Genomic DNA, 72,089 nt, shown 5'->3' on the forward strand with positions numbered 1-72,089 from the left:
ATTTAACAACAGGTACACTAGAGGGGCAACAATGAGACGATCCCCAAAAGAGGAATGGTTTAACAGGTGGAGGCCACTGACATTTTTCCCACCACATCTTTTCTGACTGTTTTTTTCACTAGTTTTGCATTTGGCTACGGTCAGTGTCACTACTGGTAGCATTGGGCAATACCAGGACCCTGCAGAGGTTCCACAGGTAGTCCAACTTCTCCAGGATGGCACATCAATAAGTGCCATTGCCAGAAGGTTTGCTGTGTCTCCCAGCACAGTCTCAAGGGCATGGAGGAGATTTCAGGAGACAGGCAGTTACTCTAGGAGAGCTGGAGAGGGCCGTAGAAAGTCCTTAACCCATCAGCAGGAGCAGTATCTGCTCTTTTGGGCAAGGAGGAACAGGATGAGCACTCCCAGAGCCCTACAAAATGACCTCCAGCAGGCCACTGGTGTGAATGTCTCAGACCAACAATCAGAAATAGACTTCATGAGGGTGGCCTGAGGACCCAACATACTCTAGTGGGCCCTGTGCTCACTGCCTGGCACCATGGAGCTCAAGTGGCATTTGCCATAGAATACCAGAATTGGCAGGTCCACCACTGATTCCCAGTGATTTTCACAGATGAGAGCAGGTTCACCCTGAGCACATATGACGGACGTCAAAGGGTCTGGAGAAGCCATGGAGAATGTTATGCTGCCTGAAACATTGTCCAGCATGACCGGTTTGGTGGTGGGTCATTGATGGTCTGGTGACCCATGTTCATGGAGGGGCACACATAACTCTACAGGCTAGACAATGGCACCTTGACTTCCATTAGGTATCGGGATGAAATCCTTGGGCCTATTGTCAGTTCCTATGCTGGTGCAGTGGGGCCTGGGTTCTTCCTTGTGCACGACAATGCCTGACCTCATGTGGCAAGACTATGTAGGCAGTTCCTGGAGGATGAAGGAATTGATACCATTGACTGGCTCTCACACTCACCTGACCTGAATCCAATAGAACACCTCTAGGACATTAAGTTTCGGTCCATCCGATGCCACCTGGTTGCACCTCATGCTGATCCAGATCTGGGACAAGATCCCCCAGGACACCATCCATCGTCTCATGGGAGTATGCCCCGAGGTTTTCGGGCATATATACAAGCATGTGGGGGACATACAAACTACTGAGTATGATTTTGAGTTGCTGCAATGAAATTTTGGCAAAATGGACTAGCCTGTCGCATCATTTTTTCACTTTGATTTTTGGGGTGTCTTTGAATTCAGCCCTCTGTAGGTTGACAATTTTCATTTCCATCAAACAATGTGGCATCCTTTCATTCCTAGCACTTTACCCAGTCCATATCAGTAAGGATATCTAGCAGGATTTTTTTCCCTATTGAGATCTGATGTTTTTCAAAGTGTTCCTTTAATTTTTTTGAGCAGTTTATTTAACAGAAGTTGACTGCCCTCTCTGACTGTGGACAAACAACTCAAGTGGTAAAGTGTAACTGAGCTGCTTAGACACTCACAATCATGATTACTGGTGTATTCTCTTTAATTTTCTCAGTGTCTATTAATATTTCAGGTGATGCAGATATAAAGCAGCCTTCAGATACTCCTCACATCTCCATCCAGGTTTGCAGCCCATTTGAGGTGCAGTGATGACAAGCCTGCACTTGGGTTTGCGTGCACTGCAGTTTGTCTGTAAATTTAAAATCAATTTATCCAATTTCTACTGGCTACTTTCAGTGACAAGCCAGAAGGCAAATCAATTCAAATTTTAAAGACTAGTAACTAATAAATATGTTAAAAAAAGAAAACCTGTGAGAAATACAGAGTTTTTTTTTAATAAATGCTGCTGCCTACTCAGCACCCAGCAGTAGATGCATCAGTTTTATTAGTTTTGTAAACTGTATTCCCATCTGTCAAAACATTTTGCAACTGTAATAGACTGTAAGTCATACAAATCAAACAAACAATTAAAGGATCTCTGGTAAAAATTCAGTGTCTTTAAGCCTTACCTTATTTATGCTATTATGGATTTTGGAAAGTCATAGTGTCATGTTCCTGATTAGATTTTTGGATTGTTTTTGAACTAAAGTCGTGACTGAGTGGTTAGAGTTTCAGATTTGCAACTCTGGAGACTTGATGTGTATATCATCCCTTAAAAAATTCTCTGTAAATTTGATTGTTCCCACTCTATCTGGTAACAATGCACTGTACTGCCTGAAAATTATTGTGAGCAGGGGTCAAAAGCATGAGGTCATACTAAAACAGTTAAACAGGAACACAAACATAGTCAGAACAAAATCAAAACGAAAACAATAATCAAAGCACTAAGAGAAGTTACAAAGTTGTTTCATCCACCAACAGATTAAGAAAAATAAGTTTATGCAGTGCTATTTTCATGTCATACCAGGTAAAATTATCACCACAACCTCTGCAGGCATATAATTTTAGAAAAGAAAATGTTAACTAAGAATAACTCCCTCATTACTTATTTCATTTAATAATAAACAACAGGAACTGATCCCGGGTTATTCAGAAACCAAAATAAACCAAGAACACACATATAACAATGTACTGTATATTATGACAATGTCAGGATTGGCTTTCAATGGGTACTCCAGTCTATTCCCACTTCCTGCTAACATGCTGGTTGATTGGTTATTGTGATCGAGTGTGTTAGAGTTCTGCGTAGTATGACTATGTCAGATTGACTAAAACTTCATTCTAATTAACAAAATAAAAGATTTCTAAAAGTCAAAAGTATGTCTATTAAGCACAAAATACATATTGTCGGGTGGCGCGGTGGCGCAGTGGGTAGCGCTGCTGCCTCGCAGTTAGGAGACCTGCGTTCGCTTCCTGGGTCCTCCCTGCATGTTCTCCCCGTGTCTGCATGGTTTTCCTCCGGGTGCTCCAGTTTCCACCCACAGTCCAAAGACATGCAGGTTAGGTGCATTGGTGATCCTAAATTGTCCCTAGGGTGTACTTGGTGTGTGTGTGTGTGCCCTGTGGTGGGCTGCAGGTTTGTTTCCTGCCTTGTGCCCTGTGTTGGCTGGGATTGGCTCCAGCAGACCCCTGTGTCTTAGCAATGCATAAAATTTAAAATATATATACAGTAATCCCTCCTCGATCGCGGGGGTTGCGTTCCAGAACCCCCCGCAATAGGTGAAAATCCGCGGAGTAGAAACCATATGTTTGTACGGTTATTTTTATATATTTTAAGCCCTTATAAACTCTCCCACACTGTTAACATTATTAGAGCCCTCTAGACATGAAATAACACCCTTTAGTCAAAAGTTTAAACTGTGTTCCATGACAAGACAGAGATGACAGTTCTAACTCGCAATTAAAAGAATGTAAACATATCTTCCTCTTCAAAGAATGCGTGTCAGGAGTAGAGAATGTCAGAGAGAGAGAGAGCAAGAGAAAAGCAAACAATCAAAAAATCAATATGTGCTTTTGGGTTTTTAAGTAAGCCGAAGCACCGCGATAAAGCGGCATTTTTTAGAGGAGTGTCCGTATCCTCTAGGCAAACAGCCTCTGTGCAAACAGCCCCTCTGCTCACACCCCCTCCGTCAGGAGCAGAGAATGTCAGAGAGAGTGAGTGAGCAGAGAAAAGCAAACAATCAAGCACCACGCAGGAAGCATATCGTATATCATAGAGGAGTTTTATTTAATACGTAATACATGCTCTGATTGCGTAGCTTCTAAGCCATCCGCCAATAGCGTCCCTTGTATGAAATCAACTAGGCAAACAAACTGAGGAAGTATGTACTATAAATTAAAAGACCCATTGTCTGCAGAAATCTGTGAAGCAGCGAAAAATCCGTGATATATATTTAGATATGCTTACATTTAAAATCCGCGATGGAGTGAAGCCGCAAAAGTCGAAGCACGATATAGCGAGGGATCACTGTATATATATATATATATATATATATATATATATATATATATTTGGGGAATAGTGCAATGCCACACATTTTCTTTTCATTTTTGTGAAGGTTTAAGTTTGTTTGTTGCCAAACAAAAGGGACAACCAGGATGGTGTCCAAATATTTCTTTGCCTTTGAGACTGTCTTTACACCTTCTGAACCACAATTTATATCAATATCTATATCTATATACATCTTCAGTTGGCTCTACTGACGAAATATCCTCTGCTTTGTCCATTGCCTCCCAGGCCTGCTCCTATCTCCCCAGAAATAGGCATCTCACCCACAACCAGATTTCCCGGGGGCCTACCTGACCCCATTCGACTGTCAGGTCCTGCAGCTTGTCTTCGTTGTAGCCGTCAATCGAAGCAATGAGAATGTCCTGGACGTTCATTCATAGGTTGTGAAGCAGCACCAAATCCACCGCTCTTTCTCCAAGCAGACTGTGAACCTTCCCTTCGTCTGGACATATTTGATAATGATTCAACATTATGACGCAGAAACTCATCACAAAGAACTGCAGGTAACCCGACCAGTAATATATTCATGACAACCTTTTCCACCATTTGCGCCATCACGTCTCCCTCAAACCAGCAGTGCACTTTATGTATCAAAATTTTAATTTGCGCATGGATGGGACAGTCCATGTTTATTTTCCAGTATTTAAGTGCAAAACCTTTAGCCAAAAAAGTCACAGCCTTACGTAACACAATTTGTTCCTTCAGGAAATCATAATTGCCGAGCTTATCGCGAGGCATATTCCGTAAGGGAAGTAGAGCATCCACAGACAAAAAAGGTGTGACAATAATGGCCCAGTGTCGCTTGTCCCATCCCAATAAATTTGCCACTCTCTCAAAGGCTAAAAGGAGCATCTCTGGGTCATTGGATGGATCCATCTTTGTCAGCACATTCTTAGAATTTTCAGGAAGCGGTTATGAACTGGGACATTCAGATCAGGGATAGGGGGTGGGTCATCCTCTGGATCGTAAAGAAGTGGAACATTCTGAGCGATTTGAAATAACTCCTTGTACCACTTGTCATGGTTTTGTCACAGATTTGCACAGAAACACAGGAGGTTGTAGAAAACAGGAATTTTATTGAAACACTGTAAACAAACATTTGTTTCTTTTTCAAAAGCTTAAACATGCTCCATGACAAGTCAGAGATGACAGTTCCGTTAGGAGCAGAGAATGTCAGAGAGAGAGAGAGATAAAAGCAAAACAATCAATTCAAAAACTGACAGGTGCTGCACAAGGCTTTTAAGTAATTGGAGTACCGCGCGAGGGGTTTATCGTGCGTTATAGCGTAATTGAGAAGGATAGGGAGCAATGTGAAGGTAAACTGTGTTTCAGTGGTTTTCCCAGGGGCGTCTGTGTCCTCTTGGGGTGCAATCACCCCTCCAACTTACAATATATATGTATAGATATGTATATATGGATATATATACATATCTATCTATCTATATATATATGTATATCTCTATTATAAAAACTATGATATGATATGTGATTTTCACGAAGACACTTTCACTTCCCGCAACATAAGACATTGTTCTAAGACATTTAACCATGCCAGAGGCCAGAAATAAAAGGGATAAAAAAGAGGCGCGTTCAACCCTCCTCTTCAGAAGAGACATGAAGTGGCTGGCCAGTAGTGCTGGCCAGAAACAGGGGGGATAGGGTGGTGGCCAAGCGAAGCAAGCAGGGGGCACAGCCCCCTGGTATGTATATGTATATAAATATATATATTGTGGAGGACTGATGGCTTCCCATGCCGGTCTGCACCCCCAGGCCGCCAGGAGGAGCTCTCCCGACAGCAGGATCGTGACCCGAGGTCCAGGTGGGCCTTATGGACTTTGTAGTGTTTATACACAGCCCTGCTGTATACCTTGGGGACCACCAGGAGTCGCTATGGGGGGGCTTATAGGCTCTGTGATGCCGTATTACCCAGTAGTACGTCACGGTCACGTGACAGGAAGAAATGTCGTGCTCCCGGGTTGAAGTAAAGGACTAATTGCCCTGACCCAGAAGGAATAAGGAACTGTGGACGGTTGGGACAGAAACAACTCCGGGTCAGGGGCTATAAAAGGCCGGTGCCTTGCTCCAGACAACGAGCTGTGCTGGGAGGAAGAGGAGCAAAGTGTCTGGGCGAGGAGGAGTGATTATAGTGTTGTGCTGAATTGATTTATTATATTAGTAGTGTGGAAGGTGCTTGGTGCACTGTAAAAAATAATAAAAAGTCTTGGACTTTTACCTGGTGTTTGGAGTCATACCTGAGGGTTCAAGGGAGCACTAGCGCCCCCTACTGCCACAATATATATATATAGTGAGCTGGGGGGGAGAATACAGATGCTCCTGGGAAAACCCCTCCTAAAAACACTGAAAGACTACCTTCACATTGCTCCCTTACTTGCTGGGCTTGTGTGCAGACTGGTCTGTCGCGCAATAACCTTCCCGCTCGGTACTCCGCATACTTAAAAGCCTGAACAGCACCTGTCAGTTTTGGAATTGATTGTTTGCTTTTCTCTGTCTCGCTCTCTGATACTCTATGCTCCTGACGGAACTGTCATCTCTGTCTTGTCATGGAGCACGTTTAAACTTTTGGAAAAGAGAGAAGTGTTCGTTTTGCAGTGTTTGAATAAAGTTCCTGTCTCTACAACAACCTGTGTTTCTGTGTGCAAATCTGTGACCTGTATATATATATATATATAAGACAAGCATGAAAACTGTCCTTTGCACATGACCATGGTACCAGGAGTTGTGAGGCAGTCGCACCACTAATCTGACCTGTAGTTATTTCGATTTTTTAAATATATCTGAAATGTAAGGCAAAATAAGATTCCATCCATCCATCCATTATTTAACCCACTATATCCTAACTACAGGGTCACTGGTATCTGCTGGAACAATTCCAGTCAACATAGGGCGCAAGGCAGGAAACAAACCCCAGGCAGGGCGCCAGTCCATGTAGAAGGAAAATTTTTTATTAGCATGAGAGGATAGCAAATTAACATATAGAGCCATAAAAAGTAGTTAAAAGCTTCTAAAACATTAGATTAAGCATAAAAGAATGTTAAGCAAATAAGATAGGTCTAGCAAATAGTTAATTAAAAAATCAGTTATATTGCATTATTTTTTAGGCTTACATTAAAATTTTCAAAGTAAGAAAAGAACAGCTAATTGATACACTATTTTGGACAGGGTAAGAGTTTGAGAACACCTGTGATTCAAGGCTTGGAAGCGATAGCACAGAGAAGCTGGCTCTGAAAGCAGCTGGGCTGCTGAATCAGCAGAAAGGCTTTTGCTATAAGCAGGGTCACGCTGACCTAATGCATGAAGAGAAAATCTTAGTAAATGCAGGCATTAGCAAAAATATTATAAGAATATATTAGCAATTAACTTTAGTGTAGAAATTAAGACAAATCAAGCATGCCAAGCAATGATTAAATGAAAGCACATATTATACTTCTTTTTAATTAAAGCTTAAGCTTCAGGTCACTATTGTAAAAAGTTTGGAAAGTTTAAGAGAGAAAACGATGAGAGGAAACCCATATATGGAATTGAAGCCTTGGCCAGTTATAGAAAATGGGAACAGATAACAAATTCCATAAGGGGGCCAGTGATATGAAAAGTAAGGAGATAATAAGGGTTCCCATGGAAACTCAAGGTTCGGCCAGACAGTAATAGAAGGGAGTCAGAAGTGGGATGGGCAAGAGAGCTCATTCAAACGAGGTCAGAAAAGATCGGAAATTACATAGAGAAGCCCAAAGATGGTAAGAGGAAGTCACCCACCCAGTCTTAGACCAATCAAAATAAGCCGAACAGACACCAAGAGGAACAATGGACAGTAAAACCAGGTGCAGAATGAGCTAATCGAACGCAGCCAAAATGATAAGAAATTGTCAAAACTTCAATTGTTGTAATGATCAGTGCTCAATCTCATTCAGCCGAAATGGGTTGAGTCAGTGTGTTTGATTTATTGCAATAAAGCCTTAAACTCTGTCTGTCTATCTCGACTCCTAATAGCCTTTAGTTTTAGGTAAAAAGCCTTCTAATGATGATTTTTTCGCCATGACATATTGGTGACCCCGACATGATAGAATAACAAGGCAGCTGTATGAATCCAGAGGCAGGGGCAATGCTCTACGAAACGGGCACAGTTGGTGGCCACCTATAAGGTAAGCGATATTTTCGCTAAACTAATTTGTGTAAGTTTCAGAGAGCATCCGCCCCTCCAACTTAGACAAGCAGCATTGGGCCTTTCTAAAACGAACAGGTAGGAATAAAGGATGGGCAGACAGACTTAAATAGAATGTGTAGCTTATATGAATGCGTATGTATGAATGGTATGATTGAGAGTGCAGTAAAATAATGGAAATTTAAGTTTTGTGCAGCAAAATAATGGCCATTTGAGTTTTGGGTTTTTTGCAGTAAAGTAATGAGAATTTGAGTTTTTTACAGTAGAATAATGGGAGTTTGAGTATTATGTAGTATAATATTGGGAATGAGTTGTTTACAGTAAAATAATGGGAATTTGAGTTTCTGGTTATTGGTATTTAGTTATTAATAGAAAACGCCCTGGTCCGGGGGACAGGGGACTGCACGGTGCAGAATATAGCTCCCTCCGATCTGGGGGACGGAGGCCTGCATTGTAACGAGTGGTGTTGATATCCTATCAAATACGAGGGTTGCCCTAGTAACAGCGAACCGAGAGTATACTAAAGTTGCTGTAACGACTGCTTTCTGAGTATAGATAGGTGTGGAATTCCTGAGCTAGCATCTATTGCTGTGGCTGTATGTTCTCCAGTAAGATAGGCGAGATGTCGTAAAATTCCCGCTGTCTCGAGAGAGAGCCAATCTTTGGGAAAAGCTGACAGCAGTTCCTTCTGATTGTGCCACAGTAAAGGAGATAATTCAGGTGCGCTTGGAGACCTATCATTGCTGCCCTGAATTAGAGATGGGGATTGGCAACGTGTAGGCAGAAATTCCTGTTCGGATAAACGCTTTCAAGTTCGTATAGAGAGCTGGGGCCTCATGTATAAACGGTGCGTACGCACAGAAATGTTGCGTAAGAACTTTTCCACGTTCAAATCGCGATGTATAAAACCTACACTTGGCGTAAAGCCACGCACTTTTTCAGGGTACCTCATGCCTTGTCGTACGCAAGTTCTCCGCTCGGTTTTGCAAACTGGCGGCACCCAGCGTCAAAGCAATGGTACTGTTCTTGTGTGATTACTCATTATTTTCATGACGCGGCTTTATAAATACACAGAAACTAACCGCATATTGTTTATTAGTGTAATGCATCTGATTGTAATTAACTCGTAACAATATAATGGTCCAGGGAACAGCCATAGTATTCCAAATACCATAACTGCTTTAGCGTTGTTACTCTCACTTCTATTTCTTCTTCTTCTTTCAGCTCCTCCCGTTAGGAGTTGCCACAGCGGATCATCTTTTTCCATATTACTCTCACTGCACGACTCGGAGTATTTATATCATTGTATCTGAGTGTGAATCACAGCAGCAGCTGATCGGAAAGAGAATTATCGGTATACGGCATTAAGCACACGCTGTCTCTGCCACTGCAAAATGTTTTAAAGCCTTTCCTGTATGGACCTCGCGGTTCAGAAACAGTTTAATCCCAAGAACTTTAAATGCACTCAATCAATTGCTCCTTGTAGAACGGTTTGTACTTATAAGTACAATCACCCCACTGTAAACTTGCACTACAGTTATAATATCTCACAACCTGGGCCACTTTATAAAGCGCGTATTTACATATGATGACGATATCATTTTTAAGGTGAAATGAAGCAAAATATGTTTGTTAAATTATACACATAAAACTTTAACTTCATTTAAATAATCTATATTCTTCACTGGGAGTGTCTTTAAGGATAGAATAATTAAACATGTACTACGAAGATATTTCAATGTTCTTTAAACGTTTTGAAGAATCGGCGCTAAGCTTACAGATGGCTTAACGTCTATTACAGAGCTGATTGTATGGCGATCAGTTACTCGTGGAAAGAAAAGCAAGGACTCTTGGGGCGGCCACGCCAATATATATTGAATATAAAACAGAAAGAGAAAATAACAACACAGCTAAAAACGCAGCGACAAATTTCGACAAAAGATAAATGCTTGTCATGAGCACGAGGCTCATGAAACACGTTTAATAATGTGCTTTAGCTCCTATCATCATGAAAATGACATCACATATACATCTCAGTATTTTAGTTATTCAGAGAACTGTAATATCACGAATGTAATGGACTCTGTGTCCAGTTGGAGGAAGAGAGCCAGTTTAAGAAGCAAGTAGTGATTCACACACATAGATCACATACGAGTAGAAGATCAAATACAAAACAAAGCATTTAACGTGCTACTTTAGTTACGATGTGATTTGAGAAACTGGTTAATTAAACGATTTTAAGATGAAGTTTATGATGTTCTATTTTAATGACAAAACTACGTGATTAAAGTGGAAATGTCGAGATTAAAGTTGACATTTCGTGCTTTTTCCCCACCGTGTGCTTTTTTTCTCTGTACCCTAATAAGCTTTCATATGACACTCAGACAGTGGGCCACAACTCGGCTTTTCACGGCGACTTTGATATGTGACTTCTTTTTTATTTCCGGCACTGTGCGATTTTGTGAATGTGAGCTTTCAAGTTTCTCCAACACGCTATGTCACTCGATCAACTTCCTTTTGTTGATTAAACCACGGTTTATTTGAACACATAGTATGTTTTTCCTTTGCCTCCACTTGGTATTCGCTGAAATTCTTATATTTTCCCCGTGCTTTTCCCATTGTCTTCTTACAGAAGGCTGAGCTTAAGGGCGATTTATATTGATTTGCATATTCAAATAGGCGTAATTCTGGGAGGATTTGAGGCGTTACAAAATGCGCGTGCACGAGCGTTAGTTTTCACGCTGATCTGGATTTTTGTAGCGGAAGAACGTGGAAGTTGGAGTACGCACAGATTCCTGCATCTGGATTTTTCTGTGCGTAAGCACATTTCGGCTTTTGTGCTTACGCCATGTTATAGTGCGAGTTCTACGCACGGCGTTATACATGAGGCCCCTGGTGAAAGGGATCCGTGTGGTAACAGGTGGAGTGAGTGTGCTAGTACAAGGGACAGATAAGGGAATTAGAACTTTATTTTATTTTATGATTTCTCTTTTGGGTAGGTAGGGAGGCACACAAGTACTATGTACTCAAGTGCTGTGTGAAAAAAATAAGCGTTGCAGCAATTGTTGAAGCACACACAGGTGCGCAGAATGCTTGGTGCGCTTTAAAAAAGTGACTCGGTGAGTGAAGAACATAGGTGCAGATTGGAAAAGAGTGTATGGTACAGAGGTACGATAACTAGCATAAGGAGAGAATAGGGCACCAGGGTTAGCACATTAGGAGCTAAAAAGTGTGATTGAGTCCGAGTGTGAAATATAGGGAATGAACGAAGTGTATATACTTAAGAAGGGAATATAACTTTTTGTGTGTAAAATAATTATATTGCTCAGAAGAAAAATAGAGAAACCTAAGCGTATGAAAGTAGCTGTAAATAAATTTCAACCTGTGGGGGGAGAGTAGAGTTAAGACACTTAGTAAAGAATAAAGAAAGAGGGCTTTTGTTTAGATATATAGTTTTGACGTTATATACCATTCGGAGACGTGTATTGATAAAAAAAATTTTGTTACGGAAGATATAAGTTGTGGGGTAGAAAAGACAAACTAGGGTTGAATGTTTTTACAACTTGTATTCGAAGAAGAATAAATGTAGTAGAAGTGTGGTTAATGGGAGTCAGGATTTGGTCTAATGACCCATATATACAAGTTCAGTGTAACGAATAAGAAATCTTACATTTGTAAGAAAGTAGGAAAAAGAGATAAATAAAAACAATATATATATATATATATATATATATATATATATATATATATATATATATATATATATATATATATATATATATGGAAAACATAGCTGGGTGAAGTGTAGACACACAAATATTTTAAATAGCCCCAGCCTCTAATAAATGATTGTGTGAGTAATTACATGAGCTCCAAGTTCACCTAGTGGTAATAAAACAAGCCACAACAGCGAAGACAAGTGTGAGTGTGAACAAAACTCCGAACCCAAATAGTGGGTAGACGAGAAACACAGTAAAGTAATTGAGCACATAAAAGGTGTAAGTAGGATTCTGTAAGCAACTATTTCTTCCATGTAAAAAACAGGTGATTATATATATGAGAGCGGAATAGAGATCAGAATATTACAAATTATTAAGGATAGAAGGGAGAAAATAGCAGAAATCACAGATCGAAAAACAGGAATGGTCCTGTGTGAATACTTGCAGCTTGAGACTCAGGAGGAAAATAGAGTACAGATTTATTACCGAGGTTACAAATTGTGGGAGGGTTAAAAAGCAAAATTTATGGCACAAGAAAGGATCCTGCATATAACTCATGGTGTGCATACTCACTATTGGAAAGAGGATTTTTACATAAATGCAGCAGGACAATCGCACAAATTAGCAAAACTTTTTATTGAATGCAATCACCGAGATAATAAACTTGGATGAAGTACAGGAAGAGTGGCCCTATATACTGTAGATTGGGGAACTATAATTGCAAGAAATTGGACAGTAAGAAAGTTGGGAGCTACTTTGGAAAAGTTAGTAGAGTCAGACAAACTTTACTTTAATGAGATTCCCTTCAAAAAACACTTACAGCCATATTTAAAGAAGGGAATAAATTGTGGTTTTAAGAGAAGTCAAGGAAAGACAGGAAAAATACTGAGAAATCCTGGTGTTGAACTCAGTATAATAGCAAGAAGGGTAAATTGGTGTCCGAAAAACGCTGTTGGAAGATATGTGCTGCCAGCAGTCACAGTTAGAAAGGTCCTGTGTAAAATCAAACCTAATTTAAATAGGAAATCAAAATTAAGATTGGCGATAGGAAACCCACGGCTACAGGGGGTTAAAATGAGTGCCAGCGAGTTGCCTGTGGATGTATTGGGGCGTAACGACCCCCTCCACAAAGATCTTATTGAAAAATCATCTCAAAAATGGCATAAGAGAACAAAAAATTTTAAAAGCTGCTGGTCACAAAAAGGTTAATTTAGTCTGGAGTTGTGCAAAGAAATGATAGAGCACATAAAAAATTATAAAACAGAAGATGTGAGTGAAAAAAGGGAAAATAAGAGGAAAACAGAACTGAACATAATGCAAATGTTTATGGGGGAAGCAATGAAAAGAAACACATTAGAAGGAGCTAGTTGGTGTTTTGATAGCGGAGAGATAGGGGGTGGAACCTCATTAACACTGCTGTTAGGTATGTCATATAAGTTCCCACTGATAAAAGGAAAAAGAAAATTTAAAGGGCAAATAGAGATGCAAAATGAGGAGAAAAATTAGGAGAAAAGAAAGAAACAGTACAGGCCGAACTAAAAGAACGAAAGATAAAATCAGCTCCAAGGCAGCAGCAAACACGGAGCAGTGGAATAATACAAATATATGGCTGTGGGTGCCACCCCCTAACACAGGAAATGGTGGGCCGAAGAAATAGGATTATAAAACAAATGATGGTTAAAACCTGCGAAGACACTGGCCTTAATTGGGAAAATGCTATGCCAATCGCTTTAATGTTTTATCGTTCGGAGAATGACAGAGCAACATATTTACCCCCACATGAAAAGCTTATTGGTCAAACAATGACTACACCTGTTTGGAGGGAACTCCCTAAAAGTTCCCATTTGGAGCAGCTTGAGAATGAAATGCAGAGTTAGATGAGACAACTAAGATTTTCATCAAAACGGCATCACTGTTAGGAGGTACAGCAAATAAATATATGAAAGCCAAAGTAGTTAATTAAGATGAATATAAGTTAAAGATCAGAGAAAGAATATATTACAAAAATATATCCAGAAAAGCATTAACATAGTTCAAGTGACATAATTTCTTAAAAATAAATTTAATACCATGATTTAAGTACTTTTAGTTGGCATGGGTTTCCTTCCTTGTACCAATAGGATTTCGTAAAATTATCAAGAAAGCATAGTTAACGTAAATATAGACAATAAGAAGAAGTGCGAGCATTTGGTAAATTAGAAAAGTATTATAATAAGAATTTGGATATTAAAATGTGAAGTTTTGAAAAGGTTAACTTGATTCAAATAGTTGTGCTTCATGTTGCTCCCTGTTAAAAACAATTCGAGCCATATTTACAGTCTGATAAGTAAAGCAGCCTTCAGAAAAATGTAGGAGGATAGCACCAAAAAGAAAAATTAACCGATAAAAAATTGTTTGAGTACATAGATTTGTGTGTGAATATGTATATATCTGTACCTATATTTGTGGGGAAAGAATAACAAGCGTAGAAAAGAATATCATGCGCGACAAAAGAAAAGCGCACTGTATTTAACTTCAAAGGTACCTGACGCTCGCTAATGTCTGTGTGTGTGAATATGTCTGTGCTGAACTTATTCAATGTGTGTGCATGTATATTATGTGTGTGTGTGTGTGTAAATATGTGTGTGCTAAAAATGTGTGAGCGTGCGCATTGTTTGTTCTGTGGGTGCGTATGTGTGTTTGGGAGTAAGAAAGCAAAAACATGGAGACTTCTGGGTAATGTAGTTCAATTATGATTTGCTGAAACTGCCTTGTGCATAAAATTTCCACAGCTTGTGACTAAAAGAAAAAAAAAAGGGTTAAAATGAATTTTGTATCTAAATTTCCAGGGCTCTGAGTAAATATGGGTTAAAATAAATTTGAGTATGTGTAACATTTGATAAAATGAAAAATGCATTCACTTTTAATAATAAATAATGTTTATAAAATATGCAAGGCATCTTTCCTTCGGACCCTGATCAAGTGTTAAGGAAAAGTGCACTTTTGATAACTATAACATTCACGGGAAACAATGTCTTTCAATTTACTTCTGTCCTCTTCTTTTTCTTGTGATGTGTGTATGTGAAATTGTGCTCTATAGGAAATATTACAGTGGAGTGTGTGGTGGCGCAGTGGTTAGCACTTATGCTAAGATTCGAGTTTATTTGTGATTTGTGTTGAAGCTTACATGTTACGTATTTGTTTTGAGTTAATATTCTCAATGACAGTTTAGTCTTTTTGCTGGGAGTGCCGTCTTGCTGTGGTATCGAACTGCGTAAATTCTCCATAGTTGGATTTGCCCTAATTGACGCAGGAATAGGATCGCCACGGAAGCAATTCCTCGTTGTCGCCGAGTCATTCCGCCAATAGAGTCGCCTTGATCTAGAAACCAGCGCCGTTTCGAGCTGAGTAGGATCGTGTTATGTTTCATAGGGTTAACACCAGGTAACGTCATTAGAGGCTGTTTTATATTCGTTTGTCCTGATTGGTAATGTTAAGTGAGAATGGAACTTTCTCTTCTTCAAAATTCATTTTCTCATTTTCCAAATATAGTGTGTAACAATAAATAATAAGTAATAATAAGTAACAAAACTGGGGTAGGGCGGCACGGTGGCGCAGTGGTAGCGCTGCTGCCTCGCAGTTAGGAGACCTGGGTTCACTTCCCGGGTCCTCCCTGCGTGGAGTTTGCATGTTCTCCCCGTGTCTGCGTGGGTTTCCTCCGGGCGCTCCGGTTTCCTCCCACGATCCAAAGACATGCAGGTTAGGTGGATTGGCGATTCTAGATTGGCCCTAGTGTGTGCTTGGTGTGTGGGTGTGTTTGTGTGTGTCCTGCGGTGGGTTGGCACCCTGCCCAGGATTTGTTTCTGCCTTGTGCCCTGTGTTGGCTGGGATTGGCTCCGGCAGGCCCCCGTGACCCTGTTCGGATTCAGCGGGTTAGAAAATGGATGGATGGATGGAAAACTGGGGTATGGTTGAATGTGTTAAAACAATGGTTTGGGTGATTTTATGTATGTTATATAGTGTATTAAAGGGATCCCTATGTGTGCATGTTAAATAAGTTTCAGGGGGTTTGAGAGTATGTGGTGTTGTTTGCAAGGATGAAATAATTGATATTAATGTGTGTGACAATGTGAATGTAAATGTTGAAATTAAAAGAGCTCTTAATTCTAAATTAAAAAAGATATGATGGATGGATGGATGAACAGGTGGTGTAAAAAGTCTCTAGATTAGGCAGGATACTATATGAGCACCCCTTTCATTTTAGTACTGGCCAGATATAAGGGAGGATTTTAATTAAAATTAGTAAATTTCAATTGAAGGAGACATTCTTCAAAATAGTAAATGAAGCTGAAGAAAAACAGTGGCTTCCAGTCCAGGTAGTGTTCCATGCTAAAGTATGCTTAAAAAAAAGAGGGAAAAAGGGGGGTTAACTAAGAGAAAAACAGACTGTGCTCTTTGGAGTTAACATCCTGAAAAACATGCAATAAACATCTGAAAGATCATAATGAAAGAATGTGCAAGATCAAGTGACTTTAGCAGTAGGTTATGAGGAAACAAAATCAGTGTATGTAACTGAAGTAGATTTAAAGTATTTTCTTAGTTTGAGATTCTGGGTAAAATGAAGAAGTGGGTTCTTCATTCTAAATATGGGTAGGAATGTGCAAAATTCTTAGAGGGCCTTATAGTAAATAAATAAAGGCACATTTTGCATTATAGGGCATTCTAATATATTGGTTTCTTTCCTCATTTCCTTTGTGTGTAATATTGACATGTTTGTGTGAAATATAGTGGAATACTGGTATCACAACAAAACTAATGGAAGGTTCACTTTTACATTTTTGATGCATTAATGAAATATTGAATGAGACATTTTAATAATAATAATAATTTTATTAAGATTCTAAAAAACTAAGATCCAAATGTATGTGGTATTTTAATTAAATAATTAGTAATAAAAAGAAAGAAAGAAATATTACTTGGGATACATGTATAGAAACCTTAAGCTTTTTATAAGGGGTTAGAGATGGAGTCCAAGATTATTTTTTGCTGCTAAATAACCTTTGAAATAATTTAAGTGGGAAGCGATAAAATATTTTACTTCACTGACCTTGTTAATTTTAGATATGGTCCAAATATACTCAAAAATGAACACCTTGTGTAAAAAGAAAAATGTTTTTAGGACTTTGCACAATTGAACAATGTTTTGTGATTAGATACATGGGGGAGGAAATGTGGAGCCTAACTATTTTTTGTTATATTTAATGTCACAAAGGAAAAAGATTAAGAATTTACCCGTCCAGATTGTGGATTTCTTTCTTGACTCTGCTTGTTATGCTAATTATGAGATGTTCTCTGGAGGTTGCTGGTATACTTGACGATCATATAAGGGAGGGGTACAATGAAAACTATGACAAATTTATTATAATTGACTGAAGTCTTCTTGATTTTTACACCAACCTCCACAGAGCAAGGATTTTTAACTAATAAATACTCAACCTTCTCTTTGGTTTTGTTTGTTCTCTATCCCTGGACGTATTTGTCTTCCCTGTAAGAGAGCTATAAAATTTGGCTTTCATTATATTAATGGGATCAGTTTTAGTTACCCTCTTGCTCCACATCTCCTGTACTTGTAAAAATAAAAACAGCAATATTGACATAAGTGTCAATAAGGGGCGAAGGGTTGGTATAATAAGTATTGGTATAAGAATGTTTAGTTTTGTTTAAATTTTACCTTTTGAAACCTGTTTAAATTTTGGAACTATTTTTTAATTATTATAGAACAAATGTAGATAATTTGAATATTATGTCAATATTATTGGGACCAATTTTTGTAATGATTTATTATTGAGTAAATTTCCCTTTGTGATACATTGATTGACTTTATTTTTAAAATGACGTGGGACATGTTTTTAATTGAGTGGAAATTGCAACCGTAGCCAAACTGGAAACAGCTATAAAGGAGGACTTGAACATTGTGCTTATCAATTTAAAATTTTTACTCTGACTGTTTAAAGACAAATTGACTTAGACAAGCACAGACTGGATTGAAATGACCGTTTGTTTTACTGTTAGCAATATTTTTAATAGGGGTACCCCCAACGAAACAGATCTGACATCTTATGACAAATTATTTTTTGGATCCATAAGTAGCTACCAATGAAGAATTAATATGCTGACTATTTAAATGAGCATTTTTAAGTCTTTACATCTGCAGGTGAAAGCTGTTTTTTCCTAGTGTATCATAGATGACAGCATTTGAAGTTGAACCAGAGGTTGGGCTGTGATAAAGGTCTGCAGATAAACTAATCGTCTGACTCCAAGGAGGACCCAGCTTTACCAGAGAGGGAATCAAATCGTGAATCAGGCCATCGATCAGCTGACTACTGGACAATGCACCTTGATTCCAGTTCCAGGCATCATGGATACCTGCTGCCAAGAGCTCAACTGTGCTGGTGATGTTTGAGCCCAAAAGATCATTGTGGATTCCGAATCATAGATGACATCTGCCTACTTGGGTCCTTTTTACCTGGGATATTGGACCCCAACACCTGCCTTAATCCTTATCAGAGAAGAAAATTTGTCACACTTTTACTCTGCAGGGCTCAATGTTCTTGCTGGAGCCTACTTTGACTGTCCACTTGTTTGACAAATAGCAACATCTTTTAAATTAAAAGTATTTGAACTATAAAGTTATGAAAGCTATAGAAGGGAAAGCTAATTATTTGCAAGCAAAGCAGAATATAGGGACTCCTAAATAATGTGTGTAATGAATGTTTGCATTAATGGGAATACTACATGATTATTATGAATTCATAGTGGTTAAGAATAGATATTTTTAGATAAATGTTTTTGCCTTCTGATATTTAGTATGAGATAATAAGTTACCGTTAAGGACCAATGATTTTGTGATCTGTAAAGTTAATCAGAATTGAGTCTAATATAACATAAGGAATCTATTAGAGATTGTTAAGTGATTGTCATTGCAGGGGCAATCCACTATTACTAGTTAGGGTCAGTCCAGTTTAGATATTCTAGGTTATTGATTGTAGTATTATAGCAAATAATGTAGAGCTTAACATTTAGGTACATTTATTTAATTGAAAAGAATAATAGTAAGCATATGGGATGACACACATAACTAGTATTTTGGGGATAAGGGACACCTACTATAGGTCAGAAAATCCATAACTTTTAGAATAGGATAAAACAGTTTAGGCTAGCATGTTGATGGTGATGCAGGTCAAATGATTTACATTATAGCTTGTTAAGTATATGTATTATGGAAATCAGTGAAATGAAGTAATAATTTGGCCCATAGGAGATGGAGTGTCTTATACATACAGTGGTGAATGTGTGGTCTGTGAATTAAAAAGCCCAGATGAAGTCTGAAGATCTCTGAAGATATGAATCCTTAATAAGAAGCTTGGGTATAACCCTTGAAATTGAAATTGAAATGAATGTGACCTCAAAAATGACCCAGTGATTTGCATTTTGGAAGGTAGTGCTGACATCTTCCGAAGGGAGGATTGACACCTACTGTCCACAAAATGGCTGCATTAATGTGGTAAAGGTGGCTCAAGATTGAGACCACAGCTGGGTGTATATTTGGGCAATTTTATGAATGAGTGTGTTAAGATGTGAGCATGGTGAGGTGTGTAAGGACTTTATCTCTGATTATCATTGTGCACAGCGGTGGCAACCTAAAACTTAAAACCTAAAAGATAAATATTTATGCCATCTGTATCACCACCAACAATATTATTTATAGTTCTGATTGTAGATGAACACAAAAACTAGGTACATTAAATAGTTATTTTACCATATTTGAGAATTGGGACATACATTATGTGTTTAGTGTAAATCCATCTTAGAAAGGAAAGGTAAAACCAATATAATTAGTATTAACTTTATTTGAGCCTGGGAATCTTGGGGGTTCATATTAGTGAAGCAGAAATTACTCTCTTAATGGTATTGTTATATATTTGAATGGTATTTTGTTGCTTATTACCAGTTTCCTAATTAGTTATTACTAGAGTTGCTGTCAAACAAGTGTGCATCCAATTCCTTGAACCATGGACATCTTCAGTTACAGATTTTTATTCTTTTCTTGATGACAATGTGGATAATGAAATACCAAACCAGAAGAAACTCCTTGGGTGAAGTGCTAGTAACCGCTCCCCAGGGAGGTGGCCCTCTACAGTGCACAAAGTACCTGGGTTGAAGAAAAAATGATTATTTCACTGGAAGTGTATCTCTCCAAGCAAAGAAAAAGTGATTATTATGGACAATTGTTTTATTACTATTATTATTATTTTCTGCTTTAAAATAACACTATTTTGTGACTTCCATGGATTATATGATATTCCTATGATGTTTAAATTTATCTGCACCTGTGATTGATTATGCATATTTTTTGACTGTTAGGGTAGGGCCAGGAAGTCTTTTACTCCTCTTAGTTGATTGATGGGGGAGATGTTTGGCTCCTGTGCCACCAGAGGAGGGATATGGGTGTTGAAGATTAAAAAGAACTGTGAGGAGTCCGTATTCGGCTCTGAAGAAGAATTGAACCAACATCCCCTACCTTTCTTTTGGAATCAGGTTAGATGTTGAGGTTTGATTAAACCTCAAAAGGGAGGAATGTAGAAGGAAATTTTTTTATTAGCATGAGAGGATAGCAAATTAACATACAGAGACATAAAAAGTAGTTAAAAGATTCTAAAACATTAGATTAAGCATTAATTAGAATGTTAAGCAAATAAGATAGGTCTAGCAAATAGTTAATTAAAAAATCAGTTATATTGCATTATTTTTTAGGCTTACATTAAAATTTCCAAAGTAAGAAAAGAACAGCTAATTGATACACTAGTTTTGGACAGGATAAGAGTTTGAGAACACCTGTGATTCAAGGCTAGGAAGCGATAGCACAGAGAAGCTGGCTCTGAAAGCAGCTGAGCTGCTGAATCAGCAGAAAGGCTTTTCCTATAAGCAGGGTCACGACCTAATGCATGAAGAAAAAATCTTAGTAAATGCAGGCATTAGCAAAAATATTATAAGAATATATTAGCAATCAACTTTAGTGTAGAAATTAAGACATATCAAGCATGCCAAGCAATGATTAAATGAAAGCACATACTATACTTCTTTTTAATTAAAGCTTAAGCTTCAGGTCACTATTGTAAAAAGTTTGGAAGGCTTAAGAGAGAAAACGATGAGAGGAAACCCATAAATGGATTGAAGCCTTGGCCAGTTAGAGAAAATGGGAACAGCATAGAAAGATAACAAATTCCATAAGGGGGCCAGTGATAGGAAAAGTAAGGAGATAATAAGGGTTCCCATGGAAACTCAAGGTTCGGCCAGATAGTAATAGAAGGGAGCCAGAAGTGGGATGGGCAAGAGAGCTCATTCAAGCGAGGTCAGAAAAGATCGGAAATTACATAGAGAAGCCCAAAGATGGTAAGAGGAAGTCACCCACCCAGTCTTAGACCAATCAAAATAAGCCAAACAGACACCAAGAGGAACAATGGACAGTAAAACCAGGTGCAGAATGAGCTAATCGAACGCAGCCAAAATGATAAGAAATTGTTATAAAAACTTCAATTGTTGTAATGATCAGTGCTCAATCTCATTCAGCCGGAATGGGTTGAGTCATTGTGTTTGATTTATTGCAATAAAGCCTTAAACTCTGTCTGTCTATCTCGACTCCTAATAGCCTTTAGTTTTAGGTAAAAAGCCTTCTGATGATGAATTTTTTGCCACGACACCCACCGCAGGGTGCGCACACACACACACACACACACACCAAGCACGCACTAGGGACAATTTAGAATCGCCAATGCACCTAACCTGCATGTCTTTGGACTGTGGGAGGAAACGGGAGCACCCGGAGGAAACCCACGCAGACACGGGGAGAACATGCAAACTCCACGCAGGGAGGACCTGGCAAATGAACCCTTTTCTTCTAACTGCGAGGCAGCAGTGCTACCCACTGCACCACAGTGCCACCCCAAAATAAGATTGTGTGTATTAACAGTCTTTTTTTTGAGTATTATAATAGTCCAAAATAAATTACAAGATAGCATGGTCCTACAGTGGGTAATGTTGCCATTTCATACAGTAATACTGTAGACTCAGGTTTAGTTCCTGGCTGTCTGCAGCATTTGTATCTTAAAACATCCCTGTACATTTGTATACTATGCTACTACTAAATGACTTTTCCAACAATGTCTTTTAAGAAACAGATTACCGAGTCACAGAATTAATATATGACAAAACTAGGCTGTACAGATCACCATATGAAGATCTAAGCAAGCATTGTTGCATTTACTAAAACCTGTTCATCCAATTCTAAGATCCCAGATAGTAAGAGACAATCATAGGAGGGCTGTACTGAAGACAGAGTTAAAGTCAAAACAAATATATTTAGAACTGATAGTTGATAGTTTGCATTCCTACATGGACTGCTGACCACTGAATCTTGCATGTCTTCTTTCCGTCAACATTTCTTATAGTCACTCTCTTATAATACAGAGATTGTAGGAAAAAAGAGGAACCATTGATGGTGATTAGGCAAATGGCCTGTAGTGATGGGCAAAGCATATGTGAGGAATTTATAAAAGAAAAGATTTGTGGAGAACTTAAGCTCATGCTAAAAGAAAAATGACAAAAAAAGCTGAAAATGCCAAAAAGATTATATGAGACCCCTGGGAAATCCTACACATGTGTTTCAGTTTAATCCTTGCCAACAGTGGACACTTTAGATAGTTCCCTCAATTATGTTAAAATTTATACTATCCTACATGTGTTTATCTGCTCAATTTAAGGAGTATAGGAAAGGACACTTTATATACTGTACATGAAGATTTATTTTGTACATATTTTAATTTGTTAAAGAAATCTGAGGGAATAGATTCACTTTAAACCACCAAACAAATTGCTATGATTGATTAACTACACACAGAGCTGGCATGCAAAGTAAGTACTACAACCTGAAAAAAGTTCAGATTAACTATAATGAAGACTTAGTCCTTTTAATGATTAAATGTAGTCCATATGTCTGTAATGCAGCTTTGAGCCGCTGAATTATAGTATGCTTTCAACCACATGGACATGTTGGTTTGTGCATGGCTATCTATGTAAACAATGCTTTTATTAAACATATGTAATTTATAATAGGAAAAAAAATTAAGCAAAAACACTTTTATGTAAATACTGTTAAAACGGAGCTCTGTTGTTTTCCCACTTTGAAACATTCAAAAGTAAAAATTCAATGATTTTTTTTAATTCGCATTGATTTAGTGTGATATGAACCAAAATATTTTATTTAAACATTTGTTATTTAAAGACTCCTATCTTTGTGTATTTATTAGATCTATGGAAAAGTAAATCAATTTTTGCCTTGCAAAGTGTAAAAGATCTTTTCAGCTACAGAAAGTGTAACATTAGATTCAAAATGTTATGTGAACAACTTAGATGACTTCATTTCTACTTTGTGGTTTCTTGTTCGCAGTCAAATGGGCTTCAGAGCTGGAGAACATGAATGATTAACCTATATGGAGACTCAGGAGAGTGCTTTATTCTGAGCAAATAAGAGAAACTGATTTACTTGACTGATAAATCATGGAGAAATAAATGTGCAGTACTGTATTATGAATGAAATGAACCCCACTGAAACAAAAGGTCCTTTGATGCACTGGAAATGTTGCTGCCTCACAGATTAGTTCTGCGCTCTAGTACATTTGGTGTGGTAACTTTCATGTGTTTATGTGAGGTTTCTCTAGGGGGCTTCAGACTTTAAGGTTGTTTCCTATTTCTATAATGCCCTATGGTAATTGTGTTGGTGACTGTGTTATTGTGTGACATACAGTGAACTCTTTACCTACCAGGCTCTAAGTTATAAAAGAAAAAGGGAAAGTGATGAGTTGCATGTTATTATCATCTGGATGTAGACTAGTAAAAGCTGGTATAAAATCAAACACATACAAAATCATTTCATAAAAACAAGAACTACAAAAAGAAGAATTCAAACATCAGGTAATTCATATTCAAACAGTTCCAGTAAACAATACATAGGAATAATTTCCTGTTAAAGAGGGCTTTGCTCAAGGTCCTGATTGATGAATGTTGTCCATAGATTTAAATTCATTATAGTTATACACATTAATACTAACACAATAATTTATTAAAGCCAGGAAATAAGCACATGTGGAAATGTAAAGTGATGCTTTTAAATCTTAAAATTCTGAAAAATAATCTAGCAGGAAAATTACTGCATCAATATACTTTGAATGAATGATGCCTTATCTGGAGTACCATATGCAGTCACTTGTCACTACGCTATAAAAATAGCAGCACTGGAAATTAGAGAAGAGCCAAGCACTTCCTTGGACCAAGAAGCATGCAGCGTAAGAAAGAACTGAAACATTTAGTCACACCCGTGTGCTTGGGGAACAACTTACAGGCTTAATTGACGACAATACTACACCAGGACACCTAAAGGCATTGTGCAATAATGGTATCTTTTCTTCCTTCCCCTCTGTAGAAAGGAAGACTGGTGTGCCACCATCTATGCCGTCACTTCCGGGTGCAGCCCAACTGTACAAGAGCTTGGACATACCATCCCCAGCTGCCCCTGCTTCAGCAAATCTATGGCTTGCAGCTGGGCAATGGGAGAGAGGTACTGTTTATTTGCTAATCCTTTATCTTTATCCCGGGATGAGGTGGTAGTGGTGTATGGATATAGGGTTTCCACCTTAATTGATTCTGGCAACAACATTTCTCTTGTTGCCTGCCTCTATCTGCTTTGCAAAAGTGGGAAAAAGGCATGATCAGTCTGACCTGCATCTATGGGGAAACCCGCTGGTAAAGGGCTGCCTGGTGTATCATCACTTATCAAAACACCACTAAGAAAATTAAGGTGGCTGTAATGTGCAGATCTCCCTACCCAGTAATAGTTGGGACTGGTCAGAAAATATAAGGGAAAGTATAATCGCCACCTCTAAAAAATTCTAGGCCTGATTATTGAGGGGGAAAATCCCTCACAAGTTGTTGCCATGTCGCATATTCAACCAGAAGGAAACCATATTAGTGCAGCCACAGAATGGGAGGAGAGTGACATGACTGCATCGCAATCTGATGATGTAATCCAGACAGAGAGTGTGATGATCAGGGATGTAACTCCGCCCCTTGAGGTCACATCAGACCAGTTCCAAGAATTACATTTTCAGTTCCGACAAACTCCAGGCTCCTTTAAACAGGGGCAATGGAGTGATGATTTCTTGAAATTTGCTTTGAATGCTGTCGCTTTGATTGATGCATAACTTACCAATTATTCCATACCACAGTGCCGCACTTTGTTTTAAAAAATGATTTACTTTATCGGGTATCCGAGCATGAGGATGAGGTGAGGTTGTTATTGTTAGTACTGCAGACTTTCTGGTGAAAAGTCTGTGAGTTAGCTCACGGCCACCTTATGGGTGCCCATTTAGACAAAGAGAAGAATTTGGACTATTGGCCGGATATCAATAAGGAGGTCCGTCGCTTCTGTGCCTCCTGTACGTAGTGCCAGTTGCGAAATATTCATCGGAACAACTGTGCCTCTTTTGTTCCTGATGTTCCATTTAAGAGATGAGGGTTTGATATTGTCGGTCCCCTAGAAACCAGAGCAAGAGGCCATAAACATATATATTGGTGCTTGTGGATTACGCTACCCGATATTTGGAGGCCATCCCTTTGAGAGTGGCTAATTCAAAGAATATTACAAAGGAACTGGTTGGGGACTTTGCAAGGATGACATTCCTAAAGAAATCCTTATGGATCAACGGACATTCTTTGCTTTGGATACGTTCAGGTAAGTGGCCAAATTACTCCTTACAAAGCATTTAAAGACCTTGATGTACCACCCCCAGGTGGACAGTTTAATTGAGTGATTTAATCAGACTCTCAAACAGATGCTACACAAGAGCAATAACAAAAGAAACTGTGCTCAATTACTCCTCCTAGTGTTCTTTGCTTACCAGGAGGTTCCTCAAGCCTCCACAGGCTTCTCTCCTTTTGAATTATGATATGGACATCAACCCTGATGTCTTCTTGACATATTAAAAGAGGGTTCGGAAGAGGAGGCCAGTCCCTTCACAAACATTTAAGAATATATCACCCAATTGTGAGAAAGATTTGGTAAAATTAGGCCCATATCAACAAAAAAAAAAAAAAAGATGGAGTGTGCTCAAGCAATTCAGGCTCATTATTATGATTAAGGAATAACCTTACAGGAGTTCCAACTGGGAGACTGGGCTATGGTTCTTGTTCCCACATTACACTCATAGGCAGGGCCCATATGAAGTTAAAGAGAGGACAGATTTTGTCAACTATTTGATTAAATAACCAAATAGATGACCAAAAGAGTGGATATATCATATTAATCTCCTGAAACCATGGAAGGAAAGGGATACTGATCCTTACTCCACCTCAGGCCGTTCCTTCTTCACAGTCAATCACTTTAACATCAGTATTGATCTAACTCCCGACCAAAGATGAGAGCTTGAAGAAGTAATCTCATCCATCCCAGTGAACGAGAGTAGTATAAGCCATGGACCTTCTGTCAATCAAAATGATTAAATACCTTAAGCCCCATCCCTTTGTCACATAAGACCGGAAGTCCCGTCTCTTAAGCCCCTCCGCGTGACTAGGTCACGCCCCCTCCACGTGATTGGTGGATGTAAAGAAGGCCCCACCCCTTGTGGTGGATTGATGAAGGACACCCTGTCCCCGCCCAGACACCTCCTTGAACCCGCCCCCTGCACCTGACTTGTTAAACAAACTGTCAAGGGCAGTTTGATGGATGTCTGACCCCTTCTTGAATCCACTACCACCCCACACCAACCTGCTTGATTAAACAAACTGTCAAGAGCCGTGTGACGGACTCATACTTCAGCTGGGGGTTCGTAGCAACTGGTGACTGATACCAGAAATGTAATCTCCCACCCCAAACTGCCCCCTTGCTGCTGAGGAATTATTTGCGGGCCCTCTGGTGATAGAGAAAGGCCTTTAAAACACTCGTTGGCAAGTCACGAATACGAGTATATATAAAAGTATTCTGAACTACTTACAAAGGGTCCCACTTGTGAAATGCGTAATCGTTCGAAACGGACTCTCTCTGTACGGAGCCGCCGGTTTTTAAAAGGCTGAGGAGAAAAGAATTATAGGTCAAATAAACAGTGCCATAAAACAAAAGCAAAATAAAGTGTGAACGCCACACAACCTGGTATTGCTAGATGTTTTGTTTTTTCCAGGTGACCCATTTTTGAGTTGCTAAAGGCAGGGGTTCTCAACGTCGATCCTGAGGATCCTCTGTCGCTGCAGGTTTTTGTTCCAGCCAGCTTCTGTTTTTAATTGCACTACTGGGCTAATTAAGTGAACTGATATTTCCCAAGTTCTGTGTTTAAGGAACAATATATTAATTAGAAAACTAAGTTTGCTAAAAAAAAAAAAATTTTAAAATGTACCAAGCAGTTATATAGGAATAATGTATTTTTTCTTTTTAACAGTATTTTCATCTTGATTTTCATTCTACTTTTCCAGGTGTTCTAATTGTTTAATTAAACCATTATTTACTAATTAGTGGGTCTGACTCTAAAGTAGCTGCAGCTTTTGATTATTCAGTGTTGTTTGCCTGGGTGTCTGCTCTGCTCATTTTAAGTTGTCATTATTAAGATACAATGAAGGGGGAAAAACTGCACAGAGAAAGGGCAAAGAAAAATGAAATCAACAAAAGAGAGTTAAGCATTTAAATGTATAGCAAAAGCAGAAATAATTATAAATGTCTTATAAATGTAAAAATCATGCTGCTATGCTTTTTTGAATGTCGAATAAAAGAAAAAAAATACCAGTTAATTAAATGAGATAAGTGCTATAAGGTGTTGTCACTGATTAGGAATCTGGTTGGAACAAAAACTTGTAGCCACAGGGGGTCCCCAGGACCGACGTTGAGAACCCCTGGCTTAAGCTATCAGCCATAAGTCAAGATCTTTCTTTTATTCTTTTTTGATCAGTTTTTATGCTGATTTTATAAAGGTAATCTAGGTTTGATGTGGTCATCCTGTCTCCAAGACAACTTTTCCTTTATCACATTTAAATTTCTTGTCTCTGAAAATTCATTCATAGCTCATACGCTTCTGCTCTTAGAGCCGGGAAGTTGTAGTGAGGTGTGCTTCTTTAACTAGAAGCAAGGGATGTAAGAAGCGCTCTTCTATACATCCAAAGTTCATTGAACTAAAATCATGTTTTTAAAATCAGCAGCTTTAGCTCATGCTAGTGACCTCATAAATGGGAGCCAACAGCTCAGCACGCTTGTATACTCACAAAACAGCAGGGCTAATTACTCTTTCTGCTTAAACTAATTATCAAGTATTCAGGTAATTCTTAATTAAACACTAAAGCATTAGTGAACAAAAATACATTTTCAGTAGCCAAGTAAAATGATCCAGTTGCTTTAACATGAAAATAAAACATCTTTAGAAAATAAAGCATCTAAAAGCACCTTTGTAAAGGTCCAATTTTAAAGCATAAGAAAAATCCTTGTTTCCAAAAGAGTCCTGCCCATTTTTCCAACAGTTTTCTGGACTGATCTTTGGAATCATCAGTGACTTTCTGATCACATCCACCCCAAACATAGCATATAACTTAATTTCTGCACTCATTATAAATGATAATATTCAGTATAAAGTCCCTAAAGGAACTGGAGACATCAGATATCTTCTATCATATATCTTTTCTTGCAAGCCCAAGTAATTCAGATTCTGCTTACAACACAAATGAACAATTATTTTTTCTCAAATGGCCAAATCTTTGGCATGCTAATCATGAAAAAATAAATAAATGATAAAAAAAATCAGATTTTATTCTCATTAGAAAGATAGATAGATAGATATGCTTTATTTGAATATTTTATTATACCTACTTAACTTTTATCGACATTTATCTATCTCTATATTTATTTTTCTAGTATCAGAATGTAGTTTAAGTTAATTTGTTTTGGGTTCAATAGATGTACTTTTCATATTTTCGATTCTTGTTTTCTTTTTTTCACATCTTCGAGCCCCCTTTTTCTTACTTCGCGCCCCCCTAGGGGCCTGTCTCACAGTTTGAGAACCAGTGTTGTAGGGTTTTATTTGTAAAACAGTCTGTGGCATTTCAAGCTAAATTAGATATCCTCGTTTAATCAGCTGTCCATCGGTGTTCCATTTTTGTTATAAATTGTATTTAGTCTCTCTTTATTTACTAAACATTTTATATGATGATTAGAAAACAGTTCTCTTGTTCAGGCTTTAATTTAAAACAGCATTTTCATCAACAGGTTATAACCACTTTGGTACTCAGGGTGCTTTGTATAATACAAAGTTTTAGAAATTCTGTTAATGCTTGGTAATAGCCTTCCATTTTATATCAGTTATGAGCCCCTGAAAATAAGAATGGTTAACAAGGTTATAGGAGCCTATACACTACAGGGCTGATGATGATTAGTCTTATTTTGGACACGTTAGGCAAATCAGGATGGAAAATGTTTTAGTGAATAGTTACATCATATCTATTACATGTGTTAGCACAAGGATTATAATTTTACTAAAACTGTGAGGTTTTATTCTTTCTTTTAGGAAGTCCAGGTGACATAGGACAGCTATCACTGAAAACTGCTTTTCCCCTCTGTTTGTGAAAAAGCACCCTTTGTTTTAGTAGCATTCAGGGTGAAGTGGTTGTAAGTTTGAACTGTGATTCCAAGAGTCAACAAGTGTCTGAAAACTTCTTGAATACGAGTCAAAGGACCAGGGATTGTGTAGGGATCATAGTCAGGGGCAGAGTTAAGCTAGACATTATTATTCCAAAATTAAACATTGACTCGCCCATATCACAAATATAAGACAGTAAAAAACTACATTTACAAATACTAACTCACAGAGGAGATTAAAAAAAAACATATTAAGACCGTATCAACAAGGGATCACCCCAAGTTCACAGCACACTACAACAGAATCTACATGTTCTGTGGTATATTATCATCTAAACTGTCACCTATTTAGGCAGTTCCACGGGATTGCAAAGAGTTGGGGAAAAACATAATTTAACATCTGCTGGTATGATGATAATTAACATTAGCCTGTTATTGTTAGAATCTTATCTGGCACTAAAAGTGAGGCTTGTGTTTCTCCTGATTCAGGAAGAACATTACATATTGTAGTTTAGAATATGAACTAGACTGGTAGTCTTGATGGTAAGGACATTTGTGCCAAGATAATTAAATAAATAAAGTTAATTATGAAGTAAATAATCACATGAAAAAGTGGAGTTACAAAGAGGTTATTACAATTTGAAAAACTGCCGTGATGTATAAAAAACAGCATGAAAAGAACCCTTTTGAAATAAATAATATGCTTTTTTTACATGCACAGTCTGGAATAGTCTAAATATGTCTTAAAGAGTTCATTTTTAAATAAAACTTAAAAAGGCAAATTAAAAATATTAAATATTAAACCTGAAAAAAACACAGAAGTATAATTTAATGATATCAATTAGTGTTAAGTATTATCAAGCACCATGATCTTTTTATAAGGTTTATTTAATTTAGTTATAAACAAAATGATTGGTGGCATTTTGCTTTGAAATTAACAATAGTTTGATAACGCTTTAAGAATTGCAATGCAAGACAAACCTCTACACTATATAACAAATGTTGCTGTTTCAATAGGAGTATCTCGGATCTCTGTTTTACTTTAACCTTTTGACAAGAAGCCCTGGGCAGGGAAATATACCACATATTTTGAAAATGAACAGTGCCGACATGCTAACAAAATACATATAATCTAAGTTATTTTAGAATATGGACCTGGGCGCTACCCCCATGATTCTGACAAACTAAAGGGTCTCCACTTAATTGTCAAACTTCCTGCGGTTGCTATGGATCTTGTAATGGAGAGTGCAAAAGATTCTATAATGTTTACTCTGTAATGGTCAATATGACGGAGATCTAGCGCCTGTGTTCGCAGTGTTAACCAGTCATAGGACATGATGCTCAAAATTCACCTAGGGTTTTTTAAAAGAGATTGGACAAGTGCGGCATGTGCTCTGTATTCTCTTTTCTGTATTAACTATTCACAGTGACCATACTCCCGAGACCTTAGGCTTTTTTATGTATTTCTATTAAGTACATTTCACAGACCCCAAATAAGAGACATCCATCAAAATGATCTTGACACAAAGGATGCCCAATCAGGCCGGTGGGGTGGGGTCTCTTTTCAAAGAGTCTTTGCCTCCCCAAGCAGTCAGGATTTGCCGGGCTATAAAAAACTTTTTCAACAACCCTCCACTCTCGATGGTGAAAGGAAAACATCAATGGTTTAAAATCAATTTGTCCTTTATTGGTCATTTTCAAAAGCAATATAAAAATTCAGAGAGGTTTTTACCAAACACTTCAAAACATTACAACTAAACAGCATGATTATAAGCCGACAAAAAACATTATTTTTGAGTAAGAGTCAGCGTACATGTTATGAAAGGCTTGGACGATCAACTTCTGAATAGAATGTTCATTTTTCCAATTGTCGACAGCATTTTGTACAAAGGCGTGAATCTGGGTCAGTCTATTCAACATCCCTGCCGTTACTTTTTAGTTGTTGATCCACAATTATATCCGGCAGAGCCGCCATCCAATTCTTGCCCAGCTTCAGAGCCTTTCGAAATGTCTTACCCAGGTCCGTCAGTTTGTTCAAGGGCCATGCTCTGCATTATCCGCATCCTTGGGTGATATGTTCCAAACAGCCGGAGCCTCTACCAGGTCGTCCACGGCCTCTTCTTGTTGCATGGCCTGAATGGCTATCTCCTCAGACCCTACTAGGAGCCCCAGAACATCATTAGCAGGTACAAAAATGTCAGGTACTGCATGGTTCTCCAGGAAACTATCTGACCAATATATATCACCAGGGGCAGGAACCTGAGGCTCAGGCCTCTAGATCTGGTCAGTTGAAGGCATAAGAAGGTGTGGCCAAGAAGGCTGGTCTGGAGACTAGCTGTTAGGCGTAGAGTACTCGGAGTCGGGCACGATACCCTCAGGTCAAAACAGGCCATTGTAGGGGGTCGTCTGGTCCGCAGACCATCATGGCTGATCAGGAACATAGCCGGAGAGATGCTGATTGTTAACGGTCAAAACACGTCATTGAAAAAGTTTTTTATAGCCCAACAAATCCTGGCCGCTTGGGGAGGCAAAGACTCCTTGAAAAGAGACTCCCACCCCACCATCCTGATTGGGCCTACTTTGTGTCAAGAGCATTTTGATGGATGTCTCTTATTTGGGGTCTGTGAAATGTACTTCTGTATAATAAAGCCTAAGGTCTTGGGAGTATGGTCACTGTGAATAGTTAATACAGAAAAGTGAATACAGAGCACACGCCGCACTCGTCCTATCTCTTTTCAAAACCCCTACGTGAATTTTGAACATCATGTCCTATTACTGGTTAACACTGCAAACACAGGTGCTAGATCTCCGTCATATTGACCATTACAGACTAAACATTATAGAATCTTTTGCACTCTCCATTACAAGATCCATAGCAACTGCAGGAAGTTTGACAATTAAGTGAAGACCCTTTAGTTTGTCAGAATCATGGGGGTAGCGCCCAGGTCCATATTCTAAAATAACTTAGATTATATGTATTTTGTTAGCATGTCGGCACTGTTCATTTTCAATATATGTGGTATATTTCCCTGCCCAGGGCTTCTTGTCAAAAGGTTAAAGTAAAACAGAGATCCGAGATACTCCTATTGAAACAGCAACATTTGTTATATAGTGTAGAGGTTTGTCTTGCATTGTAATTCTTAAAGCGTTATCAAACTATTGTTAATTTCAAAGCAAAATGCCACCAATCATTTTGTTTATAACTAAATTAAATAAACCTTATAAAAAGATCATGGTGCTTGATAATACTTAACACTAATTGATATCATTAAATTATACTTCTGTGTTTTTTTCAGGTTTAATATTTAATATTTTTAATTTGCCTTTTTAAGTTTTATTTAAAAATGAACTCTTTAAGACATATTTAGACTATTCCAGACTGTGCATGTAAAAAAAGCATATTATTTATTTCAAAAGGGTTCTTTTCATGCTGTTTTTTATACATCACGGCAGTTTTTCAAATTGTAATAACTCCTTTATAACTCCACTTTTTCATGTGATTATTTACTTCATAATTAACTTTATTTATTTAATTATTTTGGCACAAATGTCCTTACCATCAAGACTACCAGTCTAGTTCATATTCTAAACTACAATATGTAATGTTCTTCCTGAATCAGGAGGAACACAAGCCTCACTTTTAGTGCCAGATAAGATTCTAACAATAACCGGCTAATGTTAATTATCATCATACCAGTAGATGTTAAATAATGTTTTTCCCCAACTCTTTGCAGTCCCGTGGAACTGCCTAAATAGGTGACAGTTTAGCTGATAATATACCACAGAACATGTAGGTTCTGTTGTAGTGTGCTATGAACTTGGGGTGATCCCTTGTTGATACGGTCTTAATATGTTTTTTTAATCTCCTCTGTGAGTTAGTATTTGTAAATGTAGTTTTTTACTGTCTTATATTTGTGATATGGGCGAGTCAATGTTTAATTTTGGAATAATAATGTCTAGCTTAACTCTGCCCTTGACTGTGATCCTTGCAAAAACCCAGGTCCTTTGACTCGTATTCAAGAATATTGCAGACACTTGTCGACTCTTGGAATCACAGTTCAAACTTACAACCCCTTCACCCTGAATGCTACTAAAACAAAGGGTGCTTTTTCACAAACAGAGGGGAAAAGCAGTTTTCAATGATAGCTGTCCTATGTCACCTGGACTTCCTAAAAGAAAGAATAAAACCTCACAGTTTTAGTAAAATTATAATCCTTGTGCTAACACATATAATAGATATGATGTAACTATTCACTAAAACATTTTCCATCCTGATTTGCCTAACGTGTCCAAAATAAGACTAATCATCATCAGCCCTGTAGTGTATAGGCTCCTATAACCTTATTAACCATTCTTACTTTCAGGGGCTCATAACTGCCACAGACTGTTTTACAAATAAAACCCTACAACAGTGGTTCTCAAACTGTGGGGCAGGCCCCCCTAGGGTGGTGCGAAGTAACAAAAAGGGGGCTCGAAGATGTGAAAAAAAGAAAACAAGAATCGAAAATATGAACAGTACATCTATTGAACCCAAAACAAATTAACTTAAACTACATTCTGATACTAGAAAAATAAATATAGAGATAAATAATAATAATAAATAAATGTCGATAAAAGTTAAGTAGGTATAATAAAATATGCAAATAAAGTGTAATGAGAATAAAATCAGATTTTTTTCTCATTTGTTTATTTTTTCATGATTAGCATGCCAAAGATTTGGCCATTTGAGAAAAAATAATTGTACATTTGTGTTGTAAGCAGAATCTGAATTACTTGGGCTTGCAAGAAAAGATATATGATAGAAGATATCTGATGTCTCCAGTTCCTTTAAGGACTTTATACTGGCTATTATCATTTATAATGAGTGCAGAAATTAAGTTATATGCTATGTTTGGGGTGGATGTGATCAGAAAGGCACTGATGATTCCAAAGATCAGTCAAGAAAACTGTTGGAAAAATGGGCAGGACTCTTTTGGAAACAAGGATTTTTCTTATGCTTTAAAATTGGACCTTTACAAAGGTGCTTTTAGATGTATTATTTTCTAAACATGTTTTATTTTCATGTTAAAGCAACTGGTCATTTTACTTGGCTACTGAAAATGTATTTTTATTCACTAATGCTTTAGTGTTTAATTAAGAATTACCTGAATACTTGATAATTAGTTTAAGCAGAAAGAGTAATTAGCTGTGCTGTTTTGTGAGCTATACAAGCATGCTGAGCTGTTGGCTCCCATTTATGAGGTCACTAGCATGAGCTAAAGCTGCTGATTTTAAAAACATGATTTTAGTTCAATGAACTTCGGATGTACAGAAGAGCGCTTCTTACATCCCTTGCCTCTAGTTAAACAAGCACACCTCACTATAACCTCCTGGCTCTAAGAGCAGAAGCGTATGAGCTATGAATGAATTTTCGGAGACAAGAAATTTAAATGTGATAAAGGAAAAGATGTCTTGGAGACAGGATGACCACATCAAACCTAGATTACCTTTATAAAATCAGTATAAAAGCTGATCAAAAAAGAATAAAAGAAAGATCTTGACTTATGGCTGATAACTTAAGCCAGAGGTTCTCAACGTCGGTCCTGGGGACCCCTGTGGCTGCAGGTTTTTGTTCCAACCAGATTCCTAATCAGTGACAACACCTTATAGCACTTATCTCATTTAATTAGCTGGTATTTTTTTTCTTCTATTCGACATCCAAAAAAGCATAGCAGCATGATTTTTACATTTATAAGACATTTATAAATATTTCTGCTTTTGCTATAGATTTAAATGCTTAACTCTCTTTTGTTGATTTCATTTTACTTTGCCCTTTCTCTGTGCAGTTTTTCCCCCTTCATTGTATCTTAATAATGACAACTTAAAACGAGCAGAGCAGATACCCAGGCAAACAACACTGAATAATCAAAGGCTGCAGCTATTTTAGAGTCAGACCCACTAATTAGTAAATAATGGATTAAACAATTAGAACATCTACAGTAGAAAAGTTAAATGAAAATCAAGATGAAAATAGAGTTAAAAAGAAAAAAATACATTATTCCTATATAACTGCTTGGTACATTTTAACATTTTTTTAAAAAATTTTTTAGCAAACTTAGTTTTCTAATTAATATTGTTCCTTAAACACAGAACTTGGGAAATATCAGTTCACTTAATTAGCCCAGGAGTTCAATTAAAAATAGAGGCTGGCTGGAACAAAAACCTGCAGCGACTGTTTAGAACCCCTGCCTTAAGCAATGCAAAAATGGGTCACCTGGAAAAAACAAAACATCTAGCAATACCAGGTTGTGTGGCGTTCACACTTTATTTTGCTTTTGTTTTATGGCACTGCGTATTTCACCTATAATACTTTTCTCCTCAGCCTTTTAAAAACCGGCGGCTCCGTACAGAGAGAGTCCGTTTTGAGCGATTGCGCATTTCACAAGCGGGACCCTTTGTAAGCAGTTCAGAATACTTTTATTATGTCAGAGCTAATGCACAACCTTCCTGCGCTTTTAAGCCACTCCTGAATATTCTCAGAGGAGAGGACCCTGTTTGAATTTTCAGATGCTGAGACAAAAACTACTTGATTGGATTACCTGTTTCGGTATGAAAAAAACTACTATTGTTTGCTTCACTACTATGAATTTGTACATTAATTGTCGTACATGTAGATAGAAAAAAATGCTGTTTCTTATATTATACTCACACATGAGCGTGCTCACGCGCCTACACACTAGCACGCTCACGAACGCACTTGAGAATGAACTTGGAAATATTAATATTAAGGATAAAATATAAGGATTCAGCTATCCGTTTTTTAAAAACATACTAGTTTGGCTCATATAATAATCATGAATAGGGCTTACGAGAGAAGAGAATAGTCTGCATGAAGAATAGTTATATTTCATTTAGTCCTATCCAAAGATAAAAGAAATAATGTTTCTAAGAAGTTCATATAGACGCTGGGGACTATGTGCTTTGGAAAAAATGACCGACCTATTCGTCGCTTGCCAACGAGTGTTTTAAAGGCCTTTCTCTATCACCAGATGGCCCTTAAAGAATTCCTCAGCTGCATCGGGGCAGGTTGGGGTGGGAAATTACATTTCTGGTTTTCAGTCACCGGTTGCTAAGACCCCCCCAGCTGAAGTGTGAACCAACACCCCCTCCCCTTAGCTTTATGTGAGCGGCACATTTTTTTAGAAAAGAGATGAAAAATGACCTCCGTGTATTTGAAAGGTATTTTAAAAAGGCTCTTATCTAGCCCCAGGTTTCCGAACATTATACAGCCAATGGTAGATATTTTTAGACGTCTCAAACGTGATTTAAAAGGAAACTGCTGCATATTATTTAATTGAGTGTGATTTTTAAAATCCCTTAACTTTAAAAGTGAAGTACAACTTTTACATCACCTGGACTGAGGGGCTGCACGCGAGGTAGAAAGCTGAACACGGCCAGCAGAGTTGGGATATTACACAGACAGCTGTTGACTAGCAGGCAAGCTCGCCAAGGCTCATTCAGTGAGGGATCGGTGCACGAAACGGGCGGGCTCAGTTGTTTGCAAGCAAACTCACAGAGTCCTCCCTCCAGTGGGGTACCTAACATCTTCCGTCTACAGTCACTTGCCTGCTCATGCATGCAAAGCGGCTGTTAGATCCTATCTAGCTTGCGGGCGCTTGCAGAGCCTGTCGGAGGTCTCAGAACGGCAGTAATGGGCGTGCAGATCCTGACCTTACTTTTTGCGTGCTTCGATTAGGCCTGTCAGCTTTTAGTGTCTCAGTGTGTAGAGAGATTGAGAGGGAGCATGCATACTGAAAAATGCTCGCAGGGGGCTGCTAAATGCGGAGCTGCTTGTTTTTCTGTGAGATGGGAAGCTTGATTCACTAGGAAACCAGATTCAATGATGCTTAAGGATTTTCTGTGAGATGGAAGATTCAGCTGTTGGATGCATCATAGATAGAACCGAAGAAGATGCTTCACTTTTTTATACAGCACTTTCAGAAGTGGCAGGGAAGTGTGAGGGACTGGGAAGTGTGGAAGGTCAGCCATCAGGTGTTGCCTGACCCGGGGCCAAAACGTGTGCGATTGCGCTCGGCTGGCTCAGCTCGTGTCTACGATATGACAGTTTGTCAGCTTGCTGCAGCAATATGCACATCGAGAGAGAAAGAAATCAGGCACACCGAGACATGCTCTCATCCCCCTGACAGCCCCTGCGAGCATGTCTCAGTGTGCCTGATTTCTCTCTCGATGTGCATATTGCTGTGGCAAGCTGACAAAAGAATCTGTTTGTAAGATGGAAAAAGCCTGCAGCTGCAAGTCATAAAGCAAAGATTTTTAGTTTCGTGTTAATATTAAAAACATAGATAGAACCGAAGAAGATGATTCGCTTTTTTATACAGCACTTTCAGAAGGGCTTTCAGAAGGGAGAACACGTCCTCTGGAGAGAGGACTGGGAAGTGTGGGGAGGCCAGCCGTCAGATGCTGCCTCACCAGGGGCAGAGGCATGCCCTTCAGGCCGGCAGGGTACAGATAGGAATGTGCCCGGACTTGTCCAGTTCCAAGGCAGCAACCTGCCTGGACTTGTCGAGGACAGACCCTGGGTTTGTCGAGGTAAAGGCTGTAACATGCCTGGGCTAGTCCTTGGGTGAGGGGGGCTGGGAAGTGGGTGGGGTGGTGGTGGGTTCAAGGAGGGGTCAGACATCCATCAAACAGCTCTTGACAGTTTGTTTAACCAAGCAGGTGCAGGGGGCGGGTTCAAGGAGGGACAGACATCCATCAAAATGCCCTTGACAGTTTGTTTAACCAATCAGGTGAAGGGGGCGGGTTCAAGGAGGGGTCTAGGTGGGGACAGGGTGTCCTTCATCAATCCACTGCCAGGGTCGGGGCTTAAGGGACAAAACTTCTCGGCTTATGTCACAAAGGGGGGGTGGGGGCTTAAGGTCATTAATCATTTTGATTGACAGTTTGACAGAAGGTCCATGGCTTATACTACTAACGAGAAACCCTGAAGAACCTCCATGATTGAGCACGACATTGTTACCGAACCCTGGGGTTGTGAATTGCAATTGCCCTATTGCCTCCCTGAAGCCAAATGTACCAAGATTGAGCTAGAGATCAGACAGGTATTGGACTTGGGGTGATTGAGGAAAGCTACAGTCCTTGGTCCAGTCTCAGCTCGGGTAAAAGCTTCTCCCAGCTCAAGCCAAGGTTCCTTATCTGCATGTGAGATTTGGAGTTGTATAGGGTAAATAATACAGCATATCGTTATTTGGAATACATGCACTTCATGTGTACACATACCTAAAGCAGAATTTTTTTCCATGTTATGCTAATAATACTAATACTAATACTAATGTCTTACATGCAGATAAGGAGCCTTGGCTTGAGCTGGAAGAAGTTTTTGCCTGAGCTGAGCTCTCTCAAGGTGGGGGATGGGACAGCAGGCTGCTTGCTGCTTGTGCTGATCAACGCATTTACAAAACAAAAAATGCTGATGGAAAGATGCAAATGGATTTAAGGTGGCCGGGATTACGAGTTTTTCATAGGCTTCAGGAATTCTAGTGTTAAGCACCTTACTGCGTGTTTTCTTTATATGCCTTTTGTGCTCAATATACAGAGTTTGTCTATGGGTGTCCCAGACCCTTTATGAGCTTCTTTTGTGTTTTTTCTTTACTGTATTCATTTTTTTATTTTAATGACTTTAAGGATTCCACTACAATTATTAATTGCAAATCAATAAGACACGCAGTACTATATCTTATTAAAATCAGATCCTTTTATCCATGTGGCAAGCACAAAAAGAAAAAGATTTAATTTGAACTATCATTCAAAGATGCTGAAATATCTGAAACCTTAGCAATGGTTTAGCATGCTCAGGTTTAGAGCATAATAATGATTTTCATTCAGAGGGTTCTTCTTGTGCTTCTCACAAAAGGCTCCAATATCTCTACCAAATTCTTTTTAAAAGTTGTCAAGGTTTTTTCTTCAGTTGCATGAACTTTGAAGCTTATTTCATATTATGTGTAAAGAAATGTACTTCCCCTTAATTTTCAGCCAGAGAATCAGACATATACAAAATGAAAATTCAGACCATTCCAAGGTCAAGGAAAAGCCCAACAAACATAAGCATAAGCTAATACATCAGCTGGAATTGTGGTTCTCAAAAACTTATAAAGGGCTGGGGATGGTCCTACAGCTGCAGTGTCAAGCGGTCCTGCACTCTTAGGCTCAACATGTAAGAAAAAGGAATATACAAAAAGAGAACGTGAGATACATTACATCACTCATCCAAGTGACTTCCTCAGTCTCAGTTTCTCAGGTTTCTCCAACCTTATAAACAGTACCTTTGCATAATGACCGAAACTAGCACCATTGACTAACAAAGGGCCTTGTGATCAATGATATGCAAATTGTCCATTGATCAATGGCCATGAGTACCATTCACAGAGAACTGGAGAATGGGTGCCATCACAGCATTGTAAAATGGTGAAGAATGTATCCTTAGGCTTCCTCCTCAGTTCAGAGATGGTCATTCCTTTTTCACATAAATGGCCTCCTTGACTCCTCGCTCAAACCAGCATTCTTCCCTGTCCAGGATGTGCACATCTTCATCACTGAAAGAGTGACCACTGTCCTGTAGGTGTAAATAGACTGCGGAGTCCTGGCATGATGAGGTAGCTCTATTGTGCTGTGCTATCCGCTTCGCCAGTGGTTGTTTGGTTTCCCCGATGTATAATTCACTGCATTCCTCTTGGCAATTTAACTGCGTAAACTGTATTACTCTGTCTGTGCCGGGGCAACCGGTTCTTGGGGTGAAACAATTTTTGCTGTAGCGTGTTTTGGGGTTTGAAAGCCACCGAGACCTGGGGCCTCATGTGGAAATGGTGCGTATGTACAGAAATGTTCCGTAAGAACGTTTTCACGTTCAAATTGCGATGTATAAAACCTACACTTGGCGTAAAGCCATGCACTTTTCCACGGTACCTCATACCCTGTCGTACGCAAGTTCTCCACTCGGTTTTGCAGACTGGCAGCACCCAGCATCAAAGCAGTGCTACTGTTCCTGTGTGGTTAACCCATTCTTAGATCCATATCCATGACAGCGGCTTTATGAAATACACTGAAATTAACCGCATATCGTTCATAAATTTAAGGCACCTGATTGTAATCAACCTGTAACAATATAACGGTGCACAGAATGGCATGGCTGTTTTAGTGTTGCTAGAGGACCTCGCAAATGGAAGAGAACGCGTTTTCCGAGATCATACTGATTTCTTGGCACATGATGATGACTGGCTTCTAAGTCGGTTTAGATTTCCAAGAGCGATCCTCTTGGAGCTGTGTTCTGAACTGGTGCCGGCTTTACAAAGGCAGACTTTGAGGAATTGTGAAGGAACCTGCTCCTTTGGAAGTTTTGTCCACTCTCGGGTTTTTAGCCACAGGAGCTTTTCAGTGTGAACTGGCTGACCGATCCAGTATTTCTCAGTCATCACTGAGTCGTGCCATGCAAGCTGTATGGGATGGTATTATTCGCTTGTCAGGCAGATATATAAGATTTCTGTACACTGCGGTTGAACAGGCAAACATCAAAGCACAATTTGCAGCAATGTCCGGTTTCCCAAAGTAATCAGAGCGGTTGACTGCACACACATTGCTATAAAGGCACCTTCACAGAATGAATTTGTTTATGTAAATTGAAAGCATTTTCACTGTATTAATGTGCAAATCATCAGTGATGTAAAAATGCACGTCACTAATGTTGCGAGATGGCCTGGCTCAACTCATGATTCATTCATCCTGAGACATAGTGTGGGGAACAAACTTGAAAATGGTGCTGTGCGTGATGGCTGGCTTCTCGGTAAGATAACACATTTGTTACCTTTTTGGTTACAGTTGTACGTTATCTGTATGATGTAACCATATAACACGATTATTCAGGTGAGTGTGGGTACCCGCTAAAGACATGGCTCCTCACCCCTCTCGTCAACCCACTGACTGAACAAGAGCAACGTTATACTGACCTCCAGTCTCAGGCTCGAGCGGTGGTAGAATGTACTACAGGGCAGCTTAAGGGCCGTTGCCGCTGCCTGGATAAGACTCGTGGAATGCTGCTCTATAGTCCACAGAAAGTGGGTCGCATCGAGCAAGCATATAGCATTCTACATAATATGGCACTTATTTGTAACTTGCCCGTACCTGAAGAGATGTGGTATGATGAACCTGACCCTGGACCACCAAATGATCAGCCACACCGGACAGTATTACAATGACAAATGAATGTAATTAACAGAATGTAAAAACAGGTAAGCAGATGCATCATTTATTTTTTCACAAATTCATTTATTTTTTGATTAATGTCACACAATACTGCCTTGATATTTCGTAGCTCATTGGCTACATCCCATTGTGCATTGGCCACATCTCTCACCGCATCCACTAATGCATTTTGAGATTCTAGAACTGTATCAGTCAGCACACGGCCAGATGATTGCCCAACAGTTTCCGAGGCAGGGGTGTGTGAGCAGCCAGGATCCGAAGATGTGGTCGGCACAGAAGCAGCACCATCATTGCCCAGAACCATGTCCTCAGCATTGGGGTCAGCTTTTGTACTATTGTCTAGAAGTAAATAAACTGTAATTAATACCTGATTGTTTGTCTCATTACTCATGCAAATTATTTACATGAGTATGGATCATGGTAATCAAAAAAGAAATAAAAACTCACCGGCACCTGCGGTGATTTCAGAATCTTTTTTAATTCGGTCACAGTATGATTTTCTGCTCCAGCACTCTTGACTACGTCCGCCACGCTATGCAACTCCATCAGTTTCTTTTTGTTGCTAATGCCACTTCCTAAGTTACCAAATAAAACATTTTTCCTGGCCTCTATTTCAGCTAGCAGGACCTCCATTTCACATTCGCTGAAGTTTTTTTTTTTTGTTTTTTCCCGTGCTTTTGCCATTGTCTTTCTGAAATGCTGAAGGTAAGGGGCTATTTATATTGATTTGCATATTCAAAGAGGTGTAAATCTGGGAGGAGTTGGGGTGGGGCAGTAGGCACGTGCACATGCGTTAATTTCCACTTTGACCGGGATTTATGTAGCGGAAGAACACAGAAGTTGGCGAACGCACAGATTCCTGCATCTGGATTTTTCTATGCATAAGCACATTTCAGCTTTTGTGCTTACGTTATGTTATAGTGCGAATTCTATGCATGGCGTTATGCATGAGGCTCCTGGTGTTTTGAAAAAATGCGTCTCAGCTGTTCCGATACTCCTGACACATAAGGGTCCACAAAAGATTTAGGCTTAGGCAGCGGTTGTCCTTCATCTGTCCTTGACAAAAGTCCAGTTGGGATAACCACATTTACTCAGGGCCTTTTTGATATGATGTTCTTCTGCTTCCCTGGCCGCTGTGTCTGTGGGTATGGTGTTTGCTCTGTGTTGTAGAGTCCTGATGACGCCTATTTTGTGCTCTAGTGGATGGTGTGAGTCAAACCTTAAATACTGATCCGTATGCATTAGTTTACGGTACACATCAACTTTTAAATTTCCCCCATTGCTGATGGAAATTTCACAATCTACGAAAGCTAGCCTGTCACGTTTCATGTCCTCCCAGGTGAACTGGATCTGTTTATTCACTGAGTTGATGCGGTCAGTGAATTGTGGTACCTTCTGAGATTTGATTTTCATCCAGGTTTCGTCCACATACCTGAACCAATGGCTCGGTGGTGTTCCAGGATAGGATAATAGCGCCCTCTTTTCCACTTCTTCCATATACAGATTGGCCACAATAGGTGAAACTGGGGAACCCATGGCGCATCCATGTTTCTGCCTGTAGTACTGGCCTTTGTATATGAAATATGTGGATTGAAGACACAGTTCCAAGAGCAGACACACTTGGTCGGTGCTGAGAGTGGGGGGTCATCCTGTAATTTCTTACAGACCACATCCACTGCTTCCGTAATTGGAATGCAAGTGAATAGAGATGTAACACCATATGAGACCACAGTTTCCTCTGCCTCCATAATGACATCTCTCACCTTCTCCATAAAATATAAAGTGTTCTAAATATGGTGTTTTAAGCTGCCTACCAGGTGAGGCAGGTTGAGGACAGCGGCCAGGAACTTTGAGATGTTATATGTAACCAAATTGATCATGCAGACAATGGGTCTTAACGGTGCATCCTGTTTATGTATCTTTGGTAAACCATACAGATTTGGTGTAGCTTCCCCTGGGTATAATCTGTGGTATGAGATCTGGTCAATAGTGTTGTCATGCACTAACTGCTTGAGACAATCTATCTCATTTTTCCTGTAACCACTACTTGGATCTTATTTTAGGGGATCATAAGTGTTTTTGTCACTAAGCAGAGACAAAATGTTCTCATGATAGTCCATCTGGTTTAGCAACACTGTGCACTTCCCCTTGTCTGCTGGAAGGATGATGATGTTGTCGTCCTTACTGAGTGCCATGACAGCCTTCCTCTCCTCAATACTAATATTGGGTGCAGGGAGCTTAGCATTGCTGAGACATGCCAAAACTTTTATCTGCAGTTGCTCTGCTTCCACATCTGTAATGTTGTTGTTTCTGATTGCAGATTCTGTGGCTGTGATCAGTTTCACTAGCGGAATTTGTTTCGGTAAGACACCAAAGTTTAACCCTTTAGCAAGGACGTTTTTCTCTGCTTGGTTGAGTTGGCTGTCAGACAGATTCTTCACCCACTTGTCCACATCCTCGGTTTGTGTCTGGCATCTTTCTCTCTGTTGGCTGTAGAGGACACTCTCTATCATATGCTGATATTTCTGACGCACCACTAGTAGATCAAACTTCCTCTGCTGCCTGGTCTTAGACTTTTCATGCCGTGCTGGACAAGCCTTATAACTGAATTCAATCACCTGTTGAAGCTTTTTCTCATCTAAAAGCGATGAAAGCCTTTGTCGGATCTGTTCCTTTTTAGATTTCAAAACATCAATGGTAAAGTTAGTATGTCTCACCCGTTCGTTTAGCAGCTGGCTCTGTACCTTCTGTAGGATTTTTGTAGCTCGGAGACCCTTCACTGATGATTTCATCTGTACACTTTTAGGTTTAATTCCACTCTGTCTACATCTGAGGCTGAATCTCAGGTGGTTCCTGTAGTCTGCCATCTTACGTGCTGTTTGCTTCTACTCACGTACAAGCTTTAGGCAGTTCTTGCCAAAGTGAGTCAAAATGTCTCTATGCATGCTCAATAATCCAGGTAAGGAAATTATAGAACGTTGAATCAGTTCATCTGGACATAGTTCTTTTCCAGGGAAATACGTTACATCAATCATCCAAGTGACTTCCTCAGTCTCAGTTGACTGCAGTTTTATCCCGCCTTTTAAACAGTACCTTTGCATAATGACCAAAACTAGCACCATTGAATAACAATGGGCCGTGTGATCAATGATATGTAAATTGTCCTTTGATCAATGGCCATGAGTACAATATTCTTTAAAAATTACATAACATTAAGAGAAAGAAAACATTCAACAGCAATTTATAAAATAATAATTATAAGGTAATAAAATAAAATAAGTAGAAAAGTCACTAGAGCCAAAGATGAAACCCAGGATGGACTATAACAATTGTGTTATTTATAAATTCAAGTTTTGTTTTTTATTGTTATTTTCAAATTATTATTTTGCCAATTTTATTTATTTTCTGCTATTTCTGTAATTGTATTCTTTTTAAATGATTCCATGTGTTTTGTGTGTGGAGCCTGCACGAGGGTGGGTTCTTCCATTGCCTGTATCTGGAAGCCATAGCAAATGGTTCATTTGAGAACTGTTAGACTTTTTCGCATTTTTTGTTATTTTCATTCTGGTTTCTGGATTTTTGTGTCTGATATAGAATTCTTAGTTACTGGATCACATATTGGGACTTGTTTACTGAGAATAAACCTTTTAGGCAAATCTTCTTGCTCTTTTTGCTCTGTTGAGCATTTTGGTTTCAATTTCTTTTTTTTCTCTTTTATTTTAACTGATTCCTACAGGTTGTTGTCTAGGCCAAGCTAGTGTAGGAGAAAGTTCTGCTACAGTGTGTGTTTTGAAAAAAAAGAGCTGAGGCTTGGAGAGGCATACTTGTGCATGGTAGCATGGTGGAGTAGCTGTGGAAGGTTGATGTAGAGATTGGCTGACCATGCAGACATGTTCGTTCAGCAGATTTCATCATTTGCAACCTGCGGTCTATAAATCAGTGTACCTGCATCCCTATTAGCCTCAGTAACATAGTAGGGGAGAGAAGATTCAAATCAAAAAACGAAAATAATGAGTAGAATTGAGAGTGAGCCAGCACAGTGGAGTGCAGGCAGAGTGGTCCATGAGCCATGAGGGAGCAAAGGAAATGGCACTCTGGGATGAATTATTTTCCTGCTGAATATGTTTAACTGTTTTGTAATTCACTGTGATTAAAAGTGACTACCAAGCAAATAAATGTAAATGTATGTAAATGCTGAACAGACTTGAGGAGCACGGGTGACAGTTTATCCTACTAGGGATCGAGTAGATGCCAAGAATGCACAGAGGAAAATGTAGGTCCTGCAGATGCCAATGGAGGCAGCAGGATGTGATAGTCTGGCAATGAGCAGTTCCAACAGATGCCAAAAGAGGCAGTTGGAACAAGAGCTTGAGTTAAGGAATGTAGCTGTTGGCATCTCCAGCCAGATCTGCTGGGTGAGCTGGGGAAACAGAAAGAGAAAGACGCAATGTGCTAAAAGCAGTCAAGGGAAGTAGAACATTTTATTGTTGAATTTTAATTGACCATTGCTTGTTGTAACCTCACAAAGAGCACTGATTTTACGGATTATTTATTTATAAATTGAGAAGCACTGCACTGGGGTTGTAGTTGTTTTTAACCATGGATGCTGTGTTATGTGTCCTCACTGCCTCATTGTGACTATTAACAGACTCAGGTTCAAGGGAGTATGACAGGTCCAGTACTCACCACATTGCGCTGATGGCCTGAAAACATCTGTAAACTTTTCTAATTTCAAATTGATAAAATCAGAGCTTGTTTTTACATCCGCCTGAGACATTATATTTATTTATTTTTTACAAATATTTGTGTAAAATATTTATTTAATTTTTTCACCATTTGCTTTATTCTTAAATAAAGCAAATAATAATATACAATAAAATTATTGAAAATATATTAAAATTGGCATCTGTTGTAACTCTTTACATTAAAACTTGTCATCATAATAAATGTTTTAATATTAATCACAGATTATTTTTTTAGAACTTCATAACTTCATAACTTCATGTCTAAATAAATAAATAAATAGATTTCTCGGAACTTCCAGATATAAAGAACTTATTAATTTTTTTCATAGCTACATCAATGTAGTTAATTGTTAGTAAGGAGGTACTAAGGATTTGGAAATTGTAGAGGGAGAAGTGCTGCTCAGATTAAATAAGATGAAATCAAACAAATCACCAGGCCCAGATAATATTTATCCTCGTGTTCTTAAGGAGGCTAGTGAGTACATATATAAACCCTTGACACGTATTTTTAGGAAGTCACTGTGCACTGGAGAGATTCCAAAGGACTGGAAAATGGCAAATATCATCCCATTATATAAAAAGGGTGACAGGGCAGATCCAAGCAACTATAGGCCAGTAAGCTTAACAAGCATCACAGGAAAATTAATGGAAGGAATTATTAAGGATAAGATTGAGCAACACATGACAAGGACAGGAGTTATTCTGAACAGTCAGCATGGGTTCAGAAGGGGGAGGTCGTGTTTTACTAACATGTTGGAATTCTATGAGGAGGCAACAAAAGGATACGATCAAAGTGGAGCTTATGATATTATTTATCTGGACTTTCAGAAAGCATTTGATAAGGTGCCACATGAGAGGTTGGGCATCAAGTTAAAAGAAGTGGGAATTCAGGGTGATGTTTTTAGATGGGTGCAGAATTGGCTCAGACACAGGAAGCAGAGGGTGATGGTGCGAGGAACCTCATCAGAACTGGCTGATGTTAAGAGTGGTGTTCCACAGGGGTCAGTGCTAGGGCGCTGCTATTTTTAATATATATAAATGATTTAGATAGGAATATAAGTAACAAGCTGGTTAAGTTTGCAGATGATACCAAGATAGGTGGATTAGCAGATAATTTGGAATCCGTTATATCATTACAGAAGGACTTGGATAGCATACAGGCTTGGGCAGATTTGTGGCAGATGAAATTTAATGTCAGTAAATGTAAAGTATTACACATAGGAAGTAAAAATATTAGGTTTGAATACACAATGGGCGGTCGAAAAATCGAGAGTACACCTTATGAGAAGGATTTAGGAGTCATAGTGGACTCCAAGCTATCAACTTCAAACAGTGTTCAGAAGCCATTAAGAAGGCTAACAGAATGTTAGGTTATATAGCACGATCTGTGGAGTACAAGTCCAAGGAGGTTATGCTCAACCTTTATAATGCACTGGTGAGGCCTCATCTTGAGTACTGTGTGCAGTTTTGGTCTCCAGGCTACAAAAAGGACATAGCAGCACTAGAAAAGGTCCAGAGAAGAGCGACTAGGCTGATTCCAGGTCTACAGGGGTTGAATTATGAGGAAAGATTAAAGAGCTGGGCCTTTACAGTTTAAGCAAAAGAAGATTAAGAGGTGACATGATTGAAGTGTTTAAAATTATGAAGGGAATTAGTACAGTGGATCGAGACTTGTATTTTAAAATGAGCTCATCAAGAACGCGGGGACACAGTTGGAAACTTGTTAAGGGTAAATTTCGCACAAACATTAGGAAGTTTTTCTTTACACAAAGAAGCGATAGACACTTGGAATAAGTTACCAAGTAGTGTGGTAGACAGTAAGGCGTTAGGGACTTTCAAAACTCGACTTGATGTTTTCTTGGAGGAAGCAAGTGAATAGGACTGGCGAGCTTTGTTGGGCTGAATGGCCTGTTCTCGTCTAGATTGTTCTAATTGTTCTAATTGTTCTAATTGTTCTAATTTAAAAATGTTATTATTTCTTTGATTATAAGGCCATATCTAAGCAAAAAGCTGATAAAACTTCATTTAAGTCAAGCATGAAGAGGTGTTTGGGGTTTAAAGCAGAGTGTTCAGTTAATGCAAACTTGCCTTATGGTACCATGCAGTTCAAGCTACTGGAGGAAATTTGAAGTTACTTGGAAAGACATGGCATCATCTACAAAATTTGATTAAAAGCTGAATGTAACAGTGAATGGACTGGAAGGAAAAATGTGGATGGACAAAAAAGTTCACCATTTTAAACAGCATTTAAGTCAAAAATCACATGTCAATTCAAGTCACAAAATGTGAAAACCAAAGTAGGATTCTTTTGAAAGGCATACTGACGGAATCAAAAGATGGTCATGACAATAGACAAGAATTACTTAATTGACAAAAAGCCACTCCTGATGAGGTAAAAAATATTACTAGACAACATTTTACTTGCTGTTACATTTTTTTTACAATCTTCTCAGTGTGAAGTAGTGGCTCAGAGGATAGGGATATGCAATAGCAATCAGAATGTTGCCGGTTCAAATGCTGAAAATTCCAGAAGTGACTCTACTCCATTGGACCTTTCAGCAAGGTCTTTAACATGCAGTTGCTTCATCCTGGTGTGACGATGCGGGTTCGGGTCCATGCTCCCATCACTGTTCGGGAACCCTTGAACCCAACACCATCGATAGATATAACCGAGGTGAGCTAGACAGTGGAGGTAATAAACAATTGAGCAAGGGGATGGTATAAATGTGCAAAATGCTTTTATTTAAAACAGTCCATCAATCAAAAACAAAGTGTTCAATAAATGAAGTGCAGTGTTTTCAAATTCTTCATTAAATAAATCCATTAAAACACGTGGAGGTTAAAAATACACAATAGAAAAAACAATCCTTTAAAAAACGAAGTTAAAACATTCCTCAGGAAGCAGTCTTTTAAAAAAACAACAACAACAAGCCCAGTGCGTCTTCCACCTGCTTCTCCCATACGGGCCCATGCAACAGGCGAGACACTCCCTGCAACTGCCCTTCTCCACTCACTCACAGGTCTGGAGACCTCCCGATCCTGGCTTCGGTCTGGCACTCATCTCAGGCCTTAGACTTGGAACCTTGATTTCCAGGATGCCCATATCAAGGACTACAACACCAAGCCTCGCGACTCCCGCTGCCTTTCCGGTCTTCTACGGCCAGTCGTCTTTCCATGGTCACTCCCGCTACCTGCTCACTCAGCAGGAGTGACTTGCAACTCTAACTCCTGGGTGTAAGCCCAACACCCAGGCTTCCTCGCAGCTGCCCGTGAGCGCTCGTTCGCTCACTCACCCATATGCTCTTTGTCTCTCTCTCTCTTACACCAACATGCTTCCCTATAACCTCCGTCTCCTTCTCTTTTCTGTTCTCTCGTTCTTTCTTGATCCTCCCTTCTCAACCGACTCGCGCTTCTTTTATACAGTGAGGGGCCATAGCAGCTGCAGCATATTAGCCACGGGAACAATCACGGATGTGGACAGTCCCTCACCTGTGCACTCGGTGAGAAACGCCCACACCGCAGATCGCCCCGTAGCTTGCTATGGCCCAACGCGCCCTCGCTAAGCCGCCACGAGACCGGTGATTATTTATTTAAAATGAAACGCCCTTTGCTCAGTGAGCTGTGGACCCATAACACCACACCTGGGGCCTCATGTATAAACGGTGCGTACGCACAGAAATGTTGCGTAAGAACTTTTCCACGTTCAAATCGCGATGTATAAAACCTACACTTGGCGTAAAGCCACGCACTTTTCCACGGTACCTCATGCCTTGTCGTACGCAAGTTATCCGCTCGGTTTTGCAAACTGGCGGCACCCAGCGTCAAAGCAATGGTACTGTTCTTGTGTGATTACTCATTATTTTCATGACGCGGCTTTATAAATACACAGAAACTAACCGCATATTGTTTATTAGTGTAATGCATCTGATTGTAATTAACTCGTAACAATATAATGGTCCAGGGAACAGCCATAGTATTCCAAATACCATAACTGCTTTAGCGTTGTTACTCTCACTTCTTCTTCTTCTTCTTCTTTCAGCTCCTCCCGTTAGGAGTTGCCACAGCGGATCATCTTTTTCCATATTACTCTCACTGCACGACTCGGAGTATTTATATCACTGTATCTGAGAGTGAATCACAGCAGCAGCTGATCGGAAAAGAGAATTAGTGGTATACAGCTTTAAGGATACGCTACCTTAGCCACTGCAAAATGTTTTAAAGCCTTTCCTGTACGGACCTCGCGGTTCAGAAACAGTTTAATCCCAAGAACTTTAAATGCACTTAATCAATTGCTCCTTGTAGAACGGTTTGTACTTATAAGTACAATCACCCCACTGTAAACTTGCACTACAGTTATAATATCTCACAACCTGGGCAACTTTATAAAGCGCGTATTTACATATGATGACGATATCATTTTTAAGGTGAAATGCAGCAAAATATGTTTGTTAAATTATACACATAAAACTTTAACTTCATTTAAATAATCTGGACACAGAGTCCATTACATTTGTGATATTACAGCTCTCTGAATAACTAAAATACTGAGATGTATACGTGATATCATTTTCATGATGATAGGAGCTAAAGCACATTATTAAACATGTGTTTCATGAGCCTCGTGCTCATGACAAGCATTTATCTTTTGTCGAAATTTGTTGCTGCGTTTTTAGCTGTGTTGTTATTTTCTCTTTCTGTTTTATATTTAATATATATTGCCGTGGCCTCCCCAAGAGTCCTTGCTTTTCTTTCCCCAAGTAACCGATCGCCACACAATCATTTCTGTAACAGAAGTTAAGCCATCTGTAAGCTTAGCGCCGATTCTTCAAAACGTTTAAAGAACATTGAAATATCTTCGTAGTACATGTTTAATTATTCTATCCTTCACGACACTCCCAGTGAAGAATATAGATTATTTAAATGAAGTTAAAGTTTTATCTGTATAATTTAACAAACATATTTTGCTGCATTTCACCTTAAAAATGATATCGTCATCATATGTAATTTCGCGCTTTATAAAGTGGCCCAGGTTGTGAGATATTATAACTGTAGTGCAAGTTTACAGTGGGGTGATTGTACTTATAAGTACAAACAGTTCTACAAGGTGCAATTGATTGAGTGCATTTAAAGTTCTTGGGATTAAACTGTTTCTGAACCGCGAGGTCTGTACAGGAAAGGCTTTAAAACATTTTGCAGTGGCTGAGACAGCGTGTCCTTAAAGCTGATAATTCTCTTTCCGATCAGCTGCTGCTGTGATTCACACTCAGATACAGTGATATAAATACTCCGAGTCGTGCAGTGAGAGCAATATGGAAAAAGATGATCTGCTGTGGCAACTCCTAACGGGAGGAGCTGAAAGAAGAAGAAGAAGAAGAAGAAGAAGTGAGAGTAACAACGCTAAAGCAGCTATGGTATTTGGAATACTATGGCTGTTCCCTGGACCATTATATTGTTACAAGTTAATTACAATCAGATGCATCACACTAATAAACAATATGCGGTTAGTTTCTGTGTATTTATAAAGCCGCGTCATGAAAATAATGAGTAATCACACAAGATCAGTACCATTGCTTTGACGCTGGGTGCCGCCAGTTTGCAAAACCGAGCGGATAACTTGCGTACGACAAGGCATGAGGTACCGTGGAAAAGTGTGTGGCTTTACGCCAAGTGTAGGTTTTATACATCGCGATTTGAACGTGGAAAAGATCTTACGCAACATTTCTGTGCGTACGCACCGTTTATACATGAGGCCCCAGGTGTTTTGTCATGTGGTGGGTGTGGCAACATGTTTTAGCACATGCTTCCAACTCCTCTCTTCTCAGTGCAAGCTGTTCATAACCATATCTCAAAATACGTAAATATTTCAGAAAGCTAGTGCAGGAAGAACTATAGCATTTGAGTTCACTGAGTGTATAAATTTAACAATCAAATCTGAAATATTTAATGAGATTAATAATGCCATTTACCACACCTTAATTGTTGTTAAATTTAATGATATTTCAGTTTCTAAACTTTTAATTCTGTCCATGAAATTTTATAATGAGAATGATTCATTCCATAAAACTTTGTTCACTGGAATTATTAAATTAACAGCATGCAATAGATTTTCAATACTGGGAGCTATTCAGACATTGAATTTGAATATGCTGTAAGAGACGGCTGGCAGCTCATCCTGGCCAGGACACCCTTGCGATGGAAGGATGGGTGAAGGCAGCGTTTCAAGGACACTGCCCCCCCAAAACACTAGTTGGCAGCTCCCCTGGACTGCAGCGGTGCCCTGGATTCCCACAGGGTACTATGGGACATGTATAGTGATCCCTCGCTATATCACGCTTCGACTTCCGCGGCTTCACTCTATCACGATTTTTTCTCATACACGCTTACGCCACTACGCATGCGCTTTCTGAGAACTTTAATCTAAGCCCCACGATGGCTCCTAAATGTGCTGCTTTTTCTAAGCCTTCTGACAATAAAACTAAGTGCCGGAGGAATATGCTTGCTATCCAGGAGAAGGTGAAACTCTTGGATATGATCAAAGATGGCAATACCCTACAAAAGCGCCAGCAACTGCCTATATATTTGTAATGTCTAATAGGTGTTATTTTCTCTTATTTTGTCTAATATATTGGGTAATATGAGTGTAATGGTGACTAAAGTGTGTTATTTCATGTCTAAAGAGCTCTAATAATGTTAAAAAATTTATTTAGAAGGTTGTAAACAGGTTTTCTATACTCTAACTGCAAAAATATTCGATTTATAAATAAAGAATCCTAGTTCACGAAAATTCATTTATCACGGTAGAGTCTGGAACGGATTAACCGTGATAAACGAGAGTACACTGTAGTGTAATACCACAGCCCTGCTGGGTACTGTGGGTGCCGCCGTGGGGCACTGCAAGAGTACCAGAGGAGTTATATTTCATCCCTAGCCTGGAAGTACTCCCAAGTCACAAGGACGGAAGCTCGGAAGTACTTCTGAGCTGAAGAAAACTCAAGTTCACCATCTGACCTGGGTCAACGACTATATAAAACAGGGATGTCAAACTTGAGTCCTGGAGGGCTGCAGTGGCGGCATGTTTTCGTTCTAACCATCTTCTTTATTAGTGACAAGTGTTTGCTGCTAAGTAACTTATTTATGTTTAGTTTTAATTAACTTGCCAAGGCCCCTTAGTTGTTTCTTCTTCCTTAATTAGCAGCCAAACAATAATGAGATACAAAACATACCACCACATGGCCAGCTCACCTGTGCCCATCACACAATATCTAAAAATAAAGAAGGATGATATTCTCGGTAAAGTTGATCTCTCAGGTCACCAAAACATTTTGATGGTTTTCTTAGAAAAAACAGAAAAAGCAACAGTTTTGGAAATGTCTGCTGTGGCAGAATGAGAACAGCAACAGGCCACTGAATTAAATTACAGGTTTAATTAACGACAAGAATAAGCTTCTCATTAAGAAACTGGTCAGAGTGGAATTGGTTGGAGTTTGAAGCCCCAATTTAGCTTGTCATCTGTTGGCTAATTTCACGTCTCATTTCTGTTTGGCTTTCATTTAATGAAGAAAATATTTCAAAAGACTGAATCCTTAGAAACAGGCCTACTAAAATGAAGAGAAAAGAAATTAATTAGCAGTGAAAACTGGTCACTGATTAGGAAAAGGGTTAAAATGAAAACCTGCAGCCACTGTGGCCCTCCAGGCCTGGAGTTTGACACCCCTGATATAAAGGACTGCTGTGAAACCAGTGAGCGAGCCAGAGTCGGGAGGAGGTGAACAATGCTTGCTGGGAGGTGTAGAGGAAAAATAGAAGAGTATTGTGCTAATTATTTGCCTGTTAATTGGTGACTGTGGTACTTGAAGGCACTGTTACAAGAAGAAAAAGTATTAAAATACATCTTGATGTTTTTAACCTGTGTCCTGTGCATCTGCCTGTTGGGTTTAAAGGGGCAGCAATGCCACCTAGCATCTTACAGTGGTCATCATGTTTACTTCTGATTGAGCATTAGTCACGCTGGGCAGGCAGAAAGGTACAGAAGTGGTTCTGCATCAGTTCATTCTACATTAGTCTGAGCAAAGCTGTGTGGCACACAGAGAGGATTTGGGGGTAGATGATGATTGGAAAGATATACTATTGATAAAGGAGATAGAACCTTTGTTAAGAACTGTCTACACAATTTTCTGTAGGTGATTCAAAAAGAAGGGGAATTTTGAGGACATAGCCAAAGCTTTTGAGGCAGACCACTCAGTGTTGTTAGGCTAATGTCCATTGCTGTTAATTCTTTGATTAACAACTATGATATTTTAGTGGAATAATGTGAACAACAATTTGATGAGGATAATGATCCTGTCCATAAATTTTACTTAGAGAAGCTAACAAAGCCAGAACTACATTACAATACAATTACATTTACAGTTTTAAATGATATCCTATCTGAACTAGCAGACTTGTTTAAAATTCTTTGGAGAAGTTTGCTTTCACCTGTTAGGGCCTTTCAGTTTGCAAAAGCAAAAGTTAACAAACTGAAATCACAGTATCTTGGAGAGAAACAATAAAACTACATTGAAGAAGCAAACTATTTGATTTGTTAATTTCAGCATCCAGTTGACACAGAATCAATAATTAAATTAATTTGGCAGATATGTGAAAATCTGGACAGTAGTTTTCCTGCTCAGTGTTTGACAAAGGCTGTTTTTCAACATGTGAAAACATTATAACATTTTATTGAATTTATTAAAATCAAACAACATTCTATACAAGCAAGTCAAATTTTTCAAAACTAGGTTAAAATCAGGTCAACCCCCACCCATGAGAAAGAGAGCTATGCCAACAAAGTGAAAACTTAATAGTAGAAAAGATAAGTAAGTAAGTAAATACAATAAAAAGGGAAAGTGAATCTGCTTCCTCAATTTAAATGCTTATTCTAAATTACTATTAATTAGATCCTGTCAGGTTTTAAAAAGGTTTTGCACAGATCCTTTAAGTGAGTATTTCATTTTTTTCCAATTTCAAGTAGAATACAACATTGGTTACCCAATGACTGAAAAGAGGTGAGTTAGGATTCTTTCAGTTGAGCAAGATAAGTCTACGTGCCAATAGTGAAGTAAAGGCAATTATAGTTTGTTCTTCTCCACTTTAAGCCCATCTGAAAGTACACCAAACACAGCTTTTAGTGGATTAGGAGGGATTGTGACACCAAAGATGTCTAAAAGGCATTTAAAGATTTTGGTGCAAAATGATTTTAATTTGGTGCATGTCTGTAACATATGATCCAATGAGGTTGGAACTTGATTGCAACATTCATAGGTTGGATCTTGCCCGGGAAACATTTTGGACAATTTTAAATTTTAAGTTGAATAATTGTATGGTTTGCACATATGGAGATAGATTGAATTCTGTACGTTGCTGCCTTCCATTCCTTTTCTGAAATGTTGAGTGAGGGATCTTTTTTACAATATACTATGGGATCATTGAAAGGGAGGGACTTTAAAATGTTTTATATGTTAGGGAAATGCTGTCTGAGTCCTCAAGACTGATCAATATTTTTTTTCCGGAGTAGAAGTAGGTGATAGGTGAGGAAAGTGTGGCAGGTTTTGTTTAACATAGTTTCTAATTTGGAGGTAGTGAAAGAAATGTGTTGCTGGAAGGTTAAATTTACAGTATAAATTGTTCATAGATTGCAAAGATGTCTATGTACAGATTTCTAAGTGATTTAATCACAAATCTTTTCCAGACATTAAAAGCTGCATATGTGTGAGAGGGAGGAAAGATGCGGTTATCATGCAAAGGTGCCACAGATAAAAGCTTCTCTGTCTTAAAGTACTTCCTGCATTGGTTCCATATTGTGAGTGAATGAAGCACAATTGGGTGATTATTATGTTGGTGATAACTTGCATTTACTGGGGTACAATGCAAAAAATATACGGAAATGCTGCAGTATTTCATTTCTATTGCAGACCAAGCCTGTATATGTTCATCTATTTGTGTCCATTTCCAGGTTTTTATAGTTTGTATATTTGCCACCCAATAATAAAATTGAAAGTTAGGTAGAGCCATGCCACCTTCTGCCTTAGGTCTTTGTAGGGTCACCCTTTGGATGCATGGATGTTTTGAATTCCAAACAAATGAGGTTGTGATTGAATCTAACTTCTTGAATGATTTGTTGAAGTATATTGGAATGCTTTGAAATAGAAAAAGAAGCTTAGGGAGGAAATCCATTTTGACAATGTTAATTCTTCCAGCTAAAGAGAGATGAAGGGTAGACCACCTATGCAAGTCTTGCTTAAGTTTTTCCAAGCAGACTTAAAAATTTAGTTGATGACGAGCTTTATGTTTACTTGTGATGTTTACCCCTAGGTAAAAGGAAAGGTGTCCAATCTAATATTGTGTGCTGGAGAGTTCACTAGAAAGAACACACTTTTATTCAAATTAATTTTGAGACCGGAAATCTTTTGAAATTCTGTAAGTGCTGTTAGGACTGCAGGCACAGTATTATGTGATATATATAGTACCATATCATCTGCATATAGTGACATTTTTCACTTTCTTTGATAATTCACTTTCTCTAATAAGCATTTCGACACTGAACTGCCTGTGGCTGTATGGTGATTGCAAAAAGCAGTGATGACGAGGGGCATCCTTGTCTAGTACCACATTCTAGTTTGGAGTAGTCTGATTCCTTGCAAATTTTAAGGAATTATCGTTCCATTGTTCTCTTTTAAATGAAGAAGGGGTAATTAGAAGTTGGGCTGATAAATTTTGAATGGGGTCTTTCTCAACCTCAATGGGAGGAGCTTCTGCCAACATGTCCTCTACGTTAACTGTACTAGCTCCCGCAGAGGATGATGGGTGTAGAAGAAGAATGTTCTCCTCAGCACCCTGTACCCTGTGTGTTTAGTAACTAAGTTTCATAAGCAATACTTTTGACTTTGGTAGTAAAAGAAAGCTTGATTTATGAACTAACAAAAATATATTACCATATAATGATGTCCTAAGCTGTTTTTCTGTTAAGTTCCTCAAAGTGAGTGGCTCAGGGTGAAAAGGTCATAAAGCTGCAAAGTGCAAGCGCAAAGTGTCTGTCCCGTGGTCAGTCTTGGGGATATAGATAATGCTTAGCTCAGATATATTGCTTAACTTTAAAATTGTGATGATAAAGATGTTTTTCTGTCTTGCTAATCATGAGATAAAGAGGTATAAAAACTTCCCCTAACTGTTGATCGGGGTTCAGACGAGCCTATTTTGCAATGACTGTGCTCTCTGAATCTCTACTTCCTGCGACTCTAATTGAGAAATAAAGAGAACAAAGAAAATATCACCCGCCTGCTGCCACTTGCATTTTTTCATCCACATGGGACATCGACTTCCTCGTATTAGGTACCTGTATGGGTCTTAGTGACCGTAGTATATGACGTGGAGGCAGTCGGAGTAGAAGAACTCTCCATTATTAAGCCCAAACTCTTTTCAGGAGCAGTTACGTTTTTACCGCTGTTAATTTCTTTCCAATCTGTCCCTAATATGACGGTAAATGGAGGATCTCATAATTCTGCCATGGTCATTTTGATCACAACGTGATCTACTGTCACCACACATTTAGCAGTTTTATAATACTGGACGTCTCCATGAGTACATTTTAGGCTAGTTTTTATTTTAAGCCATTGTTGCAGTAAAACGAATCAGGAAGCAACAATGGAAAAGTTACTCCCGGAATTGAACATTGCCCTTACCTTCCTGTCATTTATAATAACCGCACCTTTATAGGGAAGAGATAAAGGGTTAATCACAGTGTCACAATACCTTTCCCCCTTCATTAGTGAGCAGTACATGGGCTCATGAGTACAATTTGGGGACAGATGACCAACCTCCCCACACTTGAAACAGCGGTGAAGGTTGAACCGTTCTGATTGCATGACTTACAAGCCCACCAGTGACATTCAGCGATCTTGATCAGGATGTCCAAATTATCGAAGTTTTGTCTCCAGACTTGCTGGGCAATATCGTCAGTGAGGGCATGAACGAAGGTCTCACAGGCTAATAATTCGACCATCTTATGGGAGCTGTTTATGTCGGGTCGTAGCCAGCAACAAACCTTACTCCATGCCTTGAATGCCTATGTTCTTAGAGGCCTTTCTGGATCGAACTTCCACTCCCTCCATTCTCTCAGTAAATTCGTCATTAGATATGGAGGTCTTCCCAGGCTGTTTTAAGACTGCTGTAGTTAAACCCCTTCTTAAGAAACATAATCTTGACCCCTCGGCTCTTGAAAATTTTAGACCCATCCATAACCTGCCTCTCTTAAGTAAAGTTCTAGAGAAGGCAGTCATTATGCAGTTAAATGACCACCTCAATAAACATGCTATTCTTGATAAATTTCAGTCGGGTTTTAGAACAAATCACAGCACAGAAACTGCACTCATTAAAGTAGTAAATGATTTGCGAGTGAATGCAGACAGAGGCCATTTATCTGTTCTCATCCTCTTAGATCTGAGTGCTGCATTTGACACCATTGATCACAACATTCTTAGAAATTGCCTTAGTCAATGGGTGGGCCTCTCTGGCACGGTCTTAAATTGGTTTGAATCCTACCTGACAGGGAGAAAATTTTTTGTTAGTTGTGGGAATTACAACTTGAAGACACATGATATCCAATATGGTGTTCCACAAGGCTCTATCCTGGGTCCGCTGTTATTCTCAATCTACATGCTTTCGTTAGGTCAGATTATCTCAGGGCACAACGTGAGCTACCACAGCTATGCTGATGACACACAGCTGTACTTATCAATAGCTCCTGATGACCCTGATTCTATTGATTCACTAACACAATGTCTGACTTGTATCTCAGAATGGATGAATAGTAACTTTCTCAAGTTAAATAAAGAGAAAACTGAAATCTTAGTGATTAGCAATAATGGATACAATGAGGCTATTAGAAATAAACTGGATACATTATAATTAAAAGTCAAGACGGAGGTAAAAAGCTTAGGGGTAATTGTTGACTGTAATCTGAATTTTAAATCGCATATTAATCAGATCATTAGGACAGCATTTTTTCACTTAAGGAACATAAGTAAAGTTAGACTTCTTATATCACTGAAAGATGCTGAGAAATTAGTTCACGCGTTTGTTTTCAGTCGACTAGACTACTGTAACGCACTCCTCTAAAGACTACCCAAAAAAGACATAAATCGTTTGCAACTAGTGCAGAATGCAGCTGCTAGAATCCTAACTAGGAAAAGAAAATCCGAACACATTTCTCCAGTTTTAATGTCACTACACTGGTTACCTGTGTCATTCAGGATTGACTTTAAAATTCTGCTTATGGTTTATAAAGCCTTAAATAATCTTGCCCCATCGTATATATCGGAATGTCTGACACCTTATATTCCAAATCGTAACCTCAGATCCTCAAATGAGTGTCTCCTTAGAATTCCAAGAACAAAACTTAAAAGAAGTGGTGAGGCGGCCTTCTGCTGCTATGCACCTAAAATCTGGAATAGCCTGCCAATAGGAATTCACCAGGCTGATACAGTAGAGCAGTTTAAAACACTGCTGAAAACATATTACTTTAACATGGCCTTTCTATAACTTCAATTTAACTTAATCCTGATACTCTATATGTTCAATTTCCTCATAATAACTATTCATGGTGGCTCTAAAATCCGTACTGACCCCTACTCTCTTTTCTGTTTCTTTTCCGGTTTCTTTGTGGTGGTGGCCTGCGCCACCTCCACCTACTCAAAGCTTCATGATGCTCCAACAATGATGGATGGATTAAAAGGCAGAATTCTACGTGACCATCTTCATCAAGCCCTTCCGTGAGAACCCTAAATCCAAAGAGGACTGTTTCATTTATGTTAGGTAGAATGCCCAGAGGGACTGGGCGGTCTCATGGTCTGGAATCCCTACAGATTTTATTTTTTCTCCAGCCGTCTGGAGTTTTATTTGTTTTTTCTGTCCCCCCTGGCCATTGGACCTTACTTTTATTCGATGTTAATGTTGATTTATTTTGTTTTCTTAGTGTGTCTTTTATTTTTCTATTCTCTATTATGTAAAGCACTTTGAGCTACTGTTTGTATGAAAATGTGCTATATAAATAAATGTTTTTGTTGTTGTTGTTGCTCCTGGGTTAAATCATATAAAGCCCTCTGCACTATCCCCTTCAGGTAGGGAGCCAGTAGGTACGCCCACTCCGACCTCAGCCATACGTTTCGTTTCACAGTACGTTCAAATAACAAAAGATATGTCTCAATATCATCATCTTTTGTTAAATAAGTCAGCTGGGTTGGCAATGACTGAGCGGTCTCGGTCATAATAGCTGCCGCGGTGCGAGCCTGGGCTGTGGCTAGTTGCATTCTAGTCTCTCCCATCTGTACTTTTAAAGTATGCAGGTCGCTCACGATCATTGACAGCACGGTGTTGAGGTCCTGCTCTTCTGCCATCTTCAAAAGCAAAATCCTGCCGGCTACACCAATTGTGGAATATTAACCATTAAAAAAAGAAACTCCACAAGATAAAGTTTTGGGGACCATCCCCGTATATTGTCCTGTGGACAAAATAAAGCAAAAAGACGCAAAATTGATCAAGAGTACTTGTTTTAGTAACAGTTGACAAAATGGAGATAACAAAATGCTGTTTATATAGAAAATGCATTATGGGAACAGGAAATGGTTGGCAGGAAATGATGCTGAATTCAGGAGTTGGAAACGGCATCATTGTGGAGAAACCAGAAGTGATGTCCATGGTGAGAGCTGGAAGTGACATATGGTAGCCATTTTGAAAGCTGAAAATCGCAGCAATTATTTTTCTTCGCTTTTCCTGTTGAGAGAAGAGGTTCAGGTAAGTACCATGTGACAATCCTTCATCTTGCGATATTTCACTCACCTTTGAGCTTTTTGACTTCCTCCTAATCGCATGTGTGTGACAACATTTACAACACTTTCTGCATTAGACTACCAAACTGTGCAATTAAAGACCTCAGCCAACCTGCACAGCTATTTTTCTCACTCCTTCCTTTAGGGATATACAGGAGCCATTGAACTTGCACCAATAGATTCAAGGATAATTTCTAACCCAAAGTTATCAGGTTACTAAACAATTGATAATAATAAGAAATATTGTAAGATTATTCCTTTTTATTTTTTCAGTACTGTATTTGAGAAAATATTCAGGTATTTTATTGTAGTATGTACACTATATACTATGCACACATGACCATAAACTTCACTTGACTTGTTTTGAGGTCTGTCTTCTCTCCCCTTCTGTTCACAGTTTTCTTGGACAGCATATCAAGTTATAAAAAAGGTATGCCAATTATCACGTTTTAGGCAGATACTGCCCTTTTGGCCTTATCAGACACTGATCTCCAGCATGCATTGCCAATGTTCACAACTGAGTGTGATCCTGCTGGCCTGAGAATTAGCACTGTTAAATGAGTAAGATATGAGCAGCTGCCCCAACTGGAGATTTTTAGGTGACCGTGAGATTGACAAACAAATTTTTGCTGCAGCATTAGCATGTTAACCTAAACAGTAGTTGCAAAGAGAGAACTAAACCATTGGATGTAGCTTTAGATTTATCAGTCATTCTACATCCCCATCTTCCCAAGTGACAGAAATAATGACACTGCAAATACAAATTACCAAAATAAGGCTCTACTACTGGGTTGCTGGGCACAATTTCCAATTACAGGATGATGTGCTGTCAAAATAGATCTACTGTTTCTTTGGATTAAGAGAAGCTAATTGAGATGGATATTTTTGGAAGCATCTGGGTATTTTCCAGGAAGGTCTGGAAAAAGTTGCTGGGGTTAGTGTGGCCTAGTCAGATTAACTTAGGTTGTTGCTCCAGACACATCACCAGGGAAAGTGTAAATAAAATGATAACATTGATTATAATGATGATGATTATTTTATAGGCAGACTAAAACATAATTGTTCACAATTCAAAAAAGTTTAATCTCTTCTGTAGTCATCCAGCCGACTCGAAAAATAAGTATGCATTTTTTACTACACATGATATTCTCACATTACTGAGAACATTCCCTGCTGCAGCCCTACAGTAGTCCTCTGTAATTAGTACAAAACAAATTCTCACTTCAGTTATACCTCCCACCTCATCCAAATCCCTTGCCTTTCCATAATTTCAGGCATACACAACATAATTGCACTTCAGGAAGAAACTGTCCTGTCAGCACAACATCCTGAAAGGCTCAGAACAAGGAAGCAGAACCTTGAGAACAGACAGCAAAGAGATGCCCCGTCATGCTTGCTAAGCTAAGCAAGCCAAAAACAGGAAGTGGAATCAGTTGTTAAGACAAAACAAAAACATATCTCCTTTAAGCTGTAACCTAAAAGAATGACAGGTATTTAAAACAGAAGACAGGCAAACCAATCTAGCAAAGGATTCCAAACTGAGAAGGAGAGACAAATCAAAAAAGACATGGACATATTGGTCAAAAATATTAAGTAAAGAAAAACAGTCTTTTAAAAATACTGGTCAAAAACACTATGTCAACAGAAGTTCAGGGAAATCTGTCTTTTGAGCTCATCTGAACAGAAGCTTTTGCAATGACAATGAAGCAGTTTACTTAGGGTTCCTGTTTAATTTCCCTTGTCCCTACTATTACAGGGCTCTGACATATATAGGGTGGTCCAGATCTAATTATACAATTTTCAATACGCTATAACTTGTTAAGTTTATTACATAGAAAATCACCCGAAAAATCCCGGACCATCAAGAAGTGTGCGAACTGACAACATGAAGAATCGTCTTTGCACTGAACTGGAATCATCCCCACATAAATCAAAGTCATCTAGACGAACTGAATCTGCATAATTAGATTTAGACCACCCTGTACTTACAGGTACTTATACTCAATATGCTTATTTATTCATTTTCAATATGGAGTTCTGTAATGGAAAAAGGTAACAATATTACTTTTGCTTTGTATTTTAGTTCATTCGGCTGCTAGCTTTTATGAATAAAGCAGAAGTATATATCAATTTGTCCTCTTATCTATTCTTAAAATAATATGAGATGCCTCGCACATGATTATTGTTCAGATGTTGAGGCCAAATATTCAGAGTCTCACATTTGAACAGGGTAAGCTACCATTCAAAGACTGGGCACTGTGAGTCTGTGTTGCACATTCGTACATGAGAATAGTTAACCTTTGATTTCTATTTGTATGTAATTACCAAACTATACTGGGTTAAATGTACACAGGTAACATTCAACATCTCTCACAGTAACAACTGTAGAACAACTCTATATATGCTGAACTCTTAATTTGATGGGTGTTAAAGTTTTTTGCCATTGTCACACACAAAAGCTTGAGAAACTACTTCTGGGCTCATCAAAAAGTAATTCCACCCTGAGTTGCTTAGGCTATTTCAAGTGTGGGCAGTTGGCTCACATCATCCCTAATTGTCCTCATCTCGATGAGCCGATGGACTTGAGTTGGGCACAAGGTATTGTCGTTCGACTTCTGCCAACCTTCTGTTACTTACTTGTACAGGTATGGTAGTTACAAACTAAAATAATGTGATAGCCCTTGTACAGTGAAATTTCTGTTGTTACGTGCTGTTTCATACTGCCACAACAATGGGGCTTGTGAAAGACCAGTCTAACCTCTATTCAAAGGTCCACCGCCTGTGTGATAACTTTCCAAGTAGAAGCCTGCATTGTTACGGTGACTGTTATGTGGAACCCTCCTTACCAAGTCATACTGGGGCGGGGTTGATCAAAAAAGAAACAGTGGCATAGCACAGAACCCACCTGTGAAGAAGATGGGCCTGGCTGTGGATGGGAAATCTCAATCTGAAGTTGTCTCCACACCATGTTTTTCCCCGGCTTGAGAGGTGGATGATGTGGCCACCCAATATAAGTTGAGGAACATCATACCTCATAAATCTGACACATCAGAACCTTAGCTTAGCATTCTCAAACTGATGGTTTAGTACAGTGGCTTAATCAGATACTCAAACAAATGTTATGCAACATATTCAATAAGGATGGGATAAACTGAGACTGGTTACTCCTCCTTGTGTTATTTACCTATCGGGTAGCCCCGCAAGTCTTAACGGGATTTGCACCATTTGAATTACTGTACAGTAGACAACCCTTATATTCTATTGAATATAATAAAAGAAGGATACTTAAATACTGTATATTGCACAATTACGCAATAGATTTGACAAAATTCATCCCATTATACATGAGAATAAGGAGCATGTTCAAGCAGCACAGGCCCAGCTATATAACCATTTTACAAACCTCTGTGAGTTGAATCTTGGTAACTGGGCATGGTGTTCAGCCCCACTTTGCAGCATTCTAGCCCACTGGAAGGGGCGTTATGAAATTAAAAAAAAAAGGTTTTGGTCGACTTTGTTGTAAAACTACCAAATCATCATCCAACCAAGTGGTTTTACCATGTCAACTTGCTGAAACCATGTAAGTAACAAAATTCTGATCCCCACTCAGGTCAGCCACAGTAATTTTTTGCACTTAAGTAACAACTCAATTGTGGGCCTAATTTGACACCACAACAATGAAGGGAGCTGGAATCAGCCATCCTGTCTGTCCCTTAAGTAGTGGTTAAAAAACAGGGTGGACCTTTCTGATTCCCCACAATATTATTACTAAACCAGGAGTAATTGTCAGAGAACACCCATATAGACTACCAGAAGCAAATCGAGCAGAAGTGGAGCTTGAAAACCAGTGAATACTAGAACATGGTGTTATTTTGTAGAGTTTTAGTCCCTGGACTAGCACTGCCATTTTGGTCATAAAGCCCAAAAACAGTTGGGGCTTTTTCAGTGATTTCTACCAGCTTAATCAAGTTTACTGATTTGATACATATCCAATGCTGGGAGTAGACAAACTCTTCAAGTGACTGAGAAAATCAGGTCAAATTAAATTTGTCAGATCACACATTACATGACAAAAGGATGCTGGCAAATTTTTCTAACAGAATCTGCAAAGAAAAAAAACATTTAGCACCCCCAATGAACACTGGCATTACCACGTGTTCCCATTTGGATGGCACAAGCCACCAGACATATTGTAGCTTCTATTGGATAAAGTGCTATGGCCTCACAATTCCAATAGTGCTGCCTACCTCGATGATATAGTCATCTATTCTGACATCTGGGAGGAGCACTTATGGCATGTTCGAGCTGTGCTTCTAACACTATACAAAGCCAATTTTGGATAAATCGAAGAAGTCTCACAGGGGCCAAATACTTAGGCTCTATGGTATTGTTTGACATCAGTGCTTCAAAGTGAATGCCATTTTAAAAAGAACTTAATTCATGAACTGACTGGCAAATTTAGGCTTTCTTGAGACTAGTGGGGTACTACAGCTAGTTTGTGCCTTAGTCAGTCAGTCAGTCATTGTCCAACCCTCTATATCCTAACACAGGGTCATGGAGATCTGCTGGAGCCAATCCCAGCCAACACAGGGTACAAGGCAGGAATAAATCTCTGGGCAGGGCGCCAGCCCACCACAGGGCACAAACACACCAAGCACAATTTAGGATCGCCAATGCACATAACCTGCATGTCTTTGGACTGTGGGAGGAAAGTGGAGCACCCAGAGGAAATCCACACAGACACAGTGAGATCATGCAAACACCACACAGGGAAGACCTGGGAAGCAAACCCAGGTCCCCTAACTGCAAGGCAGCAGCGCTACCACTGTGCCACCATGCCGCCCAGTTTGTGCCTTACTTCTCTGAAATAGCCAAGCCTTTAATTAATGTAACAAAAAAGTAAGCTTTTAACTTGGTTGTATGGGGTGAAAAGTATAGGCTGCATTTCATGAACTGAACCAGTCCCTTATAGCATCACCTGTTTAAATGCCTTCTGACTTCTCTCTGTCTTTCATTCTCCAGAGTGACACTTAAGTCACAGGTCTAGGTGGCGTGCTGAACACCTGGTGATGTACCTGAGCTGGAAAATATAGGACTGGGAGACAAGGTATGTGGTAGTGGAACAGGAAGACCTGATGGTTAAATGGGCCATTCAACGGCTGTGATACTACCTTCTTGATTGTGAGTTTATCTTTGTCATTAACTATGACCCACTTCAGTTGAAGGCTTTGTACAAGGAGTCAAATCTTTGTGTTACTAGATGTTTCTTGGATCTCCAGCTGCCACACCTCCTCTCTCGGCATATGCACTCTTGGTTTAGGCTGCCCGACTTGATGGATCTGGACTAAGGGGGTTCATGTCACACAAGTTTGCTTGAGACTTGGACTCACATATAAAAAGACTATCTCTGACTGAACATGTCAAAAAGTTATATTATTTTATCAACAATTATATGGGGAATTATATAGCCTGCCACAACTCTTTATGATCTTGTTTATGTTTTATTTACACTATCATTGATATTATACATTGCTTACGTAGTAAGTGCACATCATTTTTCAAGTAGAATAGTATCATTGGGGTATACTTCGCAAAATGTGACAACAATGACATTTATTTCTATAACTCATTTTCCATCCATCCATTTTCTAACCCGCTGAATCCGAATACAGGGTCACGGGGGTCTGCTGGAGCCAATCCCAGCCAACACAGGGCACAAGGCAGGAACCAATCCTGGGCAGGGAGCCAACCCACCACAGATAGCTCATTTTCATACACATAATGCAGCTAGTAGTGCTTTATAAATGTCAAAGAAAAATTCACAAAAAAGAAAAACAAGTTAAATTAACTAAAAAATGAATAAGTAACGAAAGTATGTCAATAAAAGATTACATAAGGTAAATTCCTTATAAATAATACAGTATTCTAAGTCTTTTGTGAAGTTTTGAGTTTATTCAAAAAAATCTTGAGCTTTGAACTTTTAAAATTCAAATGCATCAGTCACAAAATCTAAACTCTAATTATGAAGAAATGCTGATTACATCTATGCCTTTATTAAATGACTATGATAGATTTGCATACAAAATGGAAAAAAATATAAATAATAAATTTCAGGGGTCTTGAACATTATCAGTGGTGTCTCTACAATAGGAGCAACTAGGGAACAGTATCCCATCTCCCTGAAGATGGCACTGTTCTGCATAAATAAAATAATATTAATATCACCTCAGTAATTCAAAATATGGTTACAGTTTTTCTCAACTGCTATGATACATTTTAGAAAACAATGCACCATTTTCTCAAAATTATGAACACAGCTCCTTAATTACAACCTAAGATGCACAAACCTCAAACTTTGCAAAGCAGCAAAATCTTGTAATTAATCCAAGTAAATCAAACTTTGCCCTATAATTGGGCACACAGATCATGAAATACATATACACACTGCTGAACACTAATATACATTGGCAACCAACTCAAAGTAAAAACCTGCCATGGCACTGAATAAATAATTATGTATAAATGCAACCAGGGACTTGCACAAAGACCTCCTTACCAATGATGTTCTACACTTTTTGGTGTTGTTTAGTGAGACTGAAGCCAAGGGTGTTCTTTCAAGTGAATATCAAATAATTCTCAATAAAAGGATGTGATTGTATAAAGAAATAAATGAAAGTATTACAGTACTATACATGTGAAAGTAGGCCATCTATTGTATATCACTTACTATTAGAATTACTGACACATATTCTAACTGCTGCTGTTTCACTGTGTCTGATATTCTATCTGATATTCCTTTCAAACGTAACATGGTGTTCTTGCTTCATCCGGATTCTGTATCTTTAAAGACATGGTCAATTGCTCCAATGCTGATTCTGTGCATTTCATGAAAGACATCCTGATCTTCTACAATCCTGGATCAAATTTGTTGATGACAGATTGTATTGTTGCCAACCACTATGTTTACAATAGTTATCTCCTGCTCAGCTGACAACAGATGTGGTCTGCCTTCAACAGGCCTTCTCACGGTTCTTACAAAAATAGTAATGTAAGTGAAATATGAGAACTTGAAGTACAGCTTCCAGGGGTATGTGATAAAGTGTAGCACTGCAAAACACTATGTACAGCATAAGGCACAGTAATGTATTCTTACAATTAGTCTACTGATACATACAAACTTTGTACAATATATTCTGCAGTATGGTAGCAGTTAGACAATTGATTTTTACAGCTATAGTAGTAACTGGCCTGTTTTTTTGTTTCAATATCCTGATTGCTGAGGAAACAGTAGATCTACTCAAATTTGTCTTGAGTCTTTCATCAGCCACTGTCATGGACATGCTATGAACAAGAACATGGTCCACCAAAGTTGCCTGTATCTTATACAATACAAATGTAATTCCCCATCCTCATTCTCTTCCACACTATCCTTTTATTGTTCTTCTAATATTGGCATTCATTGTTCCAAAGTAAACCTGCTGTTTATTCATCCCAAGGTTGTATATGTAATGTATATATTTACATATGTATGTAATTACGTATGTATGGTTGTAGTATGTATGTAATTATGGATGAAACTTTGGTGTTTATACCTACAGAGTTGTGTGTTTATTGAGTTCAGGTTTGAATAATTTGTGTTAATTATATTGGAGTGTAATGCTTTCCAATGAGGACAGTGTCTTACCTGTGGTTTCGTAGAGGGATCTGTGTATAGGTTTTACACAAAAGGCACAACAAATGTACAACATGAGTTGAAAACAGAGAGTTGAGTTTAGAGTTTTTGGAAACTTGTGTTTCTTTTGTCAACTGAATAAACAGTTTGAGTTATATGGCTAATACAAATCAATCTTAGTGTCTAAGTGATTTGGAAAAACTGTAAAATGTGTATAAATATTTGTCTAACTAAGTTTACTCATCATAATCAATTTTTTTTCAGTTTTTCATAATATGCTCATTGCACAGTGGCTAAGACTGCTGCCTCACAGCTCCTGAGTTAAAATACAGAAAAGAGATCTGGTTACACCAGTGAAACTGTGCTCTGTAAAAAAAAAAAAACCCACAAAAATAAAATTATATGACTCAGTTCTCAATAGATCCCTTTGGTGAACTAACAATTACAAAACAAAATGTTTATAGTCAGACAGTCAAGAATATAACCATGAAGAAGCTAATAAATCTGACATACTGATATATCAGAGGCCTATAATTAACAGTTTCTTAAAGCAGGCCTTGCATCCTGGAGACAAATAATTCAGAATTATAACCAATACTAAATGAGCTAATAGAAGGATGAGTTTTATTATTAGTAAATGGACAGATGACTTTTAAAAATACAGTAATTATGTAAGTCTTGATTTACTGTATGGTCATATTTCACTGTTAAGAGACAGCCTCTCTTAAACAAAGTACCCTACTTTTGGCCAGTGACCACAGAAACCATTGATTTTTTTTGTTTCTTTCACTAATGTGCTTTTAATGATGCCTCTTTTAATGAAGACCATTTGCAGATTCAACTAGAGAAGAGCACATATTCAGTAAATCAAATGAAATCTAAAATATAGTTTGAAATCAAAAAAATAATTAAGAAAAAAATGTTTGCAAAACATTTTGTACATAATTGCAAAAAATATATTTATATTGGATAAAGAATACAAGGTTATTGCCAGTCCTTGCCCCACTTAAAGTAAAATTGCATTTTCATTATCAAAATATTTTTTAATGCCAACACAATTTTAAATAAATACTACAATTTTACAAAATGTAGTCTCAATGTCGCTATGGTCTACTGGTTATGGTGTTGAACTATAAGCTTCAAGACTGCAAGTTCAGTCCTTGGATCTCTCTTACTGTACAGTATGTAGCTTTATGCTTGTCAAACAACTTATACTTGTGCACACTGTGGAAATGTGCTATATGATGTAGATGCCCCAGAGGAAGGCTGGGTGTCCTGCCCAGTGAATATCTACTGTACATGGCCAGGATGCCATAATGGAGCAATGGACTAGAAGGGGGGCAGTACCAGGCCGGGACGCCTTATGATTTCCTTCCTGATTGGGATTCCCGAAGATTACAAGAACCAAATATCTCTTGATGATGTTAACAAGTACACTATATAAAGTTTTCAAAGTTTTTGGTACTGGAACTAAAATGTAGGTGTAAGGTTTAATTTTATTCATTAATTATAGAATTTGCTGTTATTAAGGTAAAATTACTAAGGGAGTGGGAGAAAGATAAAATAAAGCTTGACTGCACAATGCTATATGTTGTAGATGACTTTGAAATCTGCAGTTCTACAGTACATAAGCTATTTTACTTTTTAACAAGTTAATATAATCTGTGCTAAAAAATTTCTGAGGTATTTTACACTTCTGTTCATATTTGTCTAATTTGCCACTGTTCCAAATAGTGCATAACGGTTGTTTTTATTTATGAGTGTTAATACATGTTGTTCAGAAGATGTTTAATTTCAGCCTTGCACACTCATTTCAGGAGTAAAAGCTCTACATACATGTATTAGCTTGCAGCCTTTATCAAGCGACTTAGTCCTCAAGGAATATCTTTAACGTCTCATTTTTATTTAGATCTTTATCAGTCTTTCCATGGAAAGGGTACATCCACAATAGTGTGGAGTTTTGTCCCTTCCTGTGGTTGGAGGTGAACTTCCTGCGGTTCTCCCAGTCACCCATATGACCCAAAGGAAGTTGGGTTACCCTGGATCCTAGTTGCCCTAATGGGGAAGTCCTGGATTTTTTGTGTTCTTGCAGGTCTTGATCTTCTTAGGCAAAAATCACTGAAAATCACTTGGGAAAAGAGACGTACATGCACAGAGGCATGAAGAGTTCCTTAGATAACCATTGTGCTCCCAGCCCTTATGTCACAACAAGGAGGAGAAGGAGAGACAAACTGTGATATACTATTGTAATGAATGGTGGAGATGACAAAAAAAATTTTAAAAAATACTTTTATAAAAAAAGAAATTGTAAATGCGGTGAGAAATGTTTAGCAAAGTTGAAAGAAAAGGAAGAAATGGAAAAATAAAGATAAAAATAAAAATAAGAATAATAGAAGTGCATGAGGAAAAAGAACAACAGAACTAGTTCCAAAGCAGGCATTTAGAAATGTAAATCCATTTTCTTTTTAAACAAATGCCAGGAAAGAAAAAGTTAAATGAAAGAACAGACCAGGATGCTTTGTTACAAATAAAATGAGGACCAGGGAATAACAGCAGAACATTGTAATACTCTGATACTATGACATCAAAATCAACCTGATAAATAACCAAAGATGCCCTTGAGATTTTCCAAAAGTAAATTAAGCATAAACTAACACAAGAACAACACAAATATATGAAAATGAACTTTTAGTAGGAGAAATTACAAAAGCCCTAAAAAGATCAAGTCTCCTGGGACAGATGTCTTACTGAAGGAATTCTATGATATCTTTTGGGACCTAATTAAAGAAACTTTATGCAAAGTATTTAAAGTAGTTCTAAATGGAGTCTCCCCCCAGAAGTGAAAAAATTGCATTATAAAATCAGTTCTGAGGAAAGTCAAAAGAAATTAAACCTAATAGTGCAGTTTATTTTTTAAGATTACAAAAATTAGGAAAGTTTTCTAGATATTGTTAAAAAAGTGAACATAATGGAATCCAAAATTCATAGGAGTATTTAAAGTATTAAACATACAGCATGGAAAGAGTGA

The 72,089-nt window shown here is 38.6% G+C and overlaps 1 pseudogene; it reads right to left on the bottom strand.

Moving 5' to 3' along the window:
* Nucleotides 1-31,562: 31,562 nt before the first annotated feature.
* LOC120539241 lies at nucleotides 31,563-44,884 on the bottom strand (annotated as a pseudogene).
* Between the last annotated feature and the right edge of the window lie 27,205 nt (nucleotides 44,885-72,089).

This window comes from Polypterus senegalus, chromosome 1 (assembly GCF_016835505.1).
Source record: "Polypterus senegalus isolate Bchr_013 chromosome 1, ASM1683550v1, whole genome shotgun sequence".
Taxonomy (NCBI): domain Eukaryota; kingdom Metazoa; phylum Chordata; class Cladistia; order Polypteriformes; family Polypteridae; genus Polypterus; species Polypterus senegalus.